General features: G+C 51.2%; 7 protein-coding genes across 20 annotated transcripts; 3 read left to right on the top strand and 4 right to left on the bottom strand.

Moving 5' to 3' along the window:
* The first annotated feature begins 4385 nt into the window (after positions 1–4385).
* LOC105070590 (paired immunoglobin like type 2 receptor beta) lies at positions 4386–19302 on the top strand. 7 transcript variants are annotated; one of them, XR_012500255.1, is made up of 7 exons: positions 4387–6744; positions 6990–7553; positions 7879–8268; positions 11537–11752; positions 15232–15262; positions 18182–18516; positions 19014–19149. XR_012500255.1 is itself a non-coding variant. In XM_045518084.2 (5 exons), the coding sequence occupies exons 1-5, from the start codon at positions 7493–7495 to the stop codon at positions 19069–19071; spliced, it is 756 nt and encodes a 251-aa protein (XP_045374040.2). In that variant the 5' UTR covers positions 4395–7492; the 3' UTR covers positions 19072–19302. The 7 variants fall into 7 exon arrangements, 4 of the variants coding, with proteins under 4 accessions (XP_074201887.1, XP_045374040.2, XP_045374042.2 ...); XR_012500256.1 differs by having other exon boundaries at positions 4387–7553; positions 19031–19167; XR_012500258.1 differs by lacking the exon at positions 11537–11752 and having other exon boundaries at positions 4386–7553.
* A 3658-nt stretch (positions 19303–22960) lies between these two features.
* Positions 22961–24644, bottom strand: MBLAC1 (metallo-beta-lactamase domain containing 1). The gene is made up of 2 exons (XM_010957015.3): positions 24418–24644; positions 22961–24116 (listed from the first exon to the last, which is right to left on the bottom strand). Exon 2 carries the CDS (start codon positions 24097–24099, stop codon positions 23284–23286), a length of 816 nt encoding a protein of 271 aa, XP_010955317.1. The 5' UTR covers positions 24100–24116; positions 24418–24644; the 3' UTR covers positions 22961–23283.
* A 136-nt stretch (positions 24645–24780) lies between these two features.
* Positions 24781–29027, bottom strand: CNPY4 (canopy FGF signaling regulator 4). Of its 2 annotated transcripts, none has more exons than XM_010957014.3 (6): positions 28776–29027; positions 26751–26877; positions 26556–26652; positions 26192–26314; positions 25658–25775; positions 24781–25568 (listed from the first exon to the last, which is right to left on the bottom strand). In XM_010957014.3, exons 1-6 carry the CDS (start codon positions 28888–28890, stop codon positions 25420–25422), a joined length of 729 nt encoding a protein of 242 aa, XP_010955316.1. In that variant the 5' UTR covers positions 28891–29027; the 3' UTR covers positions 24781–25419. The 2 variants fall into 2 exon arrangements, with proteins under 2 accessions (XP_010955316.1, XP_045374043.1); XM_045518087.2 differs by having other exon boundaries at positions 26751–26928; positions 28776–28912.
* Positions 29028–29138: 111 nt separating this feature from the next.
* TAF6 (TATA-box binding protein associated factor 6) lies at positions 29139–37206 on the top strand. Of its 4 annotated transcripts, none has more exons than XM_074345781.1 (15): positions 29139–29155; positions 32685–32900; positions 32993–33079; positions 33202–33355; positions 33515–33571; positions 33653–33772; positions 33996–34141; positions 34228–34305; positions 34416–34517; positions 34624–34806; positions 35058–35132; positions 35255–35380; positions 35876–36049; positions 36334–36528; positions 36683–37206. In XM_074345781.1, exons 2-15 carry the CDS (start codon positions 32745–32747, stop codon positions 37061–37063), a joined length of 2034 nt encoding a protein of 677 aa, XP_074201882.1. In that variant the 5' UTR covers positions 29139–29155; positions 32685–32744; the 3' UTR covers positions 37064–37206. The 4 variants fall into 4 exon arrangements, with proteins under 4 accessions (XP_074201882.1, XP_074201883.1, XP_074201880.1 ...); XM_074345782.1 differs by lacking the exon at positions 29139–29155 and adding an exon at positions 29205–29325 and having other exon boundaries at positions 33653–33742; XM_074345779.1 differs by lacking the exon at positions 29139–29155 and adding an exon at positions 29205–29325.
* AP4M1 (adaptor related protein complex 4 subunit mu 1) lies at positions 37183–41311 on the bottom strand. Of its 2 annotated transcripts, XM_010957019.3 has the most exons (15): positions 41051–41310; positions 40862–40950; positions 40376–40482; positions 40200–40296; positions 39957–40067; positions 39787–39867; positions 39498–39560; positions 39332–39398; positions 39166–39219; positions 38920–39026; positions 38724–38818; positions 38363–38407; positions 38069–38119; positions 37794–37905; positions 37183–37628 (listed from the first exon to the last, which is right to left on the bottom strand). In XM_010957019.3, exons 1-15 carry the CDS (start codon positions 41307–41309, stop codon positions 37404–37406), a joined length of 1563 nt encoding a protein of 520 aa, XP_010955321.3. In that variant the 5' UTR covers position 41310; the 3' UTR covers positions 37183–37403. The 2 variants fall into 2 exon arrangements, with proteins under 2 accessions (XP_010955321.3, XP_074201886.1); XM_074345785.1 differs by lacking the exon at positions 37794–37905 and having other exon boundaries at positions 41051–41311.
* A 110-nt stretch (positions 41312–41421) lies between these two features.
* Positions 41422–48819, top strand: MCM7 (minichromosome maintenance complex component 7). 2 transcript variants are annotated; one of them, XM_010957017.3, is made up of 15 exons: positions 41422–41579; positions 42796–42872; positions 43193–43357; positions 43526–43650; positions 43724–43904; positions 44205–44342; positions 44653–44802; positions 45003–45117; positions 45200–45331; positions 45542–45625; positions 45899–46292; positions 46557–46640; positions 47219–47387; positions 48157–48266; positions 48454–48819. In XM_010957017.3, the coding sequence occupies exons 1-15, from the start codon at positions 41549–41551 to the stop codon at positions 48653–48655; spliced, it is 2157 nt and encodes a 718-aa protein (XP_010955319.1). In that variant the 5' UTR covers positions 41422–41548; the 3' UTR covers positions 48656–48819. The 2 variants fall into 2 exon arrangements, with proteins under 2 accessions (XP_010955319.1, XP_045374036.1); XM_045518080.2 differs by lacking the exon at positions 41422–41579 and adding an exon at positions 42311–42463.
* A 393-nt stretch (positions 48820–49212) lies between these two features.
* On the bottom strand, positions 49213–51997 carry COPS6 (COP9 signalosome subunit 6). 2 transcript variants are annotated; one of them, XM_010957021.3, is made up of 10 exons: positions 51844–51997; positions 51506–51631; positions 51164–51295; positions 50730–50818; positions 50569–50631; positions 50182–50229; positions 49991–50105; positions 49806–49898; positions 49609–49709; positions 49213–49469 (listed from the first exon to the last, which is right to left on the bottom strand). In XM_010957021.3, the coding sequence occupies exons 1-10, from the start codon at positions 51980–51982 to the stop codon at positions 49329–49331; spliced, it is 1047 nt and encodes a 348-aa protein (XP_010955323.2). In that variant the 5' UTR covers positions 51983–51997; the 3' UTR covers positions 49213–49328. The 2 variants fall into 2 exon arrangements, with proteins under 2 accessions (XP_010955323.2, XP_045374039.1); XM_045518083.2 differs by having other exon boundaries at positions 51506–51628; positions 51844–51975.
* Between the last annotated feature and the right edge of the window lie 8951 nt (positions 51998–60948).

The following is a 60948-nucleotide window of genomic DNA, read 5'->3' as shown; positions in this document are numbered from 1 at the left end:
AGCACTCTCCTGGCACTAGTGGCAATCCAGCAGCAGCAGCAGCAGCAGACATGACCACCCCGACAGAGAAACTAGGAGGGAGGAAAAACCCTTCTCCCTCGCCAGGAACCGTGCTTTACTACTGTCTGTGCTCCTGAGGTTACTGGGCTGCTGGGTGCACAGTGGGAATACTGTACCAGGACACAGACTGCACATTTCCTCCTGACTCACATTCAGTGGCTTCATGTTGGCATTTGTAGTATCTGCACAGGCTGCCAGAGCAAAATACCACAGACAGGGTGGCTGAAAAACAGAAATTGACTTCTCACAGTGCTGGAGGTTGGGAAGCCCAAGGTCAAGGTGCTGACAAGGTGGGTTGCATTCTGAGGCCTCTTCCCTTGGCTGGTAGGCGGCTGCCATCTTGCTATGTGTTCGCATGGCCTCTGACTGCAGGCCCGTGGGGGAGACAGAGAGGGTGCTGTGGGCTCACTTCTGATGAGGGCGCTAATCCTACTGGGCCAGGCCACTCTCCTCATGACTACATTTAACCTTAATTATTTCCTTAGGGGCCCATCTCCAAATACAGCCACACTGGGGATTAGGACTTCAACGTAAGAACTGCGGGGGTGGGAGGGTGGACACGTTCAATCCATACAATAATTCAGTTGATATCGTGGGAGTATTTACACATGAAAACTGGCAAATGCTCCTTTTCTGCAGGCTGTTTGGCGAACATTTACCAGCACAGCCCTGCTCTGAGGGGAAGTGCCGACAACCATCTCCTGGTCCCATCCCTGTAAGCTTCCTTTACTTCTCCCAGCTGGGAGCCCAGCAAGGTCAGGGTCAGGCTTTGCATCCCGGTTCTCAGCCCTCTGCTCTCATCTCCTAGAAGCTCCGTCAGCATTTGTCAGGTTGATCAGGACCTGACGAGCATGAAAAGGAGGCCGACAAGTGAGGAAGTCTCAGTCACACAACAGGTGAAACTTGCGAATAGGACAGAGGCAGGAACTACAGATGCAGGCTCTGGAGTCAGACTGCTGGGGCAAATGGCTTCCTTCCCCCGAACCTCAGCTTTCTCATCTGTAAAGTGGGGGTAATAACAGCACCTCCCCTGGAGGCTCCCAGTGAGGACAGAATGGGGTGACAGAGGACCCTGCACGCAGCCTGGAAAGCTACATGGATTTAAGGATCCCTCCTTTAAAGATCTCTCCTTCTTCCTATGAACCTGACTGCCCCACACACTCTGCCGGTGACAAGGACCCAAAGCTCCGTGAGCCAGTGCCCCAGCCATTCCTCAAGCATCTCCGTGTGCAGCAGGAAGACAGCACAGAAAAGGGAAGCCTTGGTTGTAAGTGTGGCCAGAGGGCTGCTGACGTTTGTCACTGCAAGGGGAAGTGGTTGGGAGCACGGGCTCTGGGCTCAGACCCACCACCACAGCATTTACACACAGTGTGGCCTCAGCTGAGGCTCATAATCTCACTTGGGAACTGAGTTTCTTCCCACGTAAAATGAGGATCCTGCCTACCTCCTGGGTTTATCAGGAGAATGCAGAGCTATTTTTAAATATAACCTGGATTTGTTTTAATCAGGTGTGGTAAGACACACAGACGTGAAACTGACTGTTACGAAGGAAGCCGTTTATACTCACAATCGATAAAAACAAGATTCCAGGCACTCCACGCAGGGCTGTGCAGGGAGGCACCAGGCTCAGTCAGGAGGCAGAGGGTGGGGGAGACAGGGGAGGAGACTTTGTTGTGGGTTCTGTGAGAAAGGCAAGGCAGGGCAGAGCAGGCAGGTTTAGGATTGGCTGGTTTGAATAATGTCTGCGGACTCTGGGGATTAGCAGCCTCCTTAGTTGCCTGGCATCTGGCCCTGGGATGAATACAGCACAAGAATATGGAGAATAAGAGTCAGGTAGAGGAGGTGGCTGGGAGTGGGGGCTCTGGACTGGTTGGTTTGCGTATGAAGGGTGAGCTCCTGGACATGTCCATTGTTGTCCCTAAGAATTGACAACCCTGGCAGGGGCAGTCTCTCCCTGGTCTGTGAGGTCCCCAGATATCAGAGCATCAAGAATACAGCAACTGAGAAAACATAGTCAATACAGGTGCGAAGCGCCCAGCACACAGTGAGTGGGAGACGTCATCCCGCCTGCTTCAGCACCAACTGTGGGGCCTGGGTCTCCCTCTACTGTTTCACACGGTGAGTCTTCTCTGCTCAGCTGGACTCTAATTCCTGGAGCCCTGGAGGGCTCACTGCACGTCTGCATCCAACCAGGGCAGGACAAGCTCTCCCTGAGCCCCCTCCCCCCAAAAAACAAGAGGAAGTAAACAGACGGCTGAGTCCGCAGAGGCCCACAGACAGTCCGTGGGAAAGAGCTGAGACCAAGACCTTGCCCCTCATTTCTCCTCCTTCCCCATCCTTCAGAGAGCCCTTTGTCATCTTCCTGTGCCTGTGAGCCCTGCCAAGTCTCAGGGGCCATGCTCACATCCCTCCTGCCTTTGTTTCCCAGACCTGGAGAAGCGGCCAGCTGAATGAAGCAGGATGAATGACCATCTCTGGGACGGGCTGTGGGAGGAAGGGGAAGTGAGGGGTGGGGGAGGGGCAGGCACTCGGGTAAGCACCAAGTTGACAAGGTGCACAGACCTGAGTGTGCTCCGCATCCAGATCTGGAGGGTGTTAGAGTAAGTGAGTGTCCTCTCTGAGCCTCGGTTTCTTCCTCTGTCAGGTGGGAGTAAAAACTCCTCCATCTCACAGGACTGCTGTGAAAAGGAAGTAACACACGGCAGGGTCCCAGTGCCAGTGGCCTTGCCCCAGGGCAGTGGTTCTCAAACTTCAGCAGTTCCGGCTGGGGCCTGAGAATCGGCGTTTCCCCTAAGTTGCTGCTGGTCAACACTGTGACACCCACTGTGACACCCGCGGGTGGTATGACTGGGTCACATGGTAGGTGTAGGTGTAACTTTTTAAGGAATGGCCAGAGCGGTTGTACCCTCTCACATTCCCACCAGCTGGGTGTGAGAGCTCCGGCTGTTCCACGTCCCTGTCAACAGTCAGTATGATTGGTCTACTGATTGCAGCCATTTAATGGATGTATGATGGTATCTTGCTGTGGCTTTCATTTGCATCTCCCTAGTGACTAATGATGTTCCACATCTTTTCGTGTGCTTGTTACCTATATATCTTCTTTGATGAAGTATCTATTCACATCTTTAGCTCATTTTTTTCATTGGAATTTGTTTCCTTATTAGAGTTCATTGTATAGCATGGATATACAAGTCTGTTACATGATCTACAAATATTTTCTCCCAGGCTTGGTAGCATCTTTTGAAGAACAGAAGTTATTAATTCTGATGAACTCCAGTTTTTCAATATTTTCTTTTATGCGTCATGTTTTTGGTGCTGAATCTAAGAAACATTTGCCTAACCCAAGGTCACAAAGATTTTCTTCTATCTTCTTGAGTTATATAATTTTAAGACTTACATTTAGGCCTGTAAATCATTTTGAGTTCATTTTTTAATATAATGCAAGGTATGGAATAAAGTTCCTTTCTTTTGTATACAAACGTCAAATTGTTCCAGTAGCGCTGGTTTAAAAGACTATACTTTCTCCACGTAGTTGCCTTTGCATCTTTGTGGGAAATGAATTGATCATAAAAGTGTGGGTCTATTTCTGTGCCCTCTGTTCTGTCCCATTGACCTATTTGCCTACCTTGGTGCCAATACGTCTTGACTACAGTACCTTTTAATGAGTCCTGAAGTCAGGCAGTGTAAATCCTCCAAAAATGTTCTTCAATTGCAAGTTTTTTGGGCTGTTTCAGGTATTTTGAATTTCGATAGGAATAGGGATTTTAGAATTGGCTTGTCAATTTCTACAAAGAAAACCTACTAGGATTTTTATTGAGATTATGTTAAATCTACATATTTTTGAAGGAAAATTGGGATCTTAACAATACTGAGTCTTCTCATGAAATCTCCATTTACTCACCTTTAATTTTTCTCAACAATATCTCACATTTTCAGTGTTCAGATCTTGCACACTTCCCATCATATTTATTCCTACATATTTCATGTCTTTGATATTATTGTAGCTGGCCTTGTTTTCATTTCAGTTCCCGATTCTTTGTTGTTAGTATAGAGAAACACAGCTGAGTTTTGTGCACTGATCTCGTATCCTACAAATTTGCTTAACCCACTAATGGTTCTGGTAGCTTTTTTGTATGTTCCGTTGGATCTTCTGCATAAACAACCGAGTCATCTGTGAATAAAGACAGTTTTTACTTCTTCCTTTCCAATCTGGATGCCTTTTGTCTCAATTATTGTACCTGCAGGGTTTTAATTTATAGAGACGACTTGAGTGATGACTCAGAAAGCTTAATGCCATTGAAAGAAGATTTTTATTACTTACATTTCCCAGAGGCAGAGGGTACACTGGTGGTGGGGAAGCACCAGCGTCATTCAGGAGGCAGAAACAAGAATGAGGATGAAGAAAACACATTCTTTATTATGTTTTCTGCGGGAAAAGCAAGGCAGGACAGGGAGACAGTTTAGGATTGGCTAGTTTGAATAATTCTGGTAGGTTTGGACTATACACTCTGTCCTTAGTTGTCTGGTACCTGGCCCTGCGTTGACTTAGGGCAGGGGAAATATTGGCTTGATGTGTGAGGTAGATAAAGGAGATGGGTTAGAGTAAGGACCCTGGAGTGGTTGGTGTGCATATGAAGGGCATGCTCCCAGGACAGCCCTTTGCTGTCTCTAAGAATTAGCTGGTCCTGGGAGGGGCAGCAGCTCCTTGGGCCGTGAGGCCGCAGATGTCACAGCATCAAGAACACGGAAAATTAGAAAATACAGTTATTCCGATTAGCCCTGTGGTGAGTGCAAGCCAAACAGATAAATGCAGAATCTAAGAAAATATAGTTACAGAAATCTCATTTGTGTTTCTTGCCTTATTTCATGGGCTCGAACCTTCCAGCACAATGAATGCAGGTAGTGAGAACACACGTCTTTGCCTCATCCCCAATCTTGGGAGGGCAAGTAGGAGCAGGGTGGGGTGCCACGGAGGGGGAAGGGGCAGGGGCAGTGGTCGACATGGGAAGGGAATGGAAGTTGGGAGAAAGTGGGGAAGATGTAAGGAAGTGGTTCTCACAATGTGGTCCACGGCTGGTAGACCTCACTCTGTCCCTACTCTTAATCATACTGAATTGACTTCTCCCTTGTGGCCACCTGCTGAGCTAAAGGGCTCTCCTGAGGCTCTGCCCATCTTTGAATCACAAAACCCTAGGCCCTAGTCCTCCCAGAGGCCTCCTCTGTAAGTACAGCCACAGCTTCAGGCGGACTCCCAGGCCCTCCCATTCCTGGTGGGGGAAGGGAGGATGAACACGCCAGGGGCCACATACCTAATTCCTGAGCAGAAACCACACCTCACAATTCCTAGCGTTATGGGGACCTAACTGGGTCCAGGGGCCAGAACGTGACATAAGATGTCCAACTTGCATCTAGGGAGCCCTTACGTGGAAGCAGTGGGGCCTGAGGCCACCCGGACAGCAGGTACTCTGAAAATTACCAAAAGCCTGTTTTTGTTAATTATGTGCTGCCCAACGGAATGGGCAGTGATGCCCCCTGGTGGGGTCCAGCCACCTCCTTGGGTGGCCTGACAGTGGGGAGATTTTTCAGGTACGAAGCTAGTGGGGTAAGGCAGAAATGGAACCAGGTGTGACCCCACACACAGGGCAGGGACCCTCTGGAGGCCCTGCCAAGAAGCCAGCAGGTCCCTTGTCCTCTCTTATGCCCACCTTTCTAGCTGTTACCAGTTCAGCACAAGCACCTTTCACAGCCCAGAGGGCTCCATGATATTAAGGCTCTGTGCCTCAGTTTTCCCCAAGGGTTAAAATGGAGGTAAGCATTCGTCCATCACAGAATGTTGTAAAGCTGAAAATAACAAACTGGATGTTTAAGGCCTGACTCAAACAAGAGGGTTCCATGAAAATGCAGAACCTCTCTTCTGGGAAGAGGGGTAAGAAAGGTAAATGCAGACAGAGGGCGGAGGGTGCCTGGGCCAACCATGGGAAATCATGGAAGAAAACTATTAAAATTAGGGGGAAACTGAGAAAAGGAGAAAGGAAGTCAGTCTGCTTGCTTCCACCTCCAGCACTGAGGCCACTTCCTCTGCTGAAATCGTGTCCTCCCCAACCTACCCCCACAGCCTGCTCTCAAGCCAATGCCAACCTCACCCTGGGGAGGGGGGAGCAGAGCCTCCTTCGCAGCCAGCCCCAAGGGTCACCAAAGGTCCCAGCCCCCATCCCTCAGCACCTCCACCACCAGTCCCAAGCTGGCAGTGGCCTCCATCAGACATGGTCCCAGGGACTGTCACCAGGATGACTCATGGCTGCTCTGAGCCTTCATCCCCTCTGTCCAGGGAAGGGTCTGGAGTAGCCAGGGTCTCACAGCTGTGGAGGGAATCCCCTGAGGAGCATTATTACAATACAGCCTCCTGGCGCTCACCCCCCACAGCTCTGCACTCAGAAGTTGAGGCCCAGAGACTCTGTGCAGCAACCAGGAGGAAGCATCCAGAAGGAGAAGGAGGCTCTGTGGGCTCAGCAAGACTGGAGCTCCAGTCCCGGCCCTGCCACTCCAGTCCTGGATGGGGGGCAAGACTTCTCTGAGCCCCTGTTTCCATGTGCAGAGAGAGGACAGAGGGCCCTGCAGAACCAGTCCTGCATCAGTGGGAGGAGGCGTGGCCCCTGGAAGGCCCACTCTCCGATGGGTGGGAAGGTGAGCCCAGTCTCACCCCGTAAACTCACTCGGGGAGGGTGTGCAACTGCACAAGGGGGCAGACCAGGGGGAGGGGCCTGGTGGGCCTTGGTTCTGCCTGGGGACTGCAGGGGAGACAGCAGGGGAGCCCCCGCCCAAAGGGAGAGGGACCAAGAGCCAGCCGGGTGCCCCTGGTGCCTGGGCTGGGGGCTGAGGCTCTGACCACCAGCGGCTCCCTCCTCCTCCTCCTCTCTGAGGGGCTGCAGCTGGGCAGGGACTCATGGCCGCCCACCTCCTGCCTGAGCCGGTCCTGCTGCCGCCCCTCCGCTGCGATGAGAGAGACTCTCAGAGAACCAGAGAAAAGGAGGGACAGACACCCAGAGACACAGCGACTGACTCCTAAGGAGGTGCCGAGGGGGTGCAGAGGCAGGGAGCTGGGCGGAGAGAGGAGCGGCCCCAGCTGGCCCAGGGCGGGACCGGGCCCCTCAGCGTGAAGCTGGGGGCTGGGAGGCCGAGACCACGCTCCCTGCCCGCTGACCACACGGAGGCCCTTTTGCAACATAGGAAAAGAAGAAGCCAGATTGATAAAGGAAGTGCCAGTCACTGCCGGGGTGGGCGGTTCAGGGAAGGCTCCCCCCAACCCCAGTCCTGAGGGAGCCTGACCTCGCCCTTCTGGTGCTGAGACTCCCCCCAGGTGGCCCCTCCACCGGCCTCCCCTTGGGCCTTGAGGTCTCTGCTTGTCTTCTCATCCCAGGAAGAGGGCAAGGCCATGGGTCTGGCCCTGCTGCTGCCCCTGCTGCTGCTGCCGCCGCCGGCATCTCCGCAGGCTGGTGAGTGCCCAGGCCTGTCCTGCTCTGCCCAGGGCCTGGGGGCACCCCGGGGAGGGGCCGTGGCCGGGTGTCTGTAGAAGGGGTCTCCTGGGGTTGCCGGCCAGGCTCCCACCCCCAACAAAGGGCTGGTCCCACAGTGCTGGATGCCCCCAACCCCTCACGCTCCTCCCTACCCCGAGCCCGGAGAGGGGCACACCCAGGCCAGAGGGCCAGTCCTGCCACTGTCACACACCCGCCTGTAGGTGAGGGTGCCGGACGGTCTGGGGTCACCTTCTTCATCTCTCCTGGTGGCTTCAGAGTCTCTCCCTCTCCCTCGTTCCTCTAGGTCGCCAGGCAGAACACAGTCCAAACTATGACTTTGGGATGAACCAACCAAATTCTCTCTCAGCCCCCGAGGGCGGCTCCATCCACATCCCCTTCTCCTTCTATTACCCCTGGGACTTAGACAAGGTTCCCAACGTGAGAATATCCTGGAGATGGAAACACTTCCATGGGCAGTTCATCTACAACACAACTCCGCATTTCACTCATAAGAATTTCAAGAACCGGCTCTTCCTGAACTGGACAGAGGGTTGCAAGAACGGCTCCCTCCAGATCCGGAACCTGCGGATGCGGGACCAGGCCGTGTACTTCTGCCAGGTGAAGTTGAACACACGGCAATATGGCGAGAAGGTGTGGCAGTCCATTGAGGGGACCCAACTCATCATCACCCGGGGTGAGTCCAGCTGTCCTGTCTGAGGCTCTTGGAGGTCATTGGTGCCTCATTCCCTGGCCTGGTCTCCTTTTCCTGACTTTTCTATCAAAATCCTCTCTGCCCCTCAGATCCAGCCCCTCCACCAACCCCATGCCTCAGCACCTTCCTCGCCCCCAGCTGTCCTCCCTTCCTGCTCCAAGTTGGGGCTCCACCCTGCCCCTGGCCTTGCCCCACATCCTCCAGGTGACCTGACATCTTCAGGATGTGCCTGTCTCCCCTTTGTCATGTGTCCATGTGCGGAGCCCCACATACCCCATATCTGTGTCTCCCCACAGCCAGGAGCTCAGCCCAGCACACACAATAGGTACCCAATGGTGCCCTGAGGGGCTCTGTCTCCTGGCAACTCCCCATCACCTGTTTCTCAGTCTCCCCACTTCCTTCTCCTGCTCGGCTGCCCAGAACATGGCTCTCGGTGCTCCCACCCCCGTCCCATCTCTTTCCTCTCTTTCCCACCTCCTCTTCCCCTGCCTCCACCCTCTTTACCCTCCTTGTCTCTCGCACCCTCCCCCCACCTCTCCCGTGTTGTTCTGGTCACACTGTCCCTGCTGTCCACTCTGAGCTTGCTCCTGGGTCCTGGTCATGAAGAGGTGGCAGCAGCAGCAGTAACGGCAGCTCCCGCTTGCTGTGCACTGCGTGCCGGCTGAACGACCCGGTGGCACCAGCCTCACTAACCCTCCCCACGACCCCCAGTAACAGTCGCTACTGCTGTCATCCTCCCGCTACAGGAAGGGAAACTGAGGCTGGCAGAGCAAACACCTGCTCAAAGTCACACCCGGTAGGGGTGGGATTTGGCTCCAATTTAACTCCAGAGCCTCCTCTCTTAACCATTAGCCGCTGGACCTCACTTACTGACCTGATCATCTTGTCTTGACCTATATTTAACCTAATAATGGACGTGTTGCATTAACACACCTTCCTCTCTTACTCAGTGAGGGGTAGGAATTTGAACCTCGGTGTATCTGTCTCCAGGGTTGGGGAGGAGGTCTCTCCCAGGCACAGGCAATAAGGCAATGTGTGGTCTGTAGATAAGGTTTTAGAAAACTAAAAATTAAAACTGTGTGCTCCTTATAATCACTTGGGCTGGCAATCCTACACAGTATCAGTGATGAGTTACTGCTCCCGGCCTGGAAGGACACGCTCTGTGTCTCCTCCTTGGAAAAACACTGCCTGTCTTGACCACCATGCTGTTTTTAGAGCAAATAGACAGTGGCTCACAACCTGAATTAACACAGCCTTAGATTAATATCTCTTGCCCCTCCTCCGTATTCCCTTAAATGGCCTCTTCAGAGACATTTTGGCTCTACTTAGATCATTCTTTTTCCTTTCCAAATTCCCTACTTTTCTCTCTATTCTTTATTTTTATTATGAATATGCAACATTCCCTTTTGAATGTTCAGTTTTTATAATTTAAATTGTAAAAGTAAGGCATAATTCTGGCCAAGATGCTGGGTTATATGCACTCCCTCCCAATATGTTCCAAAAAAGGGGGGATTTTTTTAAAGACAAAAATCCACAAGGACAAAAAATTTGTGAGCTAGGTGGACCAAATCAAAATTTGAGAAGCTGGAAACAGATAGACTAAAGTAACTGGTTCAGGAGCCCAGAGGAGTTAAATCCTAAGCCAGCAGAGGGGAAATCCAGAAAGAAAGTGATTTACACTGCAAAACCCCTTAAAGGGCCAGGGATGGGGACCGCCAGCTCCCCTGAAGGTGGGAGTGGAAGCAAATCATGATTGGAGATTAGCATAAGGTTTATGTTTATCATTTTACAAAATGAACTAGAATTGCATTATCTTCCATATTTCTCTCTGTTTTAGAAACTTCTGTCTGGGAATTATCTACTCCTTCAATTTTCACAAGAATTTATCCATTCAACCTCCTGAGCTTGAAATCTCTATGAAAGGTAGTTCTTTAATGGTGGTGTCCATTTCTTCTGTGTCTACCCTTTAGTTAAAGTTTACTATTTTGTAAGTTCATTCTTTTAAAATTTTCCTTGTTTCAGAAAATCATCCATTTCACAGAGGTTTTTAGGTTGATCAACCTGTAACTGAGCACACGCTCACTCATGACTTCAGCAGACTTTGTCTTTGTTACGTTGGCAGGAGTGGTTTCTATTTTCTTGCTTATTTTTCCTTGAATAACCACTTCCTGCATTTATTATTCCTTCTGTTGTTCTGTTTTCTTAAAACTTTGTTCTTATCTAAGCTTTCATTACTTTCAAACTATGTGTTTCCTTAGAGCTGGTTCCTCTCTGTTTTGGGTACTTTTTCTTTGGAAACTGAATATATATATATGTCTTCACATTTAAAATAATGAAAGTTTTTAATAATGTTAATTCAACTTTGCATGTAGCTTTAGTTTTGTGTGGTTTTTAACACTCATAAAAATCACTTTTATTTTATCTGACATGTTAGTGTGTATTTTTTCTTTGATTAAGTAATTTTAAAATTTTAAAGCTAAGTTGAGGGATAGTATTTTATTATTAATTTCTAGTAAGAGTGGACAGTGAATTTAGTCCACACTAACCCAAAGATTTATTGGTACTGGATTTTTTTTCACCTTTGGGTGAGTATTAGGTCAATTTTTAAATGGTCTATTAAAAGAAGGTAAAAATATGTTTATAGGACTTAAATATTAAGTTAACCTTAAAAATTCATTCCGGTGTACATTAGGTGCAGACAAATACTTTTTGAGTCCATTTATATGATGTACCTAGAATAGTCAAATTCATAGAGTCAGGAAGTACATTGGTAGATTCCAGGAGCCGGGGGTAGGGAAATGGGGAGTTAGTGCTTAATGGGGACAGTTTCAGCTTAGGAAGGTGAAAAAGTCAGGAGCTGGATGGTGGTGAGAGCTGCACAACAATGTGAATGTTTGGTGCCACTGAGCTGTACAGTTAAATATGTTTAAAATTGCATATTTTACGTTATGTGTCTTTTACCACAAAAAAAATTTTTTTTTAGTCCTGTAATTCAGTTATCCTCATTTGTAGGTGATGAAATGAGGTTCTGAGGTCACAGCACTGATCAGTGGTAAAGGCAGGATTTACACGGAATGATGTGGATTCTAAGCTTCCAGCATTTCCCCTTGTTACTCCCCTCCTGGTGGAAGAGCTTCAGAGAGTTGCTCCCCACCCCCTATATTCCCCAAATTAGGGAACAAGATGTGCCAGCTTCCCAGACACCTCCAGTCCCCTAGGGGAGATCTGTGTATTTCTTATGTCTTCTCAGCCACCAGGACAACCACCTGGAGCCCCACCACCACCACTGCCACGACCACCCCTACGCCCACCATCACAGCTGACCTCTGGGTCCCAGAGGACAAAAGAAGTTCAGAGTCTTGGCCCCTGAGTATGGAAGCTATAATTGGATTGGCACTGGCCATTGCTGTGCTCAAAATCGCAATTTTGGGACTGATTGTGTACCTCAGGTGGACAAGAAGCAAAGGTACCCAGGACCCCTAGCCCCTCCCCATGATTCCCAGCTGGGCGTTTCGTAGACGCCCCCTGCATCAGAACTACCACAGGTGTCCATCAAAGATGCAGGTCCCTGCTGGCTGAGGGCTGGGCTTGGGAATCGACATTGTTGTGGCCTCCTCAGTGGCCTTCCTCAACTTCTGTTTCATGGGGAGGAAGGGTCTGCCCTGGGAAAAGGAAGGCGAGAGAAGAAGGGACAGGAAGTTGGCTCACTCAGCAAGCACTGTTTGGATGCCCATTTTCCAGGGCCTGGCTTGTAATTGGAGATGCAAAAGTAAATAAAGCACAGGCCTTGCTTTCAAGGACTGGGGGCCCAGGGGCAGGGGGTAGGGCTTGGGGAGCTGGGTGCAGGAGGAGGGACAGTGACTCAAGGGTTAATTTACTAATTTAGGAAGAGCTGTGGTATTGGGAGGAAGGAGGGCTAGTCAAGTCGGACTTCCCAGAGGAAGTGACTACAAAAAGTCTCGAAGAATGGAAAACAATTACCAGGCAAGCAGTGAGGCTGGTGTCTGGGTCACTGTCCTACCAGGCTAAGGAAACCATTCTGGGAAGTGAAAGTAGCTCAGGGTTGTGGAAGAGGCAAGAGATGAGAGAAGACCTTGTAAATCACACCCAAGAGCCTCTGACCCCAGAGGCAATGTGAAGCAGCGAAGAGGTAACCTCAGCTTGGCCTTCCAGATACACTGCTCTGTGGTGGAGGGGTGGGACATAGGCCAGGCTGGGGTCAGTCTAATGGATGTGTCAGTGCGGACAGAGGGAGAGAGCCAGATCCTGGAAAAGTTTAAGAGGGAAAACCAATAGGACTTGGTGATTGAACTGGTGTAGGGACGAGGGAGCAGGAATAAGTCCCATGTTTTCAACTTGGGTGACTAGGGCCACCAAGTATATTAGGAGACAGAGGAGATCAAACACCATGATTGGGAGAGGATGATGATTCTTTAGTTTGGGATAGTTTACATTTGAGACACCTGTGTGGCATCTGAGTATAGGTGTCCATCAGAAATTTGGATGTATGCATTTCATTGATTTGAAACTACTCTAAAGAAAATCTGCAACAGAAGATTAGCCCTATCAGATTAATTAAAGCACAGAGGTGAAGAGCACAGAATCAGAAATGTCTACTGCTGAATCCTGCTTCACTTCCTGGCTGGGAAAATTCTAGCACAATGATACCACTGCTCTATGCCTCAACTTACTCATCAACAAAATGGGAATAATAATAGCACTTCCCCGGGCACTTTCATAACAATTAAACTTAAGGTATTTGGAATAGATCCTGGTACAGAATAAGCACTATATCAGCATTAGCACTTATCATTCTTAAGCTACAAAAATTTAAATGATGCAATACTGGCATATAGTAGAGAAACATACAACACATAACAGATAAAGCAATGGAAGAAAAGAAAAACCCAAATACAGGCAGGATGAAAACAGACCCAAATATATAAGGGACTTTAGTAGGTTAAGAGGAAGCACTTCTAATCAATGGGGAAGGATAAGTAATTCAAGATATGGTGCTTTAACAATGGAGTAACATCTGAGAAAATAATGTTACCTCCTTACCTCATAATTTGCACAAAAATTAATTCCAGAGAGATCAAAGATTCAAATGACCCTAGTATTAGACAAAAGCATGTGAGACTATTTTATAACCATGGAAGAAAGATGAATCCTCCAAGTATGACATAAAACCCAAAAGCCATGAGTAAAAATATTGACAAATTCATACAAATTAAAAAAAATTCTGCACAGCAAAAACCACAGCTGTCTCCTGAGAATGAGGATGAGGGTCTGAGATGAAGAGAAAATGTGACCTAGTCACTGAGGAAATGCAAGATAGTATTTGAGGATCAACTCAGATGAGAAGCCATAGATGTATTAAAACATGAATGATTATGAGTTTTTTCAGCAATATAAACCATGCAGGTTTAGAAACCTTTTGGAATTATTGGTTGGAAATTGTGTTCAGCTGCTAGCATCAGAGGATAAAAGTAACGGTGGTTTAAACATCAGAGAATTAAAAAAAATTTTCCCTCATATAAAAGGATCTGGAGATAGATAGCAGAGGCCACTGTCCTGAGGCACTCAGGCTCCTACCTTTCTGCTCACTGTCCTGGATACTGGCTTCTATCCTGAAGACTGCCTCATGGTCCAAAATGGCTGCAAGGACTCCAGCCATTATTTCTGACTCCAAACAGGGATCAAGAACAAGGAGGAAAGGACAAAATGACTATGTCCTGGCTAACTGTCCTCCTTTTAAATAGCCTTCATGAAGTCCTACCCACAAATTCCCCTTATATCTTGTTGGCTATATTTAGTCATATGTCCCTCATCTATCTGTAGGGGGCACACTGCCATCCCAAATAAAATCAACATTCTGTAACTGAATACAAAAAAGTGAAAGGATATTGGGTGAGCAAATAGCATTCTCTGCTTAGGAACACACCCAGGATTGGAAATCTGTCAGCATAATGTGGCAGAAGGACAGGGGAACACAGGTCAAGGAGCCAGTGAGGGCACAAATGGAGAGGAGAGGGCTCAGGAGGGAGCCTGGATAACCTGAAAGAAAGTAGCTTATCAAGGGACAGGAGTTCAGTGAGGTCAAAGCACAGGTATAGAGGGATGATGACAAAGGAGAGCTGGAAGAAAAGAAAGTTGTAGCATAAAAATGACACTAGCACTTACTATGTCAGAGTTCTCAGTCCCAGTGATTAAAAAACAAAAACCAGTCCAGGATGCGGCTGAGTGGAGCAGGTCACTGGACTCTGGGGTGGGGAGTGAGTCCGCTGTGCTAAGGCTGTCCCTGTGGGTGACGGGACCTCCCAGGGCGGTGCTGGCTGGTGGAGAGGACGTGTATCAACCAGAGGCCAGATCCCCGGGAAATGCTGCTGCAGGACTTGAGGATGTGGAGGGAGAGGGCTGCAGGGAGACAGCACAGGTTCCAGTGGAAGGGGGCGGAAGGGACCGAGCTGCAGTGTCAACATGGATTCCAGGCACAAGGGTCACAAGGTGGGAGAAACAGTTGCCACTCAGAAGGTCAGCCCAAGAAGCTAGCTTGTCAGGGCAGGAGGGAGCAGTGGTGCCCGTGACAATGGCTGAGTGGGCCAGGACTCAGCAGGGGAAGGAGCAGGTTGGGGGATGCCCGGGAGTTCAAGGAAGGGAGAGAAAGCAGAGAGAAAGGTCAGGAGAGAGGGCAGGGTGAAGGGGTGCAGGGGGCAGAGAAGAGCTGCTGTCCTGATTGGTGTTGAGGATGACACAGGACAGGTGTGGGCAGGCCACCTGGGCACTGGCTCTGAGTCCCAAGTCCTTCCCAAGTGGGTTTCAGCACAGCTGCTTCCCAGCTGTGGTCTCTCCTAGGATGCACTCAGAGTGGGAGGGGGCAGAGAAGGCAGGGAGGAGATGTGCCTCTGTGGATGGCACACTGACAAGCTATTGGTCCCCCTACAGGTCTGCAGACTAAGGCCAGAACCCCAGCCAGGTGAGTGAGTGTCCTAGGGGTAGGGGGGTGAAGGTCACTGGTTTGGGAAACAGGACCTTTCTCTCCAGTCCACATCCTCACACGTCCCCTAACAGGTCAGGCTCTTCATTTCTTGAGGCTCCATCTCTTAAAAAATCTAGGACAGTTGACCAGCCCTTTGTCTTATTCTTTCCCAGAATGACTCCCTTTGTCTTTCTCTGGCACCCTCTTTCCTCCTTCTTTTGTCCCCATTTCTAAACTTTTCGTGCCATTCATCCTGGTTTCTCTCCACCTTGAATATTCTCCTTCTCAAACTCACATATCTTTTCCATGTTTTTTCCTCTTTCTCGCTCCCCCTCTAATCTGTTCTTTCCCCTGTGACATGGGGAAGGCCACCAGGATCCTCTGCCTCCAGCTCCTCTGCCCTTTGTCCTTTCTCAGAGCAGCCTGGTCCCCTCCCCTCTGGCCCCAGCTCCTCTTCCTTTCCTGACCTCTCTCCCTCCTCACCAACCACCTCTTTCCTTTCTCCATCCTTTCCTTCCACTTCCACACTTTTCCTCCTTGCAGCCCCGCCCTCTTTCCTCCCTCTCCCGACTCTTGCCAGCTGTCCTCCTCAAACCTCCCCAGGGTGGCATTTCCTCTGGGGACCAAGGCCTGAGCACTGCCCAGAGGACCTGAGAGTAGCTTCCATGTTTTCAGTCTCCAGTTTTAACGGAGGAGCTGCAGCAGAAAGGACAGGAACTCACCCTCCTATTTCTCCTCCCTATGTCCCTCCAGTAAGGCCACTTCTCTAGAACAATCCACCTCAGTCAGCACTCAGGGACAGGGCTACACCGCAAACTGCCCCTCAACCCTGTCCGGGCAGCCTCCTCCTGAGAGCCTCAAACCGTTGCCCTCATGTTCTGAGTATGTGCAGGCAGGTCACAGAGCTCCCTCTTGGACTTTCTCCTCTAGCTCTTGGACCTGACCTGTCTTCTGTATTAGCCTCCAACCTTAAGAGATGGGATTTTTTGGCCTCCATGAGCCCTCAGACCTCTCCCTACCACCTGAGGGGTCCTACCCAGGCCAGCTGTGCCCTGGGAGGCTACATGACAGCCATCCTTGTGATCAGAGACCACCAAGAGGGCAGGCCTGTTACCCACAGTGCGGATCTGTTTTGGGTCCTGATCTGTAGGCAAAGGTCCCTGGTGATGTCCAGGGTCTGGAAATGGCACATACCTACTGACCTTCCTCCTGCCCTGGGTTGGGAATGCTCAGATGTAAGTGCAGCCAATATATTCCAACAAAGTAGTTGGGTTTTTTTGAGAATCTGAAGAAAACAAGGGACCACAATAGATTTCACAGAGTATTCCCAGGGAATTTGAAGATAGGGCAATAAAAGTACCCAAACTGAAATACAAGAGAGAAAGAACAGAGCTTGCAAGAGCTGTTGGTCAACATCCAAAGGTCTAACATACTGGTAACTAGAATCCCAGAAGGAAAAGAGAGAGAAGAGTGCAGAGGAAATACTTGAAGAGATAACGGCTAAAAGTTTTCCAAAAACAATTTTTAAAATATCAACCCACAGCTCCAAGAAGTTCAGAAAATTCCAAGAGAACACACACATGCTAAACACATAATTTTTAAACTAATGACAACAAAAGAGAAAGAGAAAAATCTTCTGTATACACACACACACACACATCTCACATTTTCTTTATCCATTCACCTGTTAATGAACATTTAGGTTGTTTCCATATCTTGGCTATTGTGGATGATGCTACAATGAACATGGGAGTGTAGCTGCCTCTCTGACATACTGACTTCATTTCATTTGGATACCCAGAAGTGGGACCAGGATGATATGGTAGCTCTGTTTAATTTTTTGTGTAAACTACACACTGTTTTCTATAATATAATTTACATTCCCACTAATAGTCATACACAAAGGCTCCCTTTTCTCTACAATCTCACCAACACCTGTTTGTCCGACAATCCTAACAGGTGTGAAGTGTTGCTTCGTTGTGGTTTTGACTTGCATGTCCCTGATAACTAGTGATCTTGAGCACATTTTCACATGCCTGTTGACCATTTGCATATCTTCTTTGGAAAAATGTCTATTCATGTCCTTTACCAATATTTAAATTGGGTTATTTGTTTCTTTGCTATACAAGTTTCTTACATTTTTTAGATATTAACCAATCATTAGATATATGGTTTGTAAATATTTTCTGCCACTCTGTAGGTTACCTTTTCATTTTGTTGATTATTTCCTCTGCTGTGAAGAAGCTTTTAGTTTGAGGTAGTCCCACTTGTTTTTTATTTTGTTGCCTTTGCTTTTGATGTCATATCCAAAAAATCAACCAAGAGCATGTCAAAGAGCTTTTTCCCTGTTTTCTTCTAGGAGTCTCTGGTTTCAGGTCTTACATTTAAGTCTTTAATCTGTTCCATGTTAACTTTTGTGTATGGTATAATGGTCCAATTTCACTTTTACACGTGGATATCCAGTTTTCCCAACACTATGTGGTTATTCATAAAACTGAATATTACACATGTGAAAATGAATGAATTACAGCTACCTACAATAAATGAGTAATTCTCAGGATAATAATACTGAGTGAAAAAAGTATAGAAGAATACTTATGATATGATTTCACTTACGTAAAGTTTAAAACATACAAAAACAATCATGCTGCATAACTGCAAATCTATATGGTAAGACTACAAAAAAATTCAACCAAATGATAAACACTCCTTTCAAGATAGTGGTTTCCTCTGAGGGGCCAGGAGAGAGATGGGATTTGAGAAAAACAAAGAAGACTTCAAAGTAATGACAAGTATTTTTCTTAAACTGAGTGGTGAGCATACAGGTGTTTGTTGCATTACTGTTCTCTGCACCTTTTATTTTAAAACTTTTCTTGTAACTACTTAATTTTTAACCAAAACGAAAAACTTTTTCAGACTATTCATGGTGCATGAGGAGAAAGAGAAGCCCACAAAGGAGACTCAAAAGGAGTGGGCAGGGAGATTAAGTGGGGAACAGAAAGCCAAGGAGCCATGCAAGTTTCAAGAAGGAAGGTCAAGTGTTCCTGGTGGTCAAATAAAATGAGCACTAAGTGTCCTCTGGATTTGGTGATTACGTCAGTGAGCAGCATCATCCAGAGCCCTTTCAGTGGAGGCGGCAGGGTGGGAGGCAGACTGAGCAGAGCACTGAATAGAAATTGATGAAGAGGAATCAGCAAGGATATAAAGAAAATGTCTGGTCGGGGTGGGGAGGGACCACCCCTCTTCTGGAGGTGAGCGTGGATTTTTCTGGTAAGATGGCTTGAAGCAGCAATAGCTGGGACAATGGTCCTTTCTTTTTCCAAGTGCTGCCCCCTTCTGGAAGTGAGGGGGAATGGTGTGGTGTGATTGATAGGTGCTTTGGGGAATGGCAGGCTTAAAGGATTGAATTTAAGATCCACCTAATTGAGGGGGAGGGTATGGCTTAGTGGCAGAGTTTGTGCTTAGCATGCACAATGCCCTGGGTTAATAAACCTAATTACCTCCTCCCCCAAAACAAACAAAAAGACCCACCTAGTACTGGAGAAGGGCAACTTTTAGCATCACCAATTCATGCACACACTCATCGTGGCAGATTGCAGCAGGAGAAAAAAAAAGCTGTAGACTCTTTGCAGCATCTTTTCTCAAAAGGGAGAGGGTATTTCCTCATCCCCGCATCTGGGCTAGCCTTCTGACGTGCTCTGATCAAAAGAATTTGGTGTAACGGATATTGTGCAATTTCTGAGCCTAGACCTCATGGCCTTGCAGCTTCCAGCTCTAGTGCTGGGAACGCTTCTGCTACCGTGTGAACAAGCCCCAGCTAGCCTATTGGAGACGGACAGACCATGTGGACAGAGGCCCCAGTCATCCCACCAATTCTACCTGAGGCACCGGATGCGTGAGAGAGGCCATTCCAGACCATTCAGCTCCAGCCAAGGCAGTTCAAATGAATCAGAAAATTCTAAGAAATAATGTCTGTGGTTTCAAGCCACTAGATTTTGGGGTGGTTTGTTATACAATAAAAGCTAATTGATACATCATCCATTTATTCGTTCTTTTGACAATTTTTAAAGCATATTCATGACTATCTGGTTATTTTCAGTCATTAACCTTTTGTCTCAGTTTGTGTGTTGCTAGCAAGCTTAGGGCCAAATGTACTGTTCAGCTTCAGTGAGTGTCCTGATAAAATTCCCAAATTCCTAGTAAAATTACCTCCTTCTACCTGGTTTCTAATCCCTCTTTTAATCTTTATTTTAATTATAGTATGTTGTATTCATATCTCTATGGCAGCCACTTGGAGCCTTTTGTGAAAACAGGCACAGTGAAAGTCATGACTGGTATCCTCCTACCTGAACTCCAGCTTTCAGCCCCTCACCATGTCTTCATTCTTATTAGACATTTGTTTCTCCAGGAATGTGACCGACAAAGCTCTCCTTTGGTGCCTTTCTCTGGTCCAGAGCCAGATGGTAGCCAAGAGAAGGAGCAGCTTGGGTGAGTAAATCCGCGATGGCTTCCGGTAGAAGCTGGCCGACCTAGAGGGTTATATCCACAATTGGGATTAGCCTCTCCCTATAGAGTCTGGAAGCCAGCCTTCATGTGGCATTTACCAGCTCATTTCACTCAACTTCCCCATTGATCACAAGAGGATGGGTATAGTGCACTGCACCTGGCACAGAGTAAACACTCAAAAAATATTAGCTCTTTCTAGTATCTAGCCTTTTGTTTTGCCCTTTTTATAGCCTTGTCCCCATGGCCCCCATGCTGCCCTGGACTCCTGGCCCCCCAAACCCTCTGGCTTCTATCACTGTGATGTGGGGTACTTGCTGTGTCTGGCCACTCCTCCACAGAGTCCTGGGCTGCCCGCCTGGCTACGTGGTCCATATAATGAGGGACTCCATGTTTTAACAGTGGTGGGAGTATCCATGTAACACCATGACCTGTCAGCGGCTGGGATGGGAGAGGGCAGGACACCTGGGGCCTCTTGTTGAAAGAGGTGAACAGGGAGGGCTTTGAGAGACACCCCTTAGTTTGCAAAGTGGATGGGATGCTGGAACTTCAGAGGATGGGATAGACACCTAAGTCTTGGACAAGGAGTTAGAGCTGGGCCACAGGTAACAGATGCCCAAGCAGATTTTTTTTAATAGCATGCACTTATTTCGTGGCATTTATAGACAAAACACCAAACTCTAGAGCATTTGGAGAAGCATTTTGCATAGTTTCTGCTCTCAAAGGGAACAGTGGGGAGAGGATATTTCCAGAAAACTAAAATGACGAACATCAGGCATTATCTAATGCTAAGTGAATAATATAGAGAACGCATTACCAGAGTTTAAAGGGTTGGAAAAATCAGAGGTTTTCTGTAGGAGATGAGAGAGCCTGGATGGTTGGGATGGGGAGAAGGATGAGAGGACCTGGGGGGAGAGCAGGATCACAGGCCTGCAGAAGAGGAGGAGGGGGCTAGTTTGTCTGGAAGGCAGCAGGCAGTCCAGCCCAACTGCAGCGGAGAGTTGTTCTTGGAGAACTGGGCAAGGAAGTTTGGGTTACGGGTGACATGCAGTGAAGATCTTTGAGTAGAGGAAACTAATCAAATATGTCAAGTTTTCCTAAAGAGTTTTCACAAAAAAAAGAAGCTTGAGAGAAATTTCTAAGAGTAGTCACTCTGGGCCCGATCTCCTAATGTCTTAAGTACTGTTTTCCCTGTTATCAGCCCTCTCCACACGCTGTCCACACTGCCTGTCTCATTTCTACCTGTGTATGCATTCACCCTGTAAAGGACTGAAAACACAGACAAAGCAGCTTAGGCAGGAAGCAGCTAACTAGCCCAAGAGATTGCTGAGTTAAGCAGTGAATCTAGCTTTTCATCAGGTCCGTTTCTCTCCAAGCACACTTCTGCCCCCTGCTGTTCAGTCTCATTCTCAGTCCCCACTGGGTGTTCCCAGCAGCAGGTGGCTCTTCCAACAAGGGGGCAAGATGACCCATCCTCCCATGTCAGTCTTGCAGGAAAGAATGAGACTTTTTCCCCCTAGCTCCAGCAAAAACCCTACGATTACCAAGTCTGGACCAGCTTAAACTGGACCGTACATCCTGGAGACAATCAGTATGGCCAAAGGGGTGTGTTGCTCTGGATGACCAGGCCTGAGTCATGGGCAGAATACCAATGTTCTAGAAAGTAAGTCCAGGCTGGAATTTTGTCTGTACAAGTTGATAGTGCATAGCTCTAAACAACCCATCCCCTCCTCTCGTCCTCCGAACAGCCCTGAAGCCAGAAGATCTACATGCCACATATTAGACGGGGTCCCCGAGGGTGGACACTACTCAGGGCATGGTGCTGCACTGGTGGACACAACTGGCCCCTGCACTCCCTCCACATACAAGTGGTCCCACTATACCCAGTGGCCTGGGAACTGGGGTGACGAACCAGGAATCCTCACAACATGGTGGTGCTGGGCCTGGGCACCCACTTCACCACCTTCCCTCCGTCCATCTTTGTGCAACGACTGGCTGGGAGCCGGGCCACTATGGCTGCACTGCTGGCCTGGGAGCCGCACACTCTTGTGGTCATCAAACTGGCCAACACTGGCTACCGTGTACAGCACCTACTGGTTCATCTGCCAGCTAAACCCGCTCCTCTGAGCTGCCTTTGCTGATCTCCACGTGGCCTTTGTGGAGGCCCACAAAATGACCTTTAGTTTGGCCCTGCCCAACAGCATCTACCCAGGGAGGCATCGTCCACAAGGTGGACTTTCTCCTTTCCTGCGTCTGCCCCTCCTTAGCTTTTCTGCTGGTCCTAGGGCCGTGGAGGGAGGGCTTGGGCACTGGGACACAGCCCTAGCAGGACTTCTGGGACCAGCAATTTCTCTCACCAGGAAAACTGCAACGGCTTCCTATCTAGCCCAGCCCATTCTATTGTTGCTCCCCTTCTCGACTCAGAACAAGACTGATTACTTTAAAACATAAATGAGACCAGGTCATCAGCCCAGTCTTCTGTGCCGGTATAAATCCAAAGCCTTCTGAGTACAAATCCAAACCCCTCACCATGGTCTGCGCGGCCCTGCATGATGCTGCTGCCTAACTCTGAAACCTTGTTTATTGCCAGTCTTGCCCAGTGCTCAACACTCCAACCCCGTGGTCTTCCTGCTGCTCAAGCAGGTCAAGCAGTCCTGCCTCACGGCCTTTATACCTGCTGTTCCCATCACTGGAATCCTCATCCTTGTATGGCTGGCTTTTTCTCATTCATTCTCATTCAGTTCTCTGATCAAACATCACCTCCTCAGAGGCTTTTCCTGACCACTCTTCCCCCGCCAGCACTCTATCCCCTTCTTGCCCAGTTTCTTTTTCATATCACTAACCAGAACCTGAAATTATTTGATTTACTATTATTATTGTTGTTTACCTGTCTCCTCAATAGAATGTAATCTCCAAAGGGGACAGGGAGTTTGTCTAGCTACTCACTGCTGTATTTCCTTGACCTAGAGTTGTGCTTGAGACATTGCAGGTCTATCAAGTATTCACTGAATGAACGAATGAATAAAAGTCAGATGACTGAGATGTTACTTCTCTGCTCTACACCTTCTTTCAGCAACCTACACCCTGAGAAACAGGTGATCTATCAGCCAAAGTGTCCCCCCTGTTGCAGTTGCTGGATTATATTAGCAATGATTAGCATCACAAATGTTTCACATTTCCATTAGAGCAGTATGGTTTTCAATGCAGTTTCCTACTTTTTTATTTTGGAAGACTCCCCCAAGAACATTCTCCTGTTTTACTAATGAAGCGCCAAGAGATGGCACACAGCTGAGCCAGTCCTTGGTCCCAGTTTGGTCATAGAAACAGTGATATTGGTGTCTACAGTGGCAAAAGCACTGTCCTCCCTGGAAAACTGGCTTCCTGGAAAGGCTGTAAGTGACCAACCCTGACTCCTCTCTGACACGTCCTCTCCGTGTCCCGAATGTCCGTTCCTTGGCTGGGGTTGGGGCAGGGGGGAGGGGGTTCCCGGACAGAAATCCAGGGAAGACCAAGGTTCATTGGTGCACTGGGGGCTCCTCGTCGCCGACCAGGAGTTCAGGACGGCTGTTCCCCAGACCCTTTGTCTCTGGCTGCGAGGCTTCTCTGATCACCCTAAAGGGGGCCCCGTGACCAGGAACGATCACGTCGGCAGCGCCTAGGACCCTCTTCCGGCTATGCTCCTGGGTCACCGGGTCTTCGCTCAGCGCCTGCCACGAGTCCTCGTCCCCATCACGTTCAAACACATCGCCCACTATCATTACGGTACCTAGGGCGGTGCCAGCCACCACCACGCTCACGTCCCGCTGACCACCATGGCCCGGCGTGGCCCACACCTCGAGCCCCGGCCCCAACCGCAGGGGATGCTCTTCACGCAGGCCGTGGGGGAGGTAGCGGCCCCCGGGGAGGCAGAAGTCGTGCGAGACCAGCAGAGCCGCCCCGGGAAACAGCCCCAGGTTCCCGATGTGGTCCGAGTGTCCGTGGGTCCCCACCACCAGAGTCACGTCTCCTGGAGCCACGCCCTGCCCCGCCAGGGCCCTCAGGAGCGCCTCCCGTGCCCAGGGGCCCGCGGTGTCCACGAGAATGGGGCCACGGGCCGCCTCCTCCAGGGCGGTCTTCGCCTCACAGCCCTCGGGCGGGGGCTCCCGGTGGCTGGAGGCCAAGCCCCAGGCCTGGGGCAAGACAAGAGTCACGGAGCCGTCTGCGCGCACAGCGTCGCCAACCCCCTCCGGCTCGGCGTAGCCCTGCAGCAGAACCACCACAGAGTAGGGGTCGCCGGGCACCAGCACTGGGGACTCCCCGCGCAGCGGCTCGGTGCGCACTAGACCGCTCATAGCCGGAGAGGGACGAGCTGGGGAAAGGAAGTAGGGCTGTGGGAGACTGTCCGCTCCCTTCGGGTTCCCACACTCGTCTGGCCTTCGTCAGGTGGTACCTTCCAAGTTTCAGTCCTGCCACCCGCCCTCGCACCCCTAAGTCGGCATCGCCCTCAACCCCCTTCGGAAAATGGTATCGCCCAACCTTCACTTCGGTGAGAACCCGCCCATCACTCAGCGTCTTCGGCCCCGGCCCGGCTAGCGTGCCAGAGCCTCACCCACCACCCTCCAGGGAGACCTTTATTATTTCCCTCACTCTAACCCGGGGCTGCTCTCTACCTTGGACCTAGTTTTATCGCCTCTCTTAGGTCTTGCTCGCTCTGAGTGAAGAAGAGACACCAGAAAAGAGAGTGAGTTTGTCCTCTGCGAGCTACCGTAACCCAAGTATGGCGGCCCAGCAGGCGTCACGCACTGAACGTAATTCCGATGCGTTTCCAGGCATGCGCAGACAGGGGCTGCGCAGACCCAGGCCTGAAAACGGTCCTCAGCCCGCTGGTCCCTGGCAGCCTCCTGGGGCTGCAAAATTACAAAGCAGCATTAGCTTCTAAACAGGACGGCAGCCAATGGTCCTATTCCCTGGGCGCCAGCGTATCGGCCAGCGAGGACGTGTGCACGACAGCGGTTTGAAATGTGGGGCCCTGCTGATATTAAAGAAAAGAAAAAGATTTACTAGCGTTATAGAAAATTTGGCACCTTTGCGATTACTTGGTGGGCCGTCGGTGAAATTAGTATGAAGGAGATTAAGTATCTACCCAACCTAACTAATCAACATCGCCTCATCCAGTGTCCCCTTCCTGTTCACAGTTTGTTGGAATGCAGTCTCCTAGATGCAGGTGGTGTATATAGGTCGTAGAGAATGTCCATTCCCGCTTCTTCCTTATAGGAGTATAAAAACAGACCCCCGAAGGTTAAAGTTACTTTCTCAAGGTCCACAGCTCCTGTGCTATGCTGACCTCTGGGTCCTGTGGGGAGCAGAAGAGATATTTAAATGTCTCGATACCGTCCCCACACACAGCTGACAATCAGGGAGCTAGACGGCAGGTGGAGGACTCATCTGTTGGGGCAGGGATTCCACCTACTGCTCTCACCTTTCTCCCCATAGCCATGCCATGCTGCACCACCAGGATCCTGCCTGAGAGCAGATGGGAGAGAAGAGCCACAAGCTCTAGCATGGAGTCACTCACATACGCACACTCTTAAAGCTGAGGGGCAGGGAGAGCTCAGACTTCAAAGGGTTCTTCTCCATGACCCCTGTCCATCCTTGGGGCTTAAAGACAAGGGTCAAAGATCCTCTGGGTCATGCTTGGGATGCCCTGGTGTGTTAGTCATCTCCTCCTCCTCTACTTCTTCCTGATCTTGGTCTTCCTTCCCTTCTGTCTTCTCTTGCCCATCTGTGTTCTCCTTTCCAGTCCAAGTTTCCTGAAGACACGCTAGGTTGGGTGATAGAACACAGTTTAGAAAAGAGGGGGTGGGGGTGGGGTTGTGGCCTGGCAAGAAAGGGGCCAGCCCACACACTTACCAGTTTCAGTAGCTGGGAGCACATGACCTTCACAGAGAAAATGCTGTAGGGGCTGCTCCTGATGGTGGAAATACCAGTCTTCCACGATGTCTTCAGACTCCTCCAGCATCATCTCACACTGGTGGAAGAGTCAGAAGAGTATCTGCTCTGCTGGCCTTTGTAATCCCTCTTCTCTGTTCTTCACTCCCTGTCTCCCCACCCCACTTTGGAGAGGCAGGTAGCCAGGAGGTTAAACTTGGCTTATTAGATGTGTGATCCTCAGTTACTCAACATTTACTAGCACCTACTCTGCCAAGTAGATTATTAAACTCTGAGTCTCAGTTCCTTGTCTGTAAAATAGGAAATAGTAATAGTACTTGCTACAACAGGTTGTTGAGAGGGTAAAATATTAATTATTACTCCTTGATATGCTCCTGGGCTCACTTCAATTGATGGCAGAGCCCTCACTGCTCAAAGATGGACCTCCCTAGGATCTAGCTTCCCTCTCAGGTTCCCTTTTCACCTCCCTGGGCAATGTGCAGTATCCTATCCTACCTGCTTCTTGAGGAATGTGACCTCCACGCTGGGCTCGTCCCACAGCTCCAGAGGGATTCCCAGATCCACCTTCACTCCCTTCTCCACCAGGCCTTTCAGCACTGCCATGGTCTGACTCTGACCCTGAGAGATGGGAATTGGAGATCAGCCGAGCTCACTGCCCCACCTCCTCCCCATTTTTGTGTATGAGCCTTGTCAACAACTGGAGACCCTGGTAAGTTCCTTGGGGATGAGGACGAAGGAGTCTGCGATGGGGAGGGGACACTCCAGAACCAGGGGGAGACAGGTAGACATCTCAAGGACCCCAGGGAATACAGGTTATCATTTCTGAGAAGTGGGATCCTGCCTGGGGGAAGAGTCTGACCTTGGCATATCTCAGTGAGCCCTTGCGCTCAGCATGAACACTGTAATCCAGGATCCGCTCACATAAATTCTCCAAGGCTTCTTCCAGCCTTGTCTCTCTGTGGGAAAAGGGGAAACAAAGGCTCCCTGGATGCTCCTGGCACTTCTAGGGCTCCTTCAGGGATCGGAGGGTCGAGGAGCACCGAGAAGGACTCACGAAACGCTGTAAGGGATATGTCTCTTCCTTTTGCCTGTGTCCAGCACCTGTCCCAGCTCCAGCACCTCTCGAGATCGGCCAGTGCGACTCAGCTCTTCCTGTAGCTCCAGGCTCAGCAGTTTACATACTAGATGTCCAAGGGGACGTGAAAGACAAACAAACATACCAGCAACTCATTCTGCAGATGAGCAAAGTCAGCAGAGCATGATGGTTACAGGTGCAGACTCTGGAGCCAGCCTGACTAGGTTGGAATCCTGACTCGGCCACTGAGTGGTTGTGTGACAACCCTGCTGTGCCTTGGTTTCTTCACCTCTCAAATGAAAATAATACTAGTACCTCCCTCCTAGGGGTGTGGTGAGGATTAAATAAGTCTATGTAAAGCCCCTAGAATAGCGCCTGGCATGTAGTGAGTACTACATAAGCGTTTGCTGTTTTCTGAGTTCCTTCTGGATGCACAATAGCAACACAGAGATCAGTAAGCCCCGAGATCCCATCCACAGGATGTTGCCAGTGTCGTTGGGGACAGATAGAAAGATGATGACAATATTGCATAATGGACCCTACACTGGGGGTTAGACCAAGAGACAATCCCACTAGGAAATGCAAAATTCATTCAATAGTCATTCATTTTCCTCCTACTGGCCCCCAGTTTCCTTAAGAATGAGCACTGCATCTCTTCCACCGCTGTCTTTCCAGCATTTAGCACAAGATCTGGCATGTAGCAAGTCCCAAGAAAGGGAGTGGCCTAATACAGAAGTGCCAAGCCAACTAAACACAGGCGCAAGTAACAAAAGTGCCTTAAAATGTTCCAGGGGCTATGCTAGGACCTGGGAGAACACAGGTACTCTCCTTCCCTCCCATGCAGTGGGAGGTGACAGATAAGGAAGGAGGCTTCCATAGGAGGTGACATTTAAACTGGGTCTTGAAGAACCACATTCAGAAGGGAGAGGCTCATTCCCAGCAAAGGAAAAAACAATAGGCAAAGGCACAGAGATGCAAGAGGACGAGGCCGGCTCCCTGACCGCTGAGTTCAGTGTGGCTGAACATGGGTACTTTAGGGATGGGACGTGGGGTGTGGAGGCCATACAACAAAGATATTTGGATGCTATGCCAAAACCCCTTGGCTGTAGTCTAATCACAGCAGGAGGCCTTCAGAGGTGTTAAAGCAAGCACCGACACAATCGAGTTTGTATTTAGAAAAAGTGACTGGCGTAGGCTGGTAAGAGTGGGGACACAAATGAAAGGAGAGGAGAAATTAGGACCAAGTCATGAGGAACACTGATACTGAAATGCAGTGTGGAGTGAGGTAAAGGGGAAAAGAATCCAGGAAGAAATTAAATCCAAGAAGGCAACAAACTAGGGAACCAGGGCACTCAGTGGCCCAGCTCTGAAGTGTCCTCCCCAAGTTGGGCCCCACAGGTGATGCAGCCACAGATGTTCCTCATTGTAAAATCCATACAGTGCACACCCTCTGCAAAGCCTCACAATGGGGAACCTCTCCCAGTTGTGTGGCCTTCTCTTTCTTTTATGAGCTTCAAGGGCTGATTCATTCACTCCCAAACCACCTCAGGAGGGCGTGGGGCCTATAATTTGGAAGCGACTCTGCCAGGGTGGAGCAGAGATTGTCCAGAAGGTAATGAATCTCACACTCCGCTCCTGCAGCCTCCCAAGCTTTAGGTCTGGTGGCATGGAGGAAACACACACACACATCTGAAGATGCTCAGTAGAGTGGACGGTCCTGGCCAGTAGTCTCTGAACTACAATTCCCATAAGCCATTGGGGCCCAAACCAGCAAGAAAAAGCAGGCTCCCTCTGGATGTCTCATGGGAATTGTAGTGCGATAGTTTTGGGGTAGCAGTATGCGTTCCTTCCCTTGACCCCATTCGAATTCCACCAGGCTCCACCAGAACCTCCCTCAGGTCCTCGAGGAAGTCGAGTGACCCACCCATCACGGTCCATTTGGTCTGGCCCAGACGAAGGAGGTGGGGCAGAGGGATGCGAATACGGGCTACTCCTTTTAGATACCTTCGCATTTGCTGGGCAAGCGTTCTGTGTCATCGTCTTCCTCCTTCGGCATCCCAGCCCAGGCACTGTACATAGTCAAAATGAAAAGCAGCATTCCCAACCGCACAGGTCCCATAACCAAGTACCGTCCACCGCCAATCTTGCCCTCAGACCAATTTCGGGAAGGCAACGGGCCCTTTAAATACCAAAGCTACGTGCTGCAACTTTAATCCAGCCTGGCAAGAGAGGCGCAAGCGCAGTGCCGGCCCGAAAGAGGGCGGGGCCTCGCTGCGCTCCAGGCTTCCCCGCCTGGGTTTTGTGGCGCCTCCGGAAGGTCCTGGCCGCCGGGTAGTGAAGGAATAAACTGAAGCAATTACAGGAAGAAGTTTTGCTCCTTACAAGTAGGCACAGAGACAGGACTTTTATTATCATTTCAGGCCGTGAGCGTGGCGGGCTTATTCCTTCTCCGGGAAGGGGTAGTGACCTGCTCTCTGGCTCTGCCAGGACCTACTCCCGGAGGGGGCGGGGCCAAGATGGCGCCGAGCGCCGGGTGAGCGGCGCTTCGGCAGCGGTGAGAGGCTTTTCCTGCGCGGGGTGCTCGGCTGGCGGGGGCGGGTCCGAGTGGTAGCCGGGACTAGACCCTTTGAAGGGCCTGTGTGGGGACCCGGAGGCGGACGGTTGGTTGTGTGTCCATGCGCCTGGGGACCTCTATGTGTGTTTGCATTGGAAGGATGTTGCGAGGATGAGGTGGGCTCTCTACGCCGCCTTTCGCGCTGTACCCGTTGCCTGGGGACCTTGGCCGGCTTCTCTGCTGAGGAAACCGCTACGCGTATCTAACTCTCTACGAAGCCTTCCTGCCGAACTCCACTGACCTGAGGTTTCCTGAGGCCGTAGCGTGTTTTATGAGCCTTTACTGGCAGAGGGTACCGCGAGGTATTGAGAGATTAGTAGGAGTTCGCCAAGGAAGTGGGACACGACAGCCTCTTGTATACCCGGCTCCAGACACAGAGTATGTGTTAAATAAATGTGTTCCTTGCAGATAGGACTTATAAAAGTGGGGAAGGAGACCTGGAATGGTTTGAGAACTAAATTCTCTTTCGCCCCCATCTTCCCGTCGCTCCAGCTGGCCCACACCCGCTCCCCCACCTACACCCCGCAATCAGTCCAAAACACTTTTGACATTAGTTTTCCTATTGCCAGGTTCAAGCGAGCCATTTTCCTTTTGGCCACCAAGTAGATTCCAAGCTTGGGCGTGTACGTTGTTCATTTGATAATAGTGGTACCGTGTAGTTTTTGAGCACCTGCATCTCTAAGCCTTAACAATTCATTGGTTTATTCAACAGATGTTTATTGAGTGTCTGATATGTCTCAGGCACCAGTCTGGGGTCTCAGAATACATCAGTGAACATAAAGATCTCTGTCTACACAATGCGGAAAGGAGAGATGTGGTGGTGATAAACAGGAAGAAATAATATGTATTAGCAGGCGTTAAACTCCATGGGAATTTTAAAAAGCAGCGTAGGGGTGGAGATGAAGTATTAAGTAGGGTGATGGGACTAGGCAGCCAGGGGACATCTGGGGAAGAGCATCAGGCAGAAGGAACAGAGAGCAAAGGCCATAAAGCAAGAGCGTGCCTGGGAGGTTTGAACAGTAAAGAGGACAGTGGGTCTGTATTAAACTGGAAAGAAGGAAGGACGGGAGTTCAGAGAAGTGATGGGGAGAGAACAGATCACGGAGGACCTTGTCGACCATGATTAGGATTTTGGATTTTACTCTGTCTTACGTTGAGAGCCAGTACAGGGTTTTGAGCAGAGCAGTGACCCGATCTGATTTATATTTTGACAGAATCACTCTGGCTGCTATGTTGGAACTAGACTTAGGGAGCAAGAATGGAAGCGAAGACCTTGCCAGGAGGCTATTCAAGTTCCCCAGGGGTTAGATGATGGTGAGCTGGCCAGGCAGTGGGAGTTGGGGGACCAGGTGGATCACTTGGTGGATTGGATTTGAGGCTCACACAAAGAACGAGTACCTGGATGAATGGTGTTGCTGTGAAGATGAGGAAAGCCAAGGCTGAAGCAGGTGGGGAGGGGGAGAGCAGGAGTTCAGTTTTAAAACAGGAGACAGTCTGATCTACAAGTCTGGAGTTAGGAAGAAAGCTCTGGGCTGGGGCTATAAATTTGCCGTCAGCAGCCTAGAAGTGATACTGAAGGCTGTACGAGGGGTGGAGGTCACCACGGGACTAAGTAGAGCTCAGCTATACAAGGACAAAGCCCAGGACACTCCAACATTAAGCAGAAGAGAAAGAATCAGTAAAGGAAACAGAGGGAGTGGCCAGTGAGGTAGGAGGAAAACCAAGAGAAGATGGGGTGATACTGGTGAAAAGACTGTTTTCCAGAAGTGAGTAGGCAACTCTGCTATGTGCTGCTGAGAGGTCAAGGACGATCTGGAGGGAGAGGGGACTTTGGATTTGACAATGTGCAATCATAGTGACCTTGATGAGTGGTTTTAGGGACCTGGTGGAATCAAAAGCCTGATTGGAGTAGGTTTAAGGGAAGAGGAGAGGAGAGGGATTAGAAACAGAGTTAAGACAACTCTTTCAGGGAGTTTTATTGTGAGGAGGAGCCAAAAAGGGTATCGTAGAGAAAGTCAAAATGAAGATTTTTAAAAAATTTTTAATTGTGGCAAAATGCACATAAAAATGAACCATCTTAACCATTTTGAAGTGTACAGTTTAGTGGCATAAGCACATTCACATTGTTGTGCACCCATCACCACCCTCCATCCCCAGAACTCTTTTCTTCTTGTAAAACGGAAACTCTGTACCCATTAAACCATAACTCCCTTTTCTCCCCTCCCCAGTTTCTGGCAACCACCATTCTAATTTCTGTCTCTATGAATTTGACTCCTCTAAGCATCTCATATGATTAGAATCATAGTGTTTATTCTTTGGTGACTGGCTTATTTCACTTAGCAGAGTGTTCTCCAGGTTTATTGGTGTTGTAGTGTGGATCAGCATTTCCTTCCTTCTTAAAGCTGAATGGTATTGCATTATATGGATGGACCTCTACTTTGTGTTTTTAAGATGGGCAAAGTTACTGCATTTTGTAGGCTGACAGGAATGATCTGGTAGGTGGGGGAATTGATGGTGATACAGGGAGATGGGAGACATGCTGGAGCAATGCTTGAGTTGGTGGGGGGCGTGACCAGAATCTCTCCAGGAACAGGTGGGAAGGCAGGGTACCTGGGCCCCTTTGCTGCTCAGCAGGTAGGCGTGGTGGTGGCAGCCTGGGGAGGTCTCCTCAGGTGCCAAAAATGAGGGAGGAGAAGTGTCAGATAGGACAGAGGGAACCTGAGTGCACTGAGGTGTATGACTGTCAGGCAGCATTAAGGGCTCCTCTGAAGTTCGAGGCCATGAATTTAAAGGGGGAATTGGTCATGATGGTTGTGTGTTTCCTCGTCATGTTCAACTGAACGGGCGTATAGACTCAGGGAGTTGTATTTAACCAATATTGCATTTTTGTCAAGCACGAATAATAAGGCAAGAAGAGGCAAGAGAGATGAAGGTTGGCACATTAACCTTAAGAAAAAAAACATTTTCACCTTTTAGAGAAGAAACCCAAAGCTGGGAGAGTTTAAGTGGCTTGCCCAGGTAACAGCTAGGTCGTGCTGGGGCTGGGATTTAAACAGAGAACTGAGATCATTCTACTCTACGTGACCTGTACGGTGCCTGGCATAGGATCAGTGTTGAATTGGATGGGAGTGCTGCCTCCTCCTGGTATGGCTGGTGCTGACTCACGTGGGGATGGACAGAGGACACCGCCGAGTCCCTTTCCCCCCATCTCCATTGTCCTCCCTTTGTCATGGCCTCCCTAACCCAAAGCCCCTCTTCTTTGGGTCTCACTCTCACATTTCATCTCATCCCCCTGCCAGGGTCTCCATCTCTCTGCCCTGGGGCACCATCCCTGGGGGGAGGAGAGGAGGGGTTCCAGAATGGCTGAGGAGAAGAAGCTGAAGCTGAGCAACACTGTGCTGCCCTCGGAGTCCATGAAGGTGGTGGCTGAGTCCATGGGCATCGCTCAGATTCAGGAGGAGACCTGCCAGCTGCTGACAGACGAGGTCAGCTACCGCATCAAGGAGATTGCACAGGTACCCTAGCCCCGCTGCCTGGTATCAGTGCTGCCGCCCAGGCTGCCTTCTTCCCCCGGGTCTCAGGCTGACATCTGTCCTCCCACCCCCAGGACGCCTTGAAGTTCATGCACATGGGGAAGCGGCAGAAGCTCACCACCAGTGACATTGACTATGCACTGAAGTTGAAGAACGTTGAGGTGACAGGGATGCATAGGACTGAGAGGGGCGGGTGGGGGCCTCAGGCACAGCATCAGCCTCGGCCACACCTGCTCCGGCTCCCTTCTCATCCCAGTGTGTATCTTTCTATCTCCTGTTGTAGCCACTGTATGGCTTCCACGCTCAAGAGTTCATTCCCTTCCGTTTCGCCTCGGGTGGCGGCCGGGAGCTTTACTTCTACGAGGAGAAGGAGGTTGATCTGAGCGACATCATCAATACCCCTCTGCCCCGGGTGCCCCTGGACGTCTGCCTCAAAGGTTGGCGGAGGGGAGGGGAGGACAGTGTGGCAGAGTCGGGGTTTGAGGTAGCTCACAAGCGAAGGAGCCCTCAGAGTGGGGTCCATGGTGAGGAACAAGAACGCAAAGACTTCCTGACATCCGAGTCCGTGTTCACCTTGACACCTTCCTTCCTCACAGCCCATTGGTTGAGTATTGAAGGCTGCCAGCCAGCTATACCAGAGAACCCACCCCCAGGTAACCTCTGTGCCCAGCGCCCGCCCCTCCACTTCTCTCTCCCTCCTCCTCCATCTCCTGCCCTGACTGCTTTCCCACCAGCTCCCAAAGAGCAGCAGAAGGCTGAGGCCACAGAACCCCTGAAGTCAGCCAAGCCGGGCCAGGAGGAAGATGGCCCCTTGAAAGGCAAAGGTCAGGGGGCCGCTCCAACCGACGGCAAAGGTCAGCGCTGCTAGGCCAGGTCTCTCCTGCTCTTGCCCCAAAGCCAGATGGTCATTTGTGAAGAGGGCGAGGTCAGGGCAAGGAGCGAGACCGCAGGCTGGGAGCCACAGAAAGGGTCAAGAGGCCTAGGGGAAGCCGGGTCTCCCTGGGTGGGGGAGGGTCGGGTCGAGGTTTGTCCAGTGCTGAGGCCTCCTCCGGAGCTTTCTTTCCCAAATTCACACAGGGAAAGAGAAGAAGGCGCCACCCCTGCTGGAGGGGGCCCCTCTGCGACTGAAGCCCCGAAGCATCCACGAGTTGTCTGTGGAGCAGCAGCTGTACTACAAGGAGATCACTGAAGCCTGTGTGGGGTCCTGTGAGGCCAAGCGAGCGGTGAGGCCCCATGTCCTGTCCTGGAGGCCCCGGGAAGTCCTCCCCATGGCAGCGGCCCCCCTTCACTCGCTCCCTTCCCCTCCCAGGAGGCTCTGCAGAGCATTGCCACGGACCCGGGGCTCTACCAGATGCTGCCCCGCTTCAGCACCTTCATCTCGGAGGGGGTGAGAGGGCTCGGGGGCAGGACACAGGATGAGGCTGGGGGAGTGAGGAGGCGGCGAGGAAGCTCACCTGGGGCCCTGTGGCCCGGTCACTTCTCTCTCCTCCACCCCAGGTGCGTGTGAACGTGGTGCAGAACAACCTGGCTCTGCTCATCTACCTGATGCGCATGGTGAAGGCGCTGATGGATAACCCTACTCTGTATCTAGAAAAATACGTGAGTGGACCAACCTGCCCACCTCTCACCCCAGGCTTTGGGGACCCTGCCGCCACCCCCAGGAGACCACTAGTCAGAACTGGTGGACTCACTGCTCCTCCCTCAGGTGCACGAGTTGATCCCAGCTGTGATGACCTGCATCGTGAGCAGACAGCTGTGCCTGCGGCCAGATGTGGACAATCACTGGGCGCTCCGGGACTTTGCTGCCCGCCTGGTGGCCCAGATCTGCAAGCATTTCAGCACAACCACTAACAACATCCAGTCCCGGATCACCAAGACCTTCACCAAGGTGAGCCAGGGCGATGGGCATGTAAGCTTTCACATCACTGCTCAGGGGTCACCAGAACAATGAGGGCTTCTCCAAACCAGTGTGGCTACAGGATGTGACAATGAAAACCGGGGGTAGGGGGCTGGGGGCAGGACTTGAGCCCCATCTGTTGGCTCTTAACGATTTACAAGAAGAAAGCGTGTTTATGAGAGACTCGGGTCCTTACAGTTAGCTTCTCACACTTCATCTGCTTTATTTTCCGCCCTTTACAGAGCTGGGTGGACGAGAAGACCCCATGGACGACGCGCTACGGCTCCATCGCAGGCCTGGCAGAGCTGGGACATGATGTTAGGCCCCTGGCGGGGAGCACGGGTGGAGGAGAGGGATCGTGAGGTCAGAGTGGGCAGCAGCCCCCAACCCGGGAGACCCTGTGGTGACCCCAGGGCCCTGGCTTCTCCCTTTCCAACAGGTGATTAAGACTCTGATTCTGCCACGGCTGCAGCAGGAGGGGGAGCGGATCCGCGGGGTCCTGGATGGCCCTGTGCTGAGCAACATCGACCGCATAGGGGCTGACCACGTGCAGAGCCTCCTTCTGGTGACAGAGCCCCACCCCCACTCTCCCTTCTCCACCACCACATACATAGGAACAGTGTTTAGCAAGCATATAGTGTCTTTTATTCACTGATTCTATCTTTGCTTTATATTCAGAGCACACCTGAGAGTCCAGTATTGTCTTGCAGGTGGAAAGACTGAGGCACCAAAGGATTAAGTAAAAAATAAAAGGTCTTAACTCTCAGCCTGTGACCACTCGGCTGTGCTCCCCCATCACTCTGGCCCATTCTGGGCAAGGCAAACGCCCTGTGGACCAGCTGGCCCTTAGATAGAACCAGTGTACTCAGCAGTTCTCCACTCACACCAGCTGTTCTGAGGAAAAACCACAGCATTCTCTGCACACAGATAACCCAGCACTGCCTGGCCTCCCACAGGAACATGCTGAAAAAACGGATGACCTTGTTCACCCCGTCCCCATTCCGATTCTGAGGGTCCCAGCCCTCCCTATACCTGGCTGTTCTTTGCCTTCTCTCTACAGAAACACTGCGCCCCTGTTCTAGCAAAGCTGCGCCCACCACCTGACAATCAGGACGCCTATCGGGCAGAATTTGGGTCCCTTGGGCCCCTCCTCTGCTCGCATGTGGTCAAGGCCCGGGCCCAGGCTGCGCTGCAGGCTCAGCAGGTCAACAGGACCACTCTGACCATCACTCAGGTCAGCACAGGGTGCGGGGAGGAAGGGTGAGGTAAAACGGGGAGAACCTTGGGGGTGGTTTCCACGGCAGAGGACTCACACACGTGCACGCACCCAGGACTGCACATGCACTTCTGTGAAACACAGTGCCCACCCCAGTCAGCGTCTGGAGGAGTCTAGGCCTCGTTAGTGGTGATGCCCAACCGCAGTGAGACCCCCGAGGGGGAGCAAGAGGACCCCTTCTTTTTGTAGTTGGTGACTTTTTTTCATAGATGGTGACATCTTCCTGCCTCTTCTTCCCACAGCCACGGCCCACACTGACCCTCTCACAGGCTCCCCAGCCTGGCCCTCGCACCCCTGGCTTGCTGAAGGTCCCTGGCTCCATCGCACTGCCTGTGCAGACACTGGTGTCTGCCAGAGCTGCTGCCCCGCCTCAGCCTTCTCCTCCTCCAACCAAGTTTATCGTGATGTCATCTTCCAGTGCCTCGTCCACCCAGCAGGTACGTGCAGGACCAGGGATGGTGGGGAGCAGTCACCACGGCGCTAGTCAAGTACCAGTTACTCAGTTGGAGCAAGTGAAGTATTCCTCCGGGCCTGGGGTGTTGGGAGGGCACCAGGCAAGTGACACTGCCTTCCTCCCCCCCCATCCCCCAGGTCCTGTCCCTCAGCACCTCGGCCCCTGGCTCAGGCTCCACCACCACCTCTCCTGTCACCACCACTGTCCCCAGTGTGCAGCCCATCGTCAAGCTGGTCTCCACTGCCACAACCGCGCCCCCCAGCACTGCGCCCTCTGGCCCCGGCAGTGTCCAGAAGTACATCGTGGTCTCTCTTCCCCCGACAGGGGAGGGCAAAGGAGGCCCCGCCTCCCATTCTTCTCCAGCCCCTCCCCAATCCTCAGCCCCCTCCCCGCTGGGGGCCAGCGCCCTGTGTGGGGGAAAACCGGAAGCTGGGGAGAGCCCCCCTCCTGTTCCAGGGACTCCAAAGGCTAATGGCTCCCAGCCCCCTGGATCTGGCTCCCCTCAGCCTGCGCCTTGATGCTGTCACCGCCTGCTGGCCTCTCCCCTGGATTCACATACGCGGGCATTCTGGGTGGAAGGAAGTAGTAGTCAGCTTCCCCCATGCTGCTTTCTCTTTAGACATTTTACAACCGTTCCTCAGAATAAAAGTTTGATTTTTAAGTTGTGATCCATCTCAGTCCTTCCCAGGTCTGATACCACAGGAGGGTCAACCCCATCAAGCCCTCCTGGTCTCTAGGACTCTGGACTCTTCAAGCCAGATCCGCGGCCACAGGCTGTAAGTCTGGAGAAAAAAATTCTGTCCCCCTGATGCACAGACCACTGGCTCTGCCACTGCATCGTGTCCTCCTTTGGGAGCCTCAGATCCGGATGACATAGGCATCGCTGTGGCTCAGGTGTCGCACCCACTTGTGTGGGTTGGCGTTGCCGCAGGGTCTGAACGCTAGCCTGAGGAAGCGGACCTGGAGGCCGGAGCATGTGTGCCGGGGAAGTTCAAAGGAGAGGCTGGCAGGGCCCAACCCCAGAGGAGGAGCCGAGGTGGAGGACCCTTGGCCGGGAGGCCCAGGGAGGCCCGGGACGTCCATCTGGGAGGGCAGAGGAGGGGGGAGGTGCTGAAGACAGACAGGGAGGAGGGCAGGGGAGCCAAGGGGCCAGGCAGCTGACCACGCTGACCCACTGCACATGGAGGCACGGGTGAGGGTGAAAATGGAGGTGGGAGGAGAGGGCCTTCAAGAAGCAGCGGTTGATACCTGGAACAGGCCTGAGAGCTGAGAGCCCCCTTGTACCCGCGGCAGGTCCCAGTGAAGGGCTCCCTCCCCCAGCTCTGCCTTCTGCTCGGGGCTGCTCAGCTCCTGAGACAGGCTGCAGTGCGGAGAGGAAAGGTGCTGGGATCAGCCCCTGCCGGCCCCTGGAGACAAGCCGCTGCCACCCCACGGCTCACACTCTCCCCACCAGTGCCATCCTGTTGTCCACGGAAGCTGGTAAAACCACTGGGGTGGGGGGCCCATGGTGCACACACACTCACCTGACCACCCCTCGTGGCAGGGGAAGGTGCAGCCTGACGTTGAGAGCCTGGCTGCATGGAAGAAAGGGACAGAGTCGGCCCCAGGAATGCAGTGACTCGTCCTGCCTTTGTTAATATCACAACTGGAGTTCCACACCAGTGCAGTGCCACTCCGCCCCCTTCCCCAACCCTAGAGCCTCTAACTCAACTGGATGCTGAGGCTGGGGACCGCATCTGAAGGTGGGAACAGCAGGTATCTTGGCCTTGTCTCCTATCCTACATAGCTGCACTAGGCTTGGCTACCCCACCTCGTACCTCTTTGGGGGCAGGTCACATCGTAACTTCAGATAAACCTGGAGCCTGGGTCAGAAGGTACAATACCATTCACGTTATGCTGCTGGCATCTCACCCTTCCCCAGGCGTCTCACCCCCACACCCAGGGCCCCCACATGTGGCTGTGTTGGCTGTGCCCCATGAAGGAGGGAGAGGGGCTGAAATCCACGAGCCACTACGTGCCCGGAGCTGCGTCCACTTGTGGGGGAGGGCACCTTTTCTAACTCGGAGCCTGTTACCACTACCACCCCCACTCTTCCATACTCAGTCTTGGGACTATTATATACCTACAATGGGCTTGGGCTCCAGAGAAGTTCTAGAACAGGGAAATGGCCTCCCTCACCTGCCTGAGCCTCGGTCCCACTGCACGGAGGGAAAGAGCCGGAAGGGGAGCGGGGAGGGGAGGTCATCTGAGAGTTGGTACCGCATCACAGTCAGCTGAGACCAGAGAGGAACGGAGGTCAGTTTGGTCTCCTCACACCTGAACTGCCTCCCTTCCCCTCGGTGGACCAAATACGCTAGACCAGCCTGATCCTCACCTCGCCCTGAGGTGGCTGCAAGCGGAGGATTCGGTGAGACTCAAACTCATCCAGGTGCACCGAGCTGTGAAATGAGACCTCATCCACCCGAATTCCTGGCCCATAACCTAGAAAGAGAGACTCCTCTCCTAACCCATATTTTGGGAGAAAAGAGCTAGGAGGGACTGGGGCTCTGTCTCTAACTTCTTTCCATGAGACCTTTGGCCACGACCTCTACCTAGGAGAGAAAGACCCCTTCCTCCTCACCTCTCAGTTCTGACTTCCCCACGCAAAATTCTTCTGTCAAGCCGATGCGCATCTCTGTCAGGGGGAAGAACATCAGAAAAAAGAAAAGGCTGCCAAATACCACCGTCCACGCCACCCGGGAGCCTGTCCCAAATCCCACCCCGGGCCCAGCCTGCTGGCTGCTTACCAGAGCCACTGGGCAGAAAGCTCTTAAGTCGGATCTCTCCCTGCACATCCACCTTCAGCAGTGAGCCCTGAGAGGGGCAGGGAGGTTAATGCCCAGAGGTGACCTCCCCAACACGTTTTCCCAATACAACCTGTCCTCGGCTGCAGGGCTGGGAGCCCAAACTTACATTAGAGGCTATCAGTACGGACAGTCTCTCGACCACATCCAAAAACACTTCATTCTTTTGGCTCTAAGGAAGAGAGGGGGGTTTGGTGGTTGAAGGTTGATCGGCCTGTGTTTAAACGTGGACAGGCACGCAGGACAGGGCAGTGGAGGCTGGGGCCCTGGGGTGGGGACAAAGGTAAGAGAAGGATCATCTCCGTTTAGGGGAGGTGGGAAGATATGATGAGATCCCAGACTCTGGGATCCCAGAAAAAAAAAATCGGAGGGTCTGAACCCATCAATCCCTCCCTCACCTGGTCAGAGCGGCTGGACAGGACGGGGCGGCTGGCTGCACTGCTGGGGGCCACTTTGCTCTGTTGGGTCTCGGCCCCAAACTGAAAAGTATCCAAAGCAATCAATCCTCAGGTCTGACACTCCCAGCCAACCCTCCTCAATCCTCTGCCTCCTCTGTCCCTCAACTAACCAAGCCAACACTGCTGAGGTCAAAGAGGCTGAAGGGCTTGCTGACTACAGCCTCAGTCTGGATGAAGTTCCTCAGCATCTCCGTGGATGTGGTCTGTACATAGCCATAGTCCTATGGGCAGAGGAAGGACAATCTGTGGGTGGTCAGTGGAAGGAAGGGGGGAAAATGAGTGGACTTAGCCTCCCATCCATGGGATATATCTTCAGAGAATGGGGGACAGGGAGGGACATCCTTGGACCTTACCAGCACTTCATCCAGGAGTTCGTAGACAAGAGCTACATTGCGGGATATGGTCCCCTCACCCAGGGAGCCACAGTAATCACCCAGGAGAGTGGCTAACCTGGGGAAACAGGGCGGAGTGTGCACATCTTCCTCCTCTCCCACCCCCACGCCCAGGTGCCCAGGCCTGCCCTCCTCACCGGGAGAGCAGCTCTAGGAGGCTGAAGGGAGAAATATTTTCTGAAGTCGTGGCCACCAAATAAAGGCCGCTGTGTCTGACGTGAATAAAATGACGGTCACCATGGTGCTGAGGCAGAGGCAGGCGGAAAAAGAGTTCGGAAAAGAGAGTTGTAGTGATTCCTGACCCGTGAGACTTGGGCTGGTATCCTGATTCCCTGACTTACTAGGAGCGTGACTTCGGGCGACATATGAAACCTCCCTAGGGCCCAGCTCCCTAACGTGTAAAAGGAGTTAATAATAGTACCTACTCCACAGTGGATGAGGACTGAGACGAGTGAGGAGCTATGTCTGGTATATTGTTTGCGCTCGATAAATTTCCATTGATGCTATTTGGAGGAGTGTATTCACTAAGTGAAAGCTCTCAGGGAAACAGCCCTGGGAGGAGGCGCCCCCTACCCCGGCCCTTCAGGAGCATCCCTTCCACCTCCGCCCCTGCCCGTAGTTACCATGACAACCGGAGACTCGTCTCCTGGCAGTCCAGTCAGCTTCCGGTAGAAGAGCTCGGCCACATCTCGGCCGCCACAGTCTCCGCGGACTGATCGGGTGGAAGGACAGCTAAGGAGCCAGGATGCTGGCTGGCTCTGGGGCACTAGTCCCACCCAGCCCCTCCCCACAGCCCCGCCGGTCAAGGATACAGTCTTTGTAGATGAGCGGGTCCCCCTTGGAGGACAGAATGAAGAACTGAGAAATCATGGCCTTTCTGGAGAGTAGACCAGGCGACAGCAAAAGTTGGGCCTGCCCCGCCCTGCGGCCCCGGAACAAAAGGACGCGAGTGGGCTGGCCCTCTAAGAGCGACTCTCCTCGGACCGCGGGAAACCCGGCGCCCGCCCTGCCTTGTCCAGCCTTGCCCGCCCAGCCTTGTCCAGCCTTTCCCTCCCAACACCCGCGCCGCATCCGCGTCACTCAGCCTAGGTTCGCCCGGTGATTGGTTGAGGCTGGGGCCTGTGGCGAGTGGGAGGGGCAGAGGGCCTGCTCTCCGATTGGCCCGCACGCCACCGCGCTGGTCACGTGGGAGGGGACGTTTCGCGCCAATTTCGGTTGGTCGGCCGCAGTTCGCCGCGCGGGCGTACTTTGCTGCTCCGGCAGTGAGAGGTCTGAGCCTGCAAACTGCTGCCGCACTGCCCTCGGCAGCAATGGCCCTTAAGGACTACGCGCTCGAGAAAGGTGAGGGTCTGCAAGTGTGGGAGGGGCGCCCTGCGCGGGTATTCTTGGCCAACATCTGTTGGTGTCGGCTCGGGTCCTGGAGGGGCCGGGCTCGGCGCGCGAGGCCAGAAGGAGGGTTGGGAGGCGGCGGGGCTGAGGCAGACGGTGTCTGGGAGGCGCACGGGGCGCCGAAGTCGGAGAAGAGCTGGTAACTGTGTCCAGGAAAGGAGTGGGGGTCGTGGTGGGGGAGCGGACACCCCAGCTGGGGGGCTCCGGGGGAAGGGTCGTGCCCGGCGGAGACCAGGACCTCAGGGGACCCTGTCTAAGGCTCAGCGTTGGACGCTTCCAGTCCGCTGCCCTCCGCGCTGTTAGGCACTCGGGCTCTCGCGTCTGCTCGAGACTCGCCGAAGCCCTAGGGGTGGGCAGGCCTGGGCCGCTGCGCGCGGGGATTGGCCGCGTTAGTCCAACCTCCAAGCGGAAGTGAAGGCGGGCGGAAGTTGCGCGACGGCGCTGGAGGGAGTGTCGTGTGTAAACAGTGTCCTTCCGCACGGTGGCCTCGGAGAGAGCCACTGAGGGTGGGGGCGTGCCTGGAACTGGGGGGCTTAGCTGGGGGCCGAGGGGAGACATGGCGGGGTAGGACGGAGTGGCCCTAGGCGAGCCGGCCAATCGTCGGGCGGGCTCCCGCCCTGGGCGGAGGAATTCCGGGCGGTGAGGCGGCAGCATCTGGGCCCATGTGCTTCTTTGTTTACTAAGAGCGGAAGCAGTGGCGGGAGAGGGGGTGGGGCGCAGGACGGGCCTGGTGGCGGAGATCCCTGTGAGAGCAAGGATTTGGGGGGCCGAAAGAAAAGGGGAATCATGCGCACGGAAGAAGAGCTGAGGACCTTGAGACCTGAGTGTGTTTCCAGGTGCGGGAGGCCTTTGAGAAAGAGCACTGAGATCTCCAACTACTGCAGAGTGGGATTCCCCTGCCGGGAGGGTGTTGAGTGTTACTCTGAACTGCCAGGGGCCCCTTCTTCCCTAGAGAAAAACGGACTCGTGAAAAGGTGTTCTGCCCAGTTTGGGGAGAATTATCTTAGGCTTATTTAAATGCTCGTTAAGGCTTTTTCAAATGCTCGTTAAGTGGTTTGTAGATCTCATTTTAAAAGAAAGTGAGTTTTTTAGATTTCTACTAGAGGGGTTTGTGATAAGGAAACCGAAAGAAAGGTCGATCCTCATGATTTTACGTTTTACGTTATAGAGAAGGTGAAGAAGTTTCTACAAGAGTTTTACCAGGATGAATTTGGCAAGAAGCAGTTCAAGTATGGAAACCAGTTGGTAAGTCCAAGGTTAGGTAAAGGGAATGGGATGGTGGCTTACGGAGCTTTAAGAGGTGGCCTGGTTTATTTTAGCAAGTACACTTTTCTGTGACAAGTTTAGCAGCATACCTGGTTCCTGTGTATCACTACATTCACAATAATTAAGGTGTTTTTAGAAGTTGGGGGTGCTGAGAAGTGAGTATTGCTGTGTCTCACCAGCTGTTTCTCCCCTGTGGGGGCCTGGAATTTGGGTGCTGAGCTCACAGTGACAGGTTCTCGCGTGTGCACACCAGGGAGCATGGTGTACCTGGCTCTGTTGCTATCTCTTCCTTACCCCAGGTTCGACTGGCTCATCGAGAGCAAGTGGCATTGTACATAGACCTAGATGATGTGGCTGAGGATGACCCTGAGTTGGTAGACTCGATTTGTGAGAACACCAAGCGCTATGCCAGGCTCTTTGCTGATGCTGTCCAAGAGCTGCTGCCTCAGTACAAGGCGAGAGAGGTGAGGAAAATGTAGGGCAAGGAACTTCAGTTTCTGTCAAGAGGCTTCTCGGATACTAGTGTTTTCTGAGCTGGCAGGGATGGGGGCTAATGATTTCTGCCTGGCACCCTTTGTGCTCTTTCCCCGTCCTGCCACTCATTTTTCCCATCTCCCTCCCTCTTCCTTTAGGTGGTAAATAAAGATGTCCTGGACGTTTACATTGAGCACCGGCTGATGATGGAGCAGCGGAGCCGGGACCCTGGGGCAGCCCGGAGCCCCCAGAACCAGTACCCTCCTGAACTCATGCGCAGATTGTGAGTGGTCTCGGTGGGGAAGGGTGTGGGAATTTGTTCTCCAGGACCTAGCTAATGACTGTTTTCCCCTTAGCGAGCTGTATTTTCAAGGCCCGAGCAGTAATAAGCCTCGTGTGATCCGGGAAGTACGGGCTGACTCTGTGGGGAAATTGGTAACCGTGCGTGGAATTGTCACTCGTGTCTCTGAAGTCAAACCCAGGATGGTGGTGGCCACTTACACTTGTGACCAGTGTGGGGCAGAGACCTACCAGCCGGTACGTATGGAACAAGGAACGGGAATGCACTGAACTCTTGCTAGTTTTCTAAGAATTAATTTTGTCTGTTGATTCTTATCTGTCATTTTCGCTGTTTACTGTGAAACACACCTGTGTTTTCCCCTTTCATCATCTCTAGCATAGTCTTCCTGTCCATTTTGTGTTCTCTGTGTTTGTTTATATTGACCCAGAATAGTTCAGGACGTTCTTGATAGTTCCGTGGTATCTGCCACAGAGATGTTTTTCAAGTGACTGACTGTAAGGGGCTCTGACTTTGGTGCTTCCTTTTTGACATCCTAGATCCAGTCTCCCACTTTCATGCCTCTGATAATGTGCCCGAGCCAGGAGTGCCAGACCAACCGCTCAGGAGGGCGGCTGTATCTACAGACACGGGGCTCCAAATTCATCAAATTCCAGGAGATGAAGATGCAAGAACATGTGAGTTTGGGGTGTATGGTCCAGGGCCCAGGGAAGTGGGAGCTTAGAGGCCACTTGAGTCCTGTGGTCACTCACACAGAGTAGGAGAGAGAAAGAACAAAAGAGGGAGGAGTTGAGGCAGGGAGTACCCCAGTGCAGGAGGAAGGGTTAACTGGAACTTCCTGATTGAATTGGGAAGAGGTAAAGGAGAGCTCAGCTTCCCTCCTCCTCAGCTTGTCTGGGGCGGAGCATGCCAAGAAGTGGAAGACTGGAACGCTGCTGAGGGAGGGAAGGTTAGTCCTCAGAGGCCTTGTGTACCCTTCTCCCCCAGAGCGACCAGGTGCCCGTGGGAAACATCCCTCGCAGCATCACGGTGCTGGTAGAAGGAGAGAACACAAGGATCGCTCAGCCTGGGGACCACGTCAGTGTCACCGGTATCTTCTTGCCAATCCTGCGTACCGGCTTCCGACAGGTGGTACAGGTAAGAAAGGAGGTGAAAATGCAGATGTGGTGTTCCCGTCTCATCCATCCCCTCGCTCTTACCACCCCCCACAGAGAAGACTATCAGCAGCAAAACACCAAACAAAACAGAATGAAGGGTTTTGTCAGGAACTCTTAAGGGACTCACGTGGATGGGCAAGGTAAAGGAACCTCTTTCACATCCTGGCTTTTCTGCTTAAGGGTTTACTCTCGGAAACTTACCTGGAAGCTCATCGGATTGTGAAGATGAGTAAGAGTGAGGAGGATGAGTCTGGAGCTGGAGAGCTGAGCAGGGAGGAGCTGAGGCAAATTGCAGGTGAGGGGTCGGGGGAAAGCGGGAATGTGAGTCTCTGAGCAGTTGTTCCCCCAGAAAACACTCAGTCTTCACTGTCCCACAGAGGAGGATTTCTATGAGAAGCTGGCAGCCTCTATTGCCCCCGAGATATATGGGCACGAGGACGTGAAGAAGGCACTGCTGCTCCTGCTCGTGGGCGGGGTGGACCAGTCTCCTCGGGGCATGAAAATCAGGGGTGAGTAGAGGCGTTTGGGAAGGCAAAGGATGACAGGGACCAGTGTCCCATAAGACACAGAATAAGAGTTGGCATCTTGGCTTCAACGGGTGGAGGGTAGGATTAGAAGAAATGGTGCTGGGTGTGGGGGGCGGGCCTTAAAGATACTTTTCTGTTTTTGAACTTGCATTAAAAGAATAGCCACTAAGGAGCTTCCTGCTACTCCTCCAGGCAACATCAACATCTGCCTGATGGGGGATCCTGGTGTGGCCAAGTCTCAACTCCTGTCTTACATCGACCGCCTGGCCCCCCGCAGTGAGTAATTAGACCTTGGGAGATGCAGACCGGAGGTCAGGGACCATCACATTTCCAACCCTCGGGGAGGGCTGGGAATGAAGGTGATGTCAGTGCCACCACCCCCAAGACGTGCAGCTGCCCCAGGAAGGCCTGGCTGGGTCAGTAGGGCAGTTGAGTACACGTCTCACCTCTCTGGCCCATGTTTTTCTATCCTTTGCCCCATTCTTGCTCCCTTGTTCTTTTTCTTCTTAAACCTGTCTGCTTTTCTCTCTTCCTGATCCCTTTGTTCAGGCCAGTACACGACAGGCCGGGGCTCCTCCGGAGTGGGGCTCACGGCAGCCGTGCTGAGAGATTCCGTGAGTGGAGAACTGACTTTAGAGGGCGGGGCCCTTGTGCTGGCTGACCAGGGTGTGTGCTGCATTGACGAGTTTGACAAAATGGCTGAGGCTGACCGCACGGCCATCCACGAGGTCATGGAGCAGCAAACCGTCTCCATTGCCAAGGCGGGCATTCTCACAACACTCAATGCTCGCTGCTCCATCCTGGCTGCTGCCAACCCTGCCTACGGACGCTACAACCCGCGCCGCAGCCTGGAGCAGAACATACAGCTTCCTGCTGCGCTGCTCTCCCGATTTGACCTCCTCTGGCTGATCCAGGACCGGCCTGACCGAGACAATGACCTGCGGTGGGTGAATGCAGCTCGGCAGTAACGTCTCTGGGGAGGGAGGAGAAATTGGAAGACTCCTCACTGTAACTCCAGAGCCTGCCTCTCTTAAACCGGAGCCTGGTCCACTGTTCTTAGGGTGGGTCAGGACTGAAATGCTGATAACCATTTCCTGGGAAATGTCCCTGCCATGCTGGGATGAGGAGCTGAGGGAGGAGGATGTGGAATTGGGGCGCTGTGTGTAGCACCAAAAAGTGTGTTCCTATGTGCCTCCCCTCTCCCCAGGTTGGCCCAGCACATCACCTACGTGCACCAGCACAGCCGGCAGCCCCCAGCCCAGTTTGAACCTTTGGACATGAAGCTCATGAGGTAGGAGGACTGGTGTACTTCACCAGTCGTCGTATGTGCGTTGTTTCTTGAGAAGCTTTCAATCTCAGGGGTTTATATTTATCACTTCACCCCACCCCCTTTCTATTTACTGTATGTTCTGGGTCTGAGGACAATTGAGTCTAGGTCCCCGCCAGGCCACAGGAAAGACCGTGGCAGAGAACCCGCATTTCGCACCATCTCCACCCCTGCCTGCCTCGGTTGAGGCAGGTTCAGATTTGAGGCAAAGTTGAGTCCTGCTGGGATACTTGACGTCACTTTTCTCCACGGAGTCTGTCGAAGGGCTCCCAGTGATTCTTCAAGTTTTCCTTCCCTTTTACCTGTTCTCTTGAAGTTAACAAGATATACTCGTTTCCTTTGGCCATGTCACATGTTCAGGGGAGGGGGCCCTTTGGAGAAATCAGTGTTAAATATTTAAGCAAGCGAATAATCATCCACTGATTTGTCTTTCCTACTTAAAAGTACCCCCACCCCCAAGAGTTTTCTTCAGTGGAAAACTTAGGCAGAACAAACATCCTCTTCCTATCTCTTTTCTGCTTCCCCACAAACCTCCCCCACAGGCGTTACATAGCTATGTGCCGGGAGAAGCAGCCCACGGTGCCAGAGTCTCTGGCCGACTACATCACGGCAGCCTACGTGGAGATGAGGCGAGAGGCGTGGGCCAGTAAGGACGCCACCTACACGTCCGCCCGGACTCTGCTGGCCATCCTGCGCCTGTCCACTGCTCTGGTGAGCGCCTGTCGGTTCTGCTGGAGGGTGGGCCGTTTTGGCCCTTCCTGGGCACTTGCCGTAACACGTCCTCTCGTTGCCGCCTCCCTCCCACTCAGGCCCTGCCGGGGCTAAAGTGCTGACAGTGCAGATAGTGGTCCTGTCCGTGCTACCGCACTGTGGGTACTTGCTGCTCCAGCAGGGCACGCACAGCGGCTGTGGAGGGGAAGGCCTGCTCCCTGCTTCGCACACCTCTCCGAGGGGTGGGTGGGGCTAATCTCGCTCCGTGTGTCCTAGATCCTGTGCTAGAAACCTTCGTTTCTGCAGTCCCATCTTGGACCTTCGTCCTGGGGGCTCCAAAGTGCTGTTCGTGCAGGTAGTGTGATTGCCTGACCTACTGCTGAGCTAGCACTTCCCGAGCCCCCGGGACACAGCCTCTCTGCCAGGCGCCTTCTTGGCTGAGCTCCCCAGGCTCCATCTGTCGTGGAGGGGAGCCCAGTGGAGTTCAGAAGGGTCTGGTCTCCCTCACAGGACAGCTGAACACCGGGACTGGCCAGTGTTGAGAGGCGGAGACTTGGGCAATTGCTGGCCGCTGCCCTGGGCATTGCACTTGTCTCGGTCTGACAGTGCCGGCCCCACGCTGCGGATGTTTGGGGGCAGGGGAGGGGGCCTCTGCTCGTTTGTGAGTTGACACACATGGGTAGCCCAACTTTTAACACTGGAGGGGGGGGTCCCTGACTTCATTCCACCCCCCTCCTCCCGTTCCCATCTCTCCCTACCTTCCCCTTAGGCACGTCTGCGAATGGTGGACACTGTGGAGAAGGAAGATGTGAACGAAGCCATAAGGCTAATGGAGATGTCCAAGGACTCACTTCTGGGTGACAAGGGGCAAACAGCTAGGTGAGTGGCTTCATGAAGGATGTCAGGAGTCACCTTGACCTTGTTGAGCAGAATGCTTATCCCTGTGGTTTCTGCATCCTCGTGTCTCTGATGTTGGTCTCAGACTTTGAATGCTGACCACTGCTGTTCCGTTGATACTGGGCATTCTTGTACCCTGACCGTACATACCCATGCTTGCTCCCTCCAGGACCCAGAGACCAGCAGATGTGATATTTGCCACGGTCCGTGAGTTGGTCTCAGAGGGCCGAAGTGTCCGGTTTTCCGAGGCGGAGCAGCGCTGTATATCTCGTGGCTTCACACCTGCTCAGTTCCAGGCGGCCCTAGACGAGTATGAGGAACTAAACGTCTGGCAGGTCAACACCGCCCGGACACGGATCACTTTTGTCTGAGTCCAGTCGTGGGAGGCACTGGAGTCTGCTCTGCACACCATGCCAGCCCCCCTTCCCTTAAAGGTCCAGTGATGCTCTTGAGGGGAAAGGAGGCTCCCCTCTTTCTCAAACTGCACTTGTTTTACCCATTCCTTTGCTAATAAAGTGTTTGTAGATTTGCTGCCTTCCATTGTTAAAACAGGCCATTTTGAGTTTCCTAGATTCATATCTTGTTCCCCTTATGCTTGTCTTATTCCGTCCACTCAATTAACTGTACCTGTCAGGCACCATTACAGACAGTGGAGACGCAGCAATGAGTGACAAGTCCCAGCGTGCAGACTGTTCACACTGGATCTCCACTCGTGTCTCCAGCCTCAAAGTAAGACACCAGTATCTCTGCCTCCTAGGGTGCAGGTGCCCTGGGGTTCAGGCACATACCTCACAGTGTAGTAAGCACTCAACGTGGTAACAGACACCTCCCCCTTGGCAATCAATACCCAGTGCCAATAGGATCAAGGCTTTAAGATCCAAGTTGAGAAGCCTGTGGGTACCTAACAGAGAGGACAGAGCCACTGAAAGGGGGTGCTGAGGGGCTGCTCCCCTTTTATTGACAGGTTGCTCCAAAGGGAGTGTAGCACCCTTCCCCTTGACAGCTGTCCTACCCCTGCACATCACCCCTTCAAGTACCCTCTGTTCAGAAGAAGAGCCCCCGCATCCGCCTGCCAATGCCTTGTCGATCATAGAGGACGTTGAACTTGTTGACGAACTGGTTCATGGTGTTGCACGTTTTGGTGATGGTGCCAAGGTAGGCCATGAGCCCCACGTCATTGCATTGCTGCAGGGGAACAGAAAGAACTGGTTCCCCAGGGGCTCCAAGTCCCTCACAGCATGCGCAGGGACCAGCCGAGTCCCGTGTCCCGCATGCAGAAGTGACGGTGTGTGCCCCACCTCCCCATCCTGCATTTCACACTCACATCGTAAAAGTCTGTCTTGAACTTGTCTGTGCTGAGCACCGGGAGGCAGTGACACAAAGCATAGGCCTCCCGCAGGATCTCATGGTTAAAGGGGACCTCTCCTAAAGGCACAATAAGGGGCCACATTAATGTGGATGCTGTCACTTCCCCAGGAGGGAGGAAAAGTGGTTCAAGTGCCAGGGAGACACCTGTCCTACCCGCTTCAGAGGCCTTGACATACTCCAAGATGAGCTTGACGCGGCTGTGCAGCATCTTGATGGCGCTGTGCTGTGCGATCAGGTGTTCGGCCACTGCAGGGGGACAGGGACAGGCTGAGGCTGAGCAGGCAGGCGGCCACACCTTCCACCCCCACTGCGAAGGAAGCCCCTCGGGCCTCCATTACCAGTGGAGTTCTCTCCGCTGCCTGTTGCTGTCATTCGGGCCACGTGGTCTACACCAATGCGTTCGGCTTCCTCTGTGGCCAGAGTGTAGGTCAGCTCAGCAAACAGCATCGTGGCCTACAGGGCACATGGGGAGAGTCAAACACAGGAAACGCCAGGAGTAGGATCTGAGCATTGAAGGGCAGGGCATTACCTCTCCATTGATTATATCTATGACAGACTCAAAAACGCTGACAGGAAGCTGTAAAGAGATGGAGAACAGCTCTTAGTAACATAAATGCACCAGAATCTATTCTAAGAGCCCCAAACTGGGCTTGGCCCTTTCACATTAATAATTTTCTCATCTAATCTTCCTAAGGACCCAGTGGAGTAGGAATTATCCCATTTTATACATGAGGGAAATGCAGCTGAGGTTAAATGACAAACCGAAAGTCACACAGCTGGTAAACTGCAGGGCAGAGACTTGATTCAGCAGGAGATGCAATACAGTAAAAGATAACAGGGGATGAGACTAAAAGACAGGCATGGTGATGGACAAGCAGGCCAAAGCGGGCACGGGCACAGGGTCAGCATTACTCACATCTGTGTGCTTGGTCATAGGGTTCAACTTGAGAAACAGAGGGCTCTCAATAATCTCGCACACCTGGAAGACGGGGACGATGCACACGCGTGTCAAGGCCCATCTTCTTCCCCTCGTCCCCTCTTCTCTGCCCCAGCATGCACACGTGTGAGCATGTGTACCTGCTTATGGACGTGGATGTCGGAGGGGTCAGGCGGCCCCCCTGTGGTATACCAACCCAGAAACTCCAGCTCCTTGAATACCTGTTTAACTGGAGAGGAAGGGGCCAGAGAACACAGCATTTCTTTAAACCATCCTTGATTTGAAGCTCCTGGTGTATTTTTAGCAGCTTCTCCCCTCCCCATCCTGGCTCAATTTAGAATAATTAATCTCTTCTATCTTGTCTTCTCTGACTCCTTACTTTGTGGGGAATAACAGAATGTGTTCTTTTTCTAAGGTCTCTACTTGCCCTTCACTTTTCCTCCGCTCTGGTCCTATTCTGTTGTTTTTTTGTTTTGTTTTTTTTCCCCAGTCCTCTCCATCCACTTTGTTTTTGTGTGTGTGTGTGTGTGTTTTTTAACTCCCACTCCTTCCCCCACCTCCATTCCCTTCTCACATTGCTCCTCCTTGGTGTAATAATATTCCTTGTCAATGATAATCTTCTCTTCCACGGTGTGGGACAGCAGCTCAAAGGAGTTCATCACCTCGATGTTTCGGCCCTCCTGCTTCCCGATCAGAGCCCCAATCACTAAGGGGAGAGAACACATAGAGGTGAGGGCAAGGCATCCCGAAACTCCCCAACCATTCAAGCCCGAGGGTCTGAGGTCAGGCGAGCCAAGTACCAGGGAAACGGCGATTTGCGAAGGAGGAACTGGCTTCAGTAAAGGAAGGGGAAAACGCTACTATTTGGGGGAGGTGATCAAGAAAAGGAGGCTAGAGAATTGTACCCAACACTCACCCTGCATAGGCCGCCCCTCCTGGGAGCGCATGCGAATCCAGTGGTCTGAGATGTTGAGAATGACGAGGGGATGAAGAGCGACCGAAACACTGCCAGTTACTCCGGAGGCCATCACGCTGGGGACTACTAAGGAGAAAGAGGAGGTGACAGTCCGGGTCCCACGTTCCTCCCGGGAAATGAGAGTGGGAGACGGCGGAGTCCGGGCCATACATCCCTCCCGCAAGTTATCCCAGAGAGCTCGTCGCTGACCCGCCCTCCTGACTTCTCCCGGGAGTCGAGGAAGGCCGTGATGGGCCTCGAAAGGCGTCTCCAGAAGCTGCCTCCGGGGGGCCCGTTACCTGCTGCATCCACCTCCATGCCGCTGCTCCCTCCGGTCCCGTTCGCCGCAGTCGCCGCCGCCGCCATCGCCATTTTCCCCGCGCCCGCCAGCGTCGGCCCCGCCCCCTCCCTCCCGGCTTCCGTACGGCAGCGGCGCATGCTCCTTGTCGCCGCAGTGCGAGCTGCGCGGACGCTGGGCAGCGCCCGCAGTTCCGCCCGACGCCGGCGGGTGGCGCGAGACGCCCGGGGCGGGTAGAGCTCGAGGCCCGCGGGGCCCGCGAGGCCCCGGCGCCGATCTGTCGTAGCCCCTCTCGCCTGCAGCTGACGTGGAACGAATTACTTAACCCCGCCCTGATCGTCCTCGTCAGTACAACTGCGGTAAGACTGCAGAGTTCCTAAGGCTGTGGCAGAATGAATGAAACGTCATGTTGCTGCCCTCAGAATAAAACCCAAACTCCTAACCACACCACGGCCTGCAGGGCCCTGCATGACCCAGCCCCGCCTGCCCGCCGGCCCTGGCCTCTGCTTTCCTGCCCCTTCGTCCCCGTGCTTCAGCCACACCTCTGTGGCTGACGGGCCCTCACGTCTGTCTCTTTCACACCCGTCACTCATTCCTACTTAAGGGCCTTGTGTCGCCTTCATCACTGTAACCCTTGTGACCAAACACGGTGCCTGACACATGGGTACCGAAATGAAATGATTTTTGAGTGAAGGAATGGTTTGCGGTGGAAGTTGGTTTTGAGTGGCTCCGTCCACACAGCCTATCTTGCCTCCTTCCGAACACTGTATTACCTACAGCACTAGGAACAACCCCAGCATTTTCTAACCTCCCCACCCCCACCACACAACTGAACTCCCTCTACCCTCTCTAGCCATCAGTCTTTCAAGACCTAGCAAACCTAGCCCACTCTTGCCCTCTCCCCACTCCTCCACCCAAGCAGTTGTACCCACTGCCTTTACCCCGACTTGTTGCCCATACGATTTGGCTGGCTCTTTAAGTGCCTGTGTGCACCGCACCCAAAGTGTTAGTTCCCAAAGAACAGGCAGGGACCTATACTTTGATCCTGTAGAGCCTACTCTGGGCCCAGAACTAGCAGGTCCCAGGAGGTATCTTCTGGTGATAATGGTGACATGTGAATTATGCAATCTCTCCATTTAGGAGCCTGGATGAAGGGAAGTTAAAGTGCCAGCAACTCTCAAAGGAAGGGACCTAATCCTGCAGAGAGGGAGGTCTTCTGGCCAAAAGAAGTTAAGAAAGATTTTTCTCTCATTCCAATCCCCAATGAGTGAAAAACCTCCCAGTCAACTGAGAGGGTTATGAAAGAACCTCACTTAGGAGAAAAATTAGATCAGAAGTACGTATCTCTTTTAAATAACAGGCAGCTTCCAAGGAGTATAATGCTTCTCAGCTAGATTGAAGGCTAAAAGAATTATTCTGCTCCTAAAACGGATAGTTTGCTTTGCTGTTTCACTCATTAAAGAATTCCTCTGTCTTTCTGTTGTTTCAAATGCTTTTGAAACATTGTTCAGATAATTATACAACTCATGAAACAGTGGTTACTGTGAAATTTAGATGACTTTGAATCAGTTGTTTATACATGCTTTGGAAGTAAGCTCACTGAGCAGTTCCTAAAAGTGCATTGTATTTTAAAAAAAAAAAACTACAATCATAAATAAATAAATAAAGTACAAAAAACTATCATCAGATTAAAAAACAAATTTCTTCTGTATAGCACAGGGAACTATATTCAATATCTTGTAATAACCTTTAAGGAAAAAGAATATGAAAATGAATATATGTAGGTATATGCATGACTGGGACATTGTGCTGTACACCAGAAATTGACACATTGTAAGTGACTGTACTTCAATGAAAAAAAGTTTTTCTCAAAAAAAGAAAAACAGCAACCACCACCATTAAAACCTCAAGCTGAAATGGTGTTAAAGCAGCTATCCCACTGTTTTTCACCCTTCCCACAAAACTCAGCATCATGTATCATTTTGTTGTTTTGTTAACTTTTCCTTCCATAGGGTGGAGGTTACTGAGCTGGTGGGGAATAGAGCAGAGGGTCTGTTCAGAGAGTCTGCAAAGAAAAGATAGCGAGGTACAGCATGGGGGCTAGAGCTGACAATACCGTACTGCATATGTGAAAGCTAAGAGAGTACATCTTCAAACTTCTCATCACAAGAAAAAAAAGTAACTATGGATGGTGGTGGATGTAAACTAGACTTATTCTTGTGACCATTTTTGTACTATATACAAATATTGAATCATTATATTGTACAGCTGAAACTAATACAATGTTCTATATCAACTGTACCCCAATTTAAAAAGAAAAACGGAGGGGGAGGGTATAGCTGAGTGGTAGAGTACGTGTTTAGCTTGCACAAGGTCCTGGGTTCAATCCCCAGTACCTCCATTAAAATAAATAAATAATGCTAATTACCTCCCCTGCCAAAAAAAAAAAAAGAGAAAGAAAAGATACTGAAGACTGAAATGCAGGCCTTCAGGAGACCAGCCCAGGCTGCTCACCGATTGCTTTGAGTGTGTGGTGTCGCTGAGAAAGTGCCTCTCTGAGGTCAGTGGTTATCCATCCATCCATCATTCATCCCTTAGCTGGGGATGCAGCACTGAGCAAAACAAAGCTCTGACTTCATGGAACTTACACTCTACTTGTAGGAAACAGACAACAGCCTACAGTAGGATTTGAAGAGGGATTGGAGGATTGCTATTCTACATGGAAGGGAAGACCCGAAGGGAGCAAGGAAGCAAAGTGTGAGGCTACCTGGGTGGAAGGTATTCCCAACAGAGGGAACAAGTGCAGAGATCTTCAGGCAGGACACTGCTCAGTGTGTTCCAGGATTAAACAGAAACTCAAGGGCTGGAGTTGGGGGGGGGGAGTAACAGGCTCAGACCACGTGAGGCCTTGCTGGCCATTACAAGGACCTTGGCTCTCAGTCTGGGTGAAGTCTGAGCAGAGGCATGACAGGATTTGACTTAAGTCTTGAAGGATCACCCAGGCTGATGCCTGGAGGTTAGAAGGCAGGGAGAGAAGTCAGAAGCCAGGAACACTGGAGCTGTTGTCCTAATCCAGGTGAGACATGACCAAGCCTTGGACCAGGGCAGCAGAGGCAGAGGTGGGAGGTGGCTCAGGCCCACAGCTATCCACATGCCCCCATCCACAATTAGAGACAGCCTTAGTGACTATAGTGAATAAAACTATAATGCATATTTAAAAGCGGCTAAGAGAATAAATCTTAAAAGTTCTCAAAAAGAGAAAGAAAGGAAGAAAGAAAAAAAGAAAAGGAAAGGAAATAAAAAGACATTCATTCTGGAGCTTAAGCTGGGTTTCAGTCCCCACTTGTCCCCCCCACCCCGCTGCCCTGGACAGCACACAATCAGGATATATTTTGAAAGTAGAGTGAACAGGATTTGCTGACACCAGGGCGTTTGGGCCTCAGGAGAAGCCCATGAATTTCAATCAGTCGGCCTGAGACAAGGTGGTGCAGGTCCACATGTCTGTTCACATATGGCAGGAGGGGGATGATCACGTTAAGGAGTTTCCATCACCATGGCACCCAGGGCACCAGGCACAGCAGGACAGTTGGGCACCGGCAAACCCAGCGGCGGGTCAGGCCGCCAGTCAAAACTGCTGCTTCACTTGGGCAGACCTGGAGATGATCTCGCCAGGCTGCGGTGGTGCTGGGTCCAGATGACAAAGCAGCACCCAGTGACCCTGCCCTCCCCAAGCCTCCTAGGGTCTGCGGTGTTCCCTCTCCAGCTGCCGGGCCGTTCTCCTTCCGCGGCCACAAAAATGGGTATCTCACATCTCAGCAACTACGACTTCTTTCCTCCTTATCCCCTATTTCCAGTCCTTCTGTTCAGAAGGGTCAGGGTGAGTGACAAAGCGTTTTTGACAAAATTTACAGACTTATCACATCCTCCACGTTGGTGTGTGTATTTGTTTTCCAACACAGGCTTCGTGGCTTAAAACATCACACATTTATTGGCTTCAGTTCTGGAGGTCAGAGTCTGAAATAGTTTCCACTGATCTGAAAGCAAGGTGTCTGCAGGGCCACATTCCTTCCAGGGGCGAATCCCTTTTGATGTCTTTACCAGCTTCTAGAACCGCATTCCTTGCATTCCTTGGTTCATGGCTTCTTCCTCATCTTCAAACCCAATATTTTAGCGGCGTCTTTAAATCTCTCCCTCTATTCCCATGATCACATTGCCCTCTGTGGTCAAATGGCTCTCTACCTCCCTCTTGTAAGGACACTTGGGATTACATTTAGTGCCCACTGGGATAATCACCCCATCTGAAGATCCTTAATTTAATCATATCTGCAAGATCGCTTTTACCATATTCACAGGTTCTAAGGATTAGGACCCAGATATCTCGGGGGCCATTTTTATTGTCAGCTGCAGTATGCGTGGACCACTATAGGGGAGCTGGAGAGAAAAGTGTCTTCAATTAAGTGATCCAGAACCATATTATAATCCAACAAGAGAATCTTGGTGGCTGGGCCAGAGTTGAGTTGGAATTCCCTAGGCTTCTTTCTGGCTGGGCTGTACTCAGAGATGACCAGCCAGGTTGGCCTGGAATCGCCATTAGAAGTGTTGTACCAACAAATGGTCAGGGCAGAATCTTTAATTTTCAAAATAAGTCTAGAGCACTCCCCATCCCTTTCTACTGATCATTAACCGAGAAGTGGCTGACCAAGAGGACACGAACACTTTCAGGGGATGGCCACATTCAGTGATCAGGCTGCCTCACTAAGGTGTGTGGACCAGGAGGAGGCAAGGGAGGCAGAGCTGATCTGAAGGGGGCCGTTCCAGTGCTCGGCACCCAGATGCTGAGGGTGGGAATGTAGAATGTTCATCCAGCACCTTGACGACTGGTCCACTGTTGAGTGGCTTCTGTAATAAAATAAAAGGTGCACTGATGTCGGATTGCAGAGGGTCTGCAAAGCCTGAAACATGACACTGTTTACTTTCGAGGGCCAGAATGATGTGGCCTGAGTCAGCTGACTGTGCTGGAACAGTGATACTGGCACCAACAGAGCCCCTAGCGGGTGTCAGAGGTTCAGTGGAGTCAATTACCAGGAGCAGGAGGGAGCCTCCGCGCTGGCGATGCAGGCTTGATCAGCAGCTTGGAGCCTGTGAGTTTTATTAAAGACCAGTCCCCCCGTGGGCACCCACATGAATGACCCAACTGTCAGACAGAACCAAGGTGTGTTTCCATTGTTCACCACCCCAACGGCTGTGTCTTTAATCTTCCACCTTTGTCGTCTTCCAAGTGAACCAAGCAACCAGGCCATTGGCTAGCAGCCCAAGTCGGTAAAATTTAACAAAGCACATGAGGGGGAGTGCTGGTCAGACTCGTGATGAGAATGGCCTTGACTTCTGCTCACTGAGCAGGGCAGTGATGTCCACTTTCGGTTTTACATAGCTGGCCCTGAGGTTGGGCCGCGGCAGCCCCCCAGCGCGCCCATCAGGGTTCAGCTGCACTAAGCCATCAGCGAACCAAGCCCAGTCTCCACGGAGCCACAACTTTGTTCGGGGTGGTTTCTCCCAGAGCAGAAACGACTGCTTTTTCATGGAAAGCCCTTCTAGGGCCAGGCTGTGCTTTTAAACATACCATTTCCGCTTGACTAGCGAGTCTTGTAGGCTCTTCCCATCTTGTTAACTGTCAGGTTTGACTTGATTCACCCCAAAATGAGGCTATCAGGCTGGAGAGTTACCAAGCCTCCTGGGTCTCGAGCTCTTCCGCGGCAGAGGTACCCTGCAGCTGGGCCAGCAGGTGGCGCTGTTGCACCGAGCCGTGGACGGGCAGCAATGGGGTTTTTAAGTGAAGCTGTGATTTCCCTTTCTTGCTTTGCAGTCTTTAGTGTTCCTGTTGGACCCTCCTGGAGGTGAAAGGAAGGTGGATTGGGGAGTGATCTCCATGTCCCACTGTCACCCTCTACACAGAGCAGTCCCTGAATAGGAAAATCCCCTCTAACACTTAAGGGAGTGGAAAAGTGCAGGATACAAGCCATCAATTCCTGCAGCGTTATACGGGTGTAGAAGCATTTGTTGAATTCAGACACCTCTTCCCCTACAGGGACAAGGACCAAGAAATCTGATATGTTTGCCAGGGGTTACAATGACCAGCAGCAGGAGACCACGCTAATCCTCCAGCCAAGGCTGCAGGAGAGGGAAGCGAGTCTGCAGGACATGGTGAAGGCAGCAGAGGGGAACCTGAACCCTCAGTCTTCTCCTTCCTTGGCCTCTGGCTCCAGGGTCGGCACCTAAGATTCACTACTGCCCCCTGCCTCCTGCTGGCACCTCCTGGCTTCCTGTAAACACCTCAGCCCAGGGGCCCCTTTCTTTCTGCACCCATGCATGTTGCTGTATTTCACCCCGCAGTCCTTGGCACCCCGGCCACCCCTGTGCTCAGCACCCTCTCCTTACTACCAGGAACTACACACTGCAGCTGGGTTGCGAGTCCAGCCCGGTGGATATTCAGGCCACTGGCTTCTGCAGCACTGGCCAAAGGTGACTGTCCATACACGCCTGCCTTGCACTTGAATCACAAAGGATTTGCTCACCTGCTCAATATTGGCAGCAAGATTTCAAAGGCATCCTTTTGTTTGGTACCCCGGAAGTTTGGACACTCCAGGGCTGTGCACCACTCTACATTTGGGGGTGAGAAACCTGAGTATCTTCTGCCAGGTGGGGAAGGCGACCCAGAAAGAGAGTTGTCCAGCCACGGCGGTGTTTTCCAGGAGAGCAGTTTTAAAGGTGAATAAGATAGAAAATAAGGATCTGGGAATGGATCCTCACAGAACTAGCTGTCTCCACACGCTCGTTGTGAAGATCTGTGTGTTATCCATCCCCCATCCCCACCCTCCTCCCTAGGGTCCTCAAATCCTTGTCTGAAGACAGCTACAGTCTGACCCAATAGCCACAGAAGGCCACCAGTACCCTTCCGTCTACTGACTGTTGATAAGGCTTACTATTTTTTAAATGAAATTAATATTTTTACTGCTTCATCAAGGATATTCTTTTTTATTATTATTTATTTTTGGGGGGGTAATTAGGTTTACTTATTTATTTTTAGAGGAGGTACTGGGGATTGAATCCAGGACCTTGTACATGCCAAGCATGTGCTCTACCACTTGAGCTATATACCCTCCCTCCTAAGGATATTCTTTTCTAAAAAATAATTTATTTATTTTTGGTTTGGTTTTTTGTCTTGGGGTGGTAATTAGATTTATTTACTTACTTATTTATTTTAATGGAGGTACTGGGGATTGAACCCAGGACCTCCTGCATGCTAAGCAGGCATTCTACCACTGTGCTATACCCTCCCCTCATCAAGGATATTCTTATATGAAACTGGATTTTTTTAAAAAGAATGTATGACAATAAAGACTATAATAGTTCTGTCTGGTGCCACTGCCTGAATTTGTACTACAGTGTGAGCAGTTTCACCCACCATTGCTTTTGTAGCATCCCTGCAAATGTCAACACAGTGGAAAAGACAAAAAACAAAACAAAACAAAAACTATCCTGAAACATCCATAATCATACTGAGTGAAGAAAGCAAAACTCAAAAGGCTACAAACAGTAGGTATGATTCCATTTATATAACATTCTCAAAATGACAAAATAACAGAGATGGAGAACAGATTAGAGGTTGCCAGGGGTTAGGAACTGGGTGGGAGGATGTGGAGAGAGATGGGTGTGACTGTAAGAGTGTAGCAAGGGGGATGTTTGTGGTGGTGGAGGAGGTGTGTATCTTGATTATGGAGTTGATACACAAGTCTTCACTTGATAAAATTGCATAGAACTTTAGACACACACTGCACATAAAACTGGCAAAATCTGAGTAAGGTTTGTGGATTGTACCAATGTCAACTTCCTGATTTTGTTATGGTAATTAAGATGTTACCATTGGGGGAAACTGGGTGAAGAGCACACGGGGCTTCTTTGTACTTCTTTTTAAACTTACTGTGAATCTATAATTATTTCAAAATAAAACAATAATGAAAAATCTATCTGATGAAAATAGTTTTGACTGCCCAGACCACCTGGTCTCAAAGACCCACACAGGTCCACAGAATAGACTTTGAAAACTGCTCAAAATTAGATATTTCAAAGATAAGATAATCTTACAAACAATATCATTCCAGTAGAGTAGAGATTTTAGATGAAATAGATAAATACACAGGAAAAAATTTACTTACCGAACCCGATTCAAGAAGAAGTAAAAATACGAATAGTCTTACAATCTTCAAAAATTCAATCAGGAATCAAAAAATCCTCCCAAAAAGAAATTCTAGACCTAGCTGGCTTGAAAGATGAATTCCTGTGGAATTCTGAGAAAAATAGATACAATTTTGTTCTAATCTGGTTGAAAAGTAACAGCTGCATCTTATTTTATGGCAGATTGTTTCATCACTTTTGCATCTGGGCATCTACTGTTTTTTGAAATATAGTTGATTTACAATGTTTCAGGTGTACAGCGAAGTGATTCAGTTATACACATATATATATATTCTTTTTCAGATTATTTTCCATTATAGTTATTACAAGATATTGAATATAGTTTCCTGTGCTATACAGTAGGTGCTTGTTATCTTTTATATATAGTAGTGTATCTCTTAATCCCCAAATCCAAATTTATCCCTCCTCCCTCTCCCCTTTGGTAATCAGAAGTCTGTTTTCTATGTCTGTGAATCTGTTTCTGTTTTGCAAATAAGTTCGTTTGTATCATTTTTTTAGATTCCACATATAATTGATATCATGTGGTATTTGTCTTTCTCTTTCTGACTTACTTTATTTAGTATGAGAATCTCTCGGTCCATCCATGTTGATGCAAATGACTTTAATTCATTATTTTTCATGGCTGAGTTTTTATTTATTTATTTATTTAGTTATTTATTTAGTTATTTATTTATAAAAGCTATATGGAAGTTTAAATGTTTTATTCCTCGCCTTGGTAGACTGCCTTGGGCATCTTCTGCATGACTCATGGAACTTCAGAGACCACAGACCCAAGAATAATCATTAATAGCAAGGCTTTTGAGAACTTGTTGGGAATTAACTAGACAGCTGGGTTCTGGGGCAAATACAAATG

Source organism: Camelus bactrianus, chromosome 18, assembly GCF_048773025.1.
Source record: "Camelus bactrianus isolate YW-2024 breed Bactrian camel chromosome 18, ASM4877302v1, whole genome shotgun sequence".
NCBI classification, from domain to species: Eukaryota; Metazoa; Chordata; class Mammalia; order Artiodactyla; family Camelidae; genus Camelus; species Camelus bactrianus.
Note: the sequence above shows the minus strand (reverse complement) of the source record. Positions and strands in the feature narration are given on the sequence as shown.

What these genes read in the sequence shown, in the direction of transcription:
- TAF6 (XM_074345781.1), top strand. Translation starts at nt 32,745, where the DNA reads ATGGCTGAGGAGAAGAAGCTGAAGCTGAGCAACACTGTGCTGCCCTCG. An exon ending in TGAAGTTGAAGAACGTTGAG is followed by an intron (nt 33,080 to 33,201) that starts GTGACAGGGATG and finishes CTCCTGTTGTAG; the next exon opens with CCACTGTATGGCTTCCACGC. An exon ending in ACCAGAGAACCCACCCCCAG is followed by an intron (nt 33,572 to 33,652) that starts GTAACCTCTGTG and finishes CTTTCCCACCAG; the next exon opens with CTCCCAAAGAGCAGCAGAAG.
- AP4M1 (XM_010957019.3), bottom strand. Translation starts at nt 41,309, where the DNA reads ATGCGGCGCGGGTGTTGGGAGGGAAAGGCTGGACAAGGCTGGGCGGGC. An exon ending in GGGGAAGTCAGAACTGAGAG is followed by an intron (nt 39,027 to 39,165) that starts GTGAGGAGGAAG and finishes CTCTCTTTCTAG; the next exon opens with GTTATGGGCCAGGAATTCGG. An exon ending in TGCAGCCACCTCAGGGCGAG is followed by an intron (nt 38,819 to 38,919) that starts GTGAGGATCAGG and finishes CTCTGGTCTCAG; the next exon opens with CTGACTGTGATGCGGTACCA.
- MCM7 (XM_010957017.3), top strand. Translation starts at nt 41,549, where the DNA reads ATGGCCCTTAAGGACTACGCGCTCGAGAAAG. An exon ending in CTCAGTACAAGGCGAGAGAG is followed by an intron (nt 43,358 to 43,525) that starts GTGAGGAAAATG and finishes CTCTTCCTTTAG; the next exon opens with GTGGTAAATAAAGATGTCCT. An exon ending in TCGGGGCATGAAAATCAGGG is followed by an intron (nt 45,332 to 45,541) that starts GTGAGTAGAGGC and finishes CTACTCCTCCAG; the next exon opens with GCAACATCAACATCTGCCTG.
- MBLAC1 (XM_010957015.3), bottom strand. Translation starts at nt 24,099, where the DNA reads ATGAGCGGTCTAGTGCGCACCGAGCCGCTGCGCGGGGAGTCCCCAGTG.
- LOC105070590 (XM_045518084.2), top strand. Translation starts at nt 7,493, where the DNA reads ATGGGTCTGGCCCTGCTGCTGCCCCTGCTGCTGCTGCCGCCGCCGGCA. An exon ending in CCAACTCATCATCACCCGGG is followed by an intron (nt 8,269 to 11,536) that starts GTGAGTCCAGCT and finishes ATGTCTTCTCAG; the next exon opens with CCACCAGGACAACCACCTGG. An exon ending in CAGGTGGACAAGAAGCAAAG is followed by an intron (nt 11,753 to 15,231) that starts GTACCCAGGACC and finishes GTCCCCCTACAG; the next exon opens with GTCTGCAGACTAAGGCCAGA.
- COPS6 (XM_010957021.3), bottom strand. Translation starts at nt 51,982, where the DNA reads ATGCGCCGCTGCCGTACGGAAGCCGGGAGGGAGGGGGCGGGGCCGACG. An exon ending in TTACACCAAGGAGGAGCAAT is followed by an intron (nt 50,819 to 51,163) that starts GTGAGAAGGGAA and finishes CTTCCTCTCCAG; the next exon opens with TTAAACAGGTATTCAAGGAG. An exon ending in CAGCGGAGAGAACTCCACTG is followed by an intron (nt 49,899 to 49,990) that starts GTAATGGAGGCC and finishes GTCCCCCTGCAG; the next exon opens with TGGCCGAACACCTGATCGCA.
- CNPY4 (XM_010957014.3), bottom strand. Translation starts at nt 28,890, where the DNA reads ATGGGACCTGTGCGGTTGGGAATGCTGCTTTTCATTTTGACTATGTAC. An exon ending in CTTGCCCAGCAAATGCGAAG is followed by an intron (nt 26,878 to 28,775) that starts GTATCTAAAAGG and finishes TTGGACATCTAG; the next exon opens with TATGTAAACTGCTGAGCCTG. An exon ending in TCACATTCCTCAAGAAGCAG is followed by an intron (nt 25,776 to 26,191) that starts GTAGGATAGGAT and finishes CTCTTCCACCAG; the next exon opens with TGTGAGATGATGCTGGAGGA.